General features: G+C 45.2%; 1 long non-coding RNA gene across 1 annotated transcript; it reads left to right on the forward strand.

Annotated features, from left to right (window-relative positions):
• Window positions 1–27510: 27510 nt before the first annotated feature.
• On the forward strand, window positions 27511–29929 carry LOC123107125 (uncharacterized). The gene is made up of 3 exons (XR_006451593.1): window positions 27511–27908; window positions 29499–29578; window positions 29690–29929. It is a non-coding gene; the product is annotated as an uncharacterized lncRNA (long non-coding RNA).
• Window positions 29930–72089: the final 42160 nt, after the last annotated feature.

Genomic DNA, 72089 nt, shown 5'->3' on the forward strand with positions numbered 1-72089 from the left:
CCCAGCCACAGCATCGACTTCACGACGGTAAGCCACAAGGTCTGAGTCCCAAGCATATTACCCGTTTGAGCCACAAGGTCTGAGTCTCCCAAGCATATTACCCGGCTCAAGTTCATATCTTTGGCCATCCAGAGACCATGAAGTAGGGCCTCGTACTCAGTTGCATTGTTATTACAAGGAAACATAAGCCGGAGCACATAACAAAATTTGTCACCTCGAGGGGAAGTTAACACGACTCCAGCCTCCGAGCCTTCCAACTGTCTGGACCCATCAAAGTGAATAGTCCAATAAGTGTTATCGGGCTTCTCCTCAGGTGCCTGTAGCTCTGTGCAGTCATTGATGAAATCCACCAAAGCTTGAGACTTAATGGCAGTGCGTGGTACGTACTTCAGACCATGAGGCCCGAGCTCGATGGCCCACTTGGCGACTCGTCCTGTAGCCTCTCTGTTCTGAATAATGTCTCCCAAGGGGGCAGAACTTACCACAGTGATAGGGTGACCTTGGAAGTATTGCTTCATCTTTCGGCTTGCCATGAACACCCCGTAAACAAGTTTCTGCCAATGAGGATATCTTTGTTTTGACTCGATGAGTACCTCACTGACATAATAAACCGGCCGTTGAACCGGATGTTCCTTACCAGCCTCCTTGCGCTCTACCACAATTTCCACACTGACGGCTTGTGAATTAGCACCCACATATAACAGCAAAGGCTCTTTGTCAATGGGAGCTGCAAGAACTGGCGGCTCAGATAACTGCCTCTTTAAATCCTCAAAAGCAGCATTAGCAGCATTACTCCAGACAAAGGTGTCTGCCTTCTTCATCAGTTGGTACAACGGTAGGGCCTTCTCACCTAACCGGCTTATGAACTGGCTTAAAGCGGCAACACGACCCGCCAATCGCCGAACATCATTGATACATGCCGGTTTAGCCAAAGAAGTGATTGCCTTAATCTTCTCCGGATTAGCCTCGATGCCCCTGTTTGAGACCAAGAATCCCAAGAGCTTGCCTGCAGGCACACCAAATACACACTTCTCCGGGTTAAGCATCATTTTGTAAACCCGGAGATTGTCAAAGGTTTCTCTGAGATCAGATATCAAGGTTTTCGCCTCTCTGGATTTCACCACTATGTCATCCACATAAGCATGAACATTGCGCCCAATCTGATTGTGGAGACAATTCTGTACACACCGTTGATAAGTCCCCTGGGCACTCTTGAGCCCAAAAGGCATAGACACATAGCAGAAGGCTCCAAACGGAGTGATGAAAGCCATCTTCTCCTGGTCCTTAACTGCCATCTTGACCTGATGATAACCAGAGTAAGCATCCAAAAAGCTCAAACGCGCACAACCCGCCATAGCATCAATGATTTGATCAATACGGGGGAGAGCGAAAGGATCAGCCGGACAAGCCTTATTTAAGTCCGTGTAATCCACACACATCCGCCAGGTGCCGTTTTTCTTGAGCACGAGCACCGGGTTAGCCAACCACTCCGGGTGAAAAACTTCAACAATGAACCCAGCCGCCAAGAGCCGGGCGACCTCTTCTCCTATAGCTTTTCGTCGTTCCTCATTGAATCGCCGCAGAAACTGCCTGACCGGCTTATACTTCGGATCAATATTAAGAGTGTGCTCAGCGAGTCCTCTCGGTACACCCGGCATGTCAGAAGGCTTCCATGCAAAGATGTCCCGGTTCTCACGGATGAACTCGATGAGCGCGCTTTCCTATTTAGGATCCAAGTTGGCACTGATGCTGAATTGTTTAGACGAATCACCCGGAGTAAAATCAACAAGCTTAGTATCTGCAGCCGATTTAAACTTCATGGCCGGGTCATGCTCCGTAGTCGGCTTCTTGAGGGAGGTCATATCTGCCGGGTCAACGTTATCTTGATAAAATTTGAGCTCCTATGCTGCACAGACAGACTCGGCATAAGCCGCATCGCCTTCCTCGCATTCCAGGGCCACCTTTCGGCTTCCATGCACAGTGATGGTACCCTTGTAACCCGACATCTTGAGCTGTAAATAAACATAACACGACCGCACCATGAACTTGGCATAAGCCGGCCGCCCGAACAAAGCGTGATATGGACTCTTGATTTTTACCACTTCAAAAGTTAACTTTTCCGCCCTAGAATCATGCTCGTCTCCAAAGGCCACCTCTAGCTCAATCTTACCCACAGGATATGCTGACTTACCAGGCACCACTCCATGGAAGACGGTGTTGGAAGTCTTTAAATTATTGTCAGTTAAGCCCATGCACCGAAAGGTCTCGTAATAGAGGATGTTGATGCTGCTACCTCCATCCATGAGCACCTTAGTAAATTTATAACCACCAACCTGTGGTGCCACTACCAGGGCCAGTTGACCCGGATTATCAACCCGGGGAGGGTGATCCTCCCTGCTCCAGACAATAGGCTGTTCCGACCACCTCAAGTAACAAGGGACTGCCGGCTCAACAGAATTCACCGTCCTCCTATGAACTTTCTGATCACGTTTACACAAACTTGTGGTGAACACGTGATACTGCCCACTGTTTAGCTGTTTTGGATGGCTCTGATAACCCGACTGCTGCTGCTGCTGACCTCCTTGACCAGACTGCTGTTGATTATAACCACCCTGGCTTCCCTGAAAACTGGATCCTGAACTGCCGCCCGGGCCATGAAAGCCGCCAGCTCCTGAGCCGCCGCCTGGGCCTTGATTGCCATCAAATGTATTAGAATTCTTGAAAGCCTTCATGATTGCGCAATCCTTTCATAAATGAGTCGCTGGTCGTTCCCGGGTGCCGTGTTTCGGGCAGGGCTCATTGAGTAGTTGCTCAAGAGACGGACCTGATCCGCCAAACCGAGGGGGTGGCTTTCCTTTGCGCTTCTGATTGTTACCCTGTGCATTGGCCACAAATTCCGGGTTACCGTCCGCCTTACGCTTATTGCCTCCTTGACTCGCCGGGTTATGCTGCTGACCCTTTTCATTACCGTTCTTCTTTCCCTTCCCTGTCTTTTCCTCATCAGACACGGGATCCTTGGTACTATCAGAATCGACATACTTGACTAAAGCCGCCATCAGCGTCCCCATATCGTTGCAATCACGCTTAAGGCGCCCCAGTTTCTATCTCAGATGCTCAAAGCGGCAATTCTTCTCCAGCATGAGAACTGCTGAGCCGGCATCCATCTTGTCAGACGAATGTATTATATCTTTGACCCGGCGCACCCAATGAGTCGTAGATTCACCTTCCTCCTGCTTACAATTTGTCAGGTCCACAGTCGACATAGACTGCTTGCAAGTGTCCTTGAAGTTCTGGATGAAACGGGCCTTTAGCTCCGCCCATGAACTAATGGAATTGGGTGGCAAACCCTTTAACCAGGAACGGGCCATTCCGTCCAACATCATGGTGAAGTATTTAGCCATCGCTTCATCACTAACCTCCAGCAGCTCCATGGCCATCTCGTAACTTTCAATCCACGCCCCAGGATGTAAATCGGCCGTATAATTCATCACCTTTCGAGGTCCCTTGAAATCCTTGGGCAGACGTACATTACGTAGAGCCTGTACCAGACAAGGAACTCCTCCGGTTCTAGTAGCAACACCCGCCTCAACGGAAGTCATCGGGTAAGCCGGTGAGTCCTGTTGGGCTGCTAGCTGAGCTGCTAGCTGAGCCACCCGCTCGTCCTCCTGACGTATCCGATCCTGAACCGGGTTATACCCGCCGGGCCGGTTCCGGCGCTGAGCGCTACTTGACAGGGCCTCTGACTCCATGTGTCTACTGTAACTCGGGCTCCGGTTTTGATGAGGCGGAGCTAACCAGGGCGGAGGAGTTGAGTGAATCCTGTCCCAGCTGTAGGAGTAGGTCTCTTGCTGAGCCAGGGCTGTTTGGACAAGTTCCCTGATCCTCCGGGTTTCCATCGCTGTCGGATCATCACCATCTACTGGGAGAGCCGCCAAACATGCTGATGCTGCGATTAAGTTCTCCATGGGGTTGGAGAAGTGACCCTGTGGTATTGGTACGTAATGGGGCGGTGCCATATTGCCGTGAAGAGGCGCCGTCACCGGAGGCTGGATTGGGCCTCCCGCTCCGGATGTCATAAACTGATTTGCACCTGGCGGGTTACTTGGGCCGGCCCCGGGTGTAGCAAAGAGATTCCGAGGATCATAAATCTGAGGTAAACAGGACTGAGTTTTCTGATGTCTCCTCCTCATTACCTCATTAGATGCGTTCAAGCTCAACGTGAGCTGAAAGGCCTCTACCTGAAGTTGCTACGCCCGTACGTCCAAAGCCGCCCGCTCTGTGGCTAATCTAGTACCCTCAGCTGCTAAGGTTTCCTTGGCCCGGGCGATCTCATCGTGAAGCTGTGCCACCTCTGCCTCATGCTCAGATTGGTTCGCATGGACGAGTGTAGCAGTTAATAAAGCCGTAAGTTTATCCATGAGATCCGTCAGCACCTGAGCCGGTGAGCGCACAGGGCCTCCTGCCTCGGCTGCTCCTAACCCGGACGTTATCACTACTGAGGCCGTAGAATTTTGGCTGGGTTGAGTACCAGCCATGAAGACTCCTGCCCAGTTTGGTGACTCTGAGGGGTCCGGAATAGTGCTGCCATCGGAACAGCCCCCAAGCACACCATCTTGAACTTGATACAGCGAATCTGTTGAGCCGGCGGATGAATCACCGTCAGAGAGGACGGCCGACTCACCATCACCTTCAGATCCTTCAGAAAGTTCACCTTCGTGGATGCAACCCACAAAGGCACGCTTCACGACGGGTTGAGCTCGGGCGGGTTTCGCACGCTGAGCCGTCTCGACGAGGTCGGTGTAGCTATCCGGCTCAGGGCCCGGCTCACCAATCTGGCCGATGAAGAAGTGAATTCCGCCAAAGGGGACCCGGTAACCATACTCAATTGAGCCGGCGTCAGGGCCCCAGCCTTCGTCGTTGATGTAGATCCTACTGCGACGACTCTTGGTCATCCGGCCAACTGCATATCCCTTGAGCCCTTCGAAGCTGCCCTTCAAGAACTCAAATCCACCATGCGTTGGCCCCACGGTGGGCGCCAATTGTCGTGGAATTGTCACGGCAGATGTCCTTTTGCAAGGACTTAGTCGTGGAGCCATCGCAACTAGGAAGCTTAAAGGGGTTAATCGGGACAAGGACACACGAGGTTTATACTAGTTCAACCCCTTACGGTGAAGGAAGGCCTACGTCTAGTTGGGTTGGAATTGCTTGATGTTTCGATGACCAGGGAGCGAGATACGCTATGCCTGGCTCTCGATCCGTCCTTTTTTTCTCTCTAAGCCGCTGGCGGGTCGTCCCCTTATATACACGGGTTGACGCCCTGCGGCCTACAGAGTCCCGGCCGGCTCATAAACAGTGTCCGGCTCGGTGACTAGTTACTTCTACCTTACAGTACAAGTTATACCATCATGGCGGTTTATCTTTACGGGCCTCAGAGTCGCTTGTGGGCCTTTAAGCCTTTTAGTGAACCGCCATCTTCATGCCTTGGTCTTGGGCTTCTGATGAACCTCTATTTGCGTAACCCGACCCCTCCTGGATGGCTTACACAAATAGTCATATCCCCAACACATATGGTTGTCGCTTTATTGTATGAAATGCAATCACCATGTAATTGCTTTACTTTATCACGAAGCGGTAGCGATAGTCGTAGAAGCAAGAGTTGGTGAGACGACAACGGTGCTACGATGGAGATCAAGGCGTCGCGCCGGTGACGATGGTGATCATGACGGTGCTTTGGAGATGGAGATCAAAGGCACAAGATGATGATGGTCATATCATATCACTTATATTGATTGCATGTGATGTTTATCCTTTATGCATCTTATTTTGCTTAGTTCGATGGTAGCATTATAAGATGATCTCTCACTAAATTTCAAGGTACAAGTGTTCTCCCTGAGTATGCACCGTTGCGAAAGTTCATCGTGCCGAGACACCACGTGATGATCGGGTGTGATTAAGCTCTATGTTCACATACAACGGGTGCAAGCCAGTTTTGCACATGCAGAATACTCGGGTTAAACTTGACGAGCCTAGCATATGCAGATATGACCTTGGAACACTGAGACCGAAAGGTCGAGCGTGAATCATATAGTAGATATGATCAACATAGTGATGTTCACCATTGAAAACTACTCCATCTCACGTGATGATCGGACATGGTTTAGTTGATATGGATCACATGATCACTTAGATGATTAGAGGGATGTCTATCTAAGTGGGAGTTTTTAAGTAATTTGATTAATTGAACTTAAATTTATCATGAACTTAGTACCTGATAGTATTTTGCATGTCTATGTTGTTGTAGATAGATGGCCCATGTTGTTGTTTCGTTGAATTTTAATGCATTCCTAGAGAAAGCTAAGTTGAAAGGTGATGGTAGCAACTACACGGACTGGGTCCGTAACTTGAGGATTATCCTCATTGCTGCATAGAAGAATTACGTCCTTGAAGCACCGCTAGGTGCCAAACCTACTGCAGGAGCAACGCCGGATGTTATGAACGTCTGGCAGAGCAAAGCTGATGACTACTAGATAGTTCAGTGTGCCATGATTTACGGCTTAGAACCGGGACTTCAACGACGTGTTGAACGTCATGGAGCATATGAGATGTTCCAGGAGTTGAAGTTAATATTTCAAGCAAATGCCTGGATTGAGAGATATGAAGTCTCCAATAAGTTCTACAGCTGCAAGATGGAGGAGAATAGTTGTGTCAGTGAGCATATACTCAAAATGTCTGGGTATAACAATCACTTGATTCAACTGCGAGTTAATCTTCCGGATGATAGTGTCATTGGCAAAATTCTTCAATCATTGCCACCAAGCTACAAGAGCTTCGTGATGAACTATAACATGCAAGGGATGGATAAGACAATTCCTGAGCTCTTCACAATGCTAAAGGCCGCGGAGGTAGAAATCAAGAAGGAACATCAAGTGTTGATGGTCAACAAGACCACCAGTTTCAAGAAAAAGGGTAAAGGGAAGAAGGCAAACTTCAAGGAGAACGACAAACAAGTTGTTGCTCAAGTGAAGAAGCCCAAGTATGGACCTAAGCCTGAGACTCAGTGCTTCTACTTCAAAGGCACTGGTCACTGGAAGCGGAACTGCCCCAAGTATTTGGGGGATAAAAAGGATGGCAAGGTGAACAAAGGTATACGTGATATACATGTTATTGATGTGTACCTTACTAATGCTCGCAGTAGTGCCTGGGTATTTGATACTAGTTTTGTTGCCAATATTTGCAACTCAAAACAGGGACTACGGATTAAGCGATGATTGGCTAAGGACAAGGTGACGATGCGCGTGGGAAGTGGTTCCAAAGTCGATGTGATCGCAGTCGGCACGCTACCTCTATATCTACCTTCGGGATTAGTTTTAGACCTGAATAATTGTTATTTGATGCCAGCGTTGAGCATGAACATCATATCTGGATCTTGTTTGATGCGAGATGGTTATTCATTTAAATCGGAGAATAATGGTTGTTCTATTTATATGAGTAATATCTTTTATGGTCATGCATCCTTGAAGACTGGTCTGTTTATATTGAATCTCGATAATAGTGATACACATCTATAATACCTATATAGTTCATCCCCACTATGGTATTTCTCTTGACATGCAGCCCATCCACATCAGCAATAGTGCCACATCAGCATTTAGTCATAGGCTTACATGCGGGACCCACAGTGCCCACCATAATAGAAAACATGCACGTCAGCTTCACCATTAGCATGCGTGTTCAACTTTTGACTTATTATGAGCCACGCAATCAATTAATAGTATAGAAACGCTTCCTCTCCCTGGCCACCGCTTATTCTTCCCCTTCCCCTTCCCTCGGCTTTCCCAAGCCTCCCCGTCCCCCGTACTCTTCCTCCCGCTCCAATGCACTGCTTCCTGCTTCGGGATCCCTGCAATTCGTCGCTGATGGGCCTTCTGATTGTAGGCATATCTGAGCTCTAGCTATATGGGCGCTCACGTTGGATCTGCTCATCCTTTCCGTGGAAAGAGTCATCGAGATGCGGCCATCCTCGCGCAGCCGAATCAGCATGTGCGCACGCCGTTGGTCTGCTCCCGGCTCTCCTGACGCGCCGCTCTGCTCCGGGATTCCTCGCGCTGGCGTCCTCAGACGCACAAGACGCGTCCATCACCATCGCGGCCTGATGCGGCCATCCCTGCGAAGCCAAGCGAGTATGTGTGCGCACGCATTGCTCTGCTCCATGCCCTCCTGGCGTCGACGGTCTCAGACATACCATGACCATCCCTGTTGCAGCCACGTTTCCAGTGGATGAGTTCGGGAAGTAGAAGGTCGCTGGCCTCACAAGTCACAAATGCCCTCTTTATGTCGCTATGAACACCCGCAAGCCCAACTGAAAAAGAGCTTGAGCATCTCTTCTCCTTGCGATTGGCCCGTCAGGCCGTCAGTGCATGCACTTATTAGCTGTTGTATTTTTGGATTTCTGGTGGTGCTTTGGAGGATTAATCTTCTGTCTTTTTTGATGGATCAAAGTAGCAATGGTGAGCTCAAGCCTCCTATATGTTCTGGATTTCTTTCTTTGTGATTAGATTAACTTCCTGCTCTTATGTTGTGTTTGTACGTTTTGTGCCGCTTGCTGGTAGTTCCGAGGTGCTTGCTAGCTTGAACTTGGCGACGACGGCGACCTACGGACTACAACAATGCTTCTGCAGTTTAAGGTCAAGTGCTCCTGTGTTGATCTTCAGTTTGTTATTTTCTCAGATGTACATGCTGGAACACTGTGCAGCCCAATTCTATGTTGTTATCCGGATAAGTATAAATATCTGAGAATGAATTGGTGCTTCTTGATGTGCAGCCTAATCCTAATTCTGAATTTCATATAAAACCATCCGACAGGTTTGGTATGTATGAGACCCATCTTTTACAATATTTTGATTTTTATCTGCACTACATGCACATGCATTGCATTTGATTCTGCATATCTTAGATAGCCAAATCATGTGATTTCTTATGTGTGCTACAGAGCCTAACGAATAATCTTGCTGCACCCATACGAACATTGGGTTAAATTTCTGAAAAATATATATTGGGTAATTATTCTCCTTTTGCGTGGAAAAACTAAATAGATTAATTGAGTTCACAAAGTAACAATTTGGTCCACTTTTTGCATAAATTTAATTGTCACTTCTGGTATTTCTATTGTAGGAATCATATGCATGGGTCCTCTCACATAGGTGATTTCTTTTGTTGGGAATAAAAGAAACATGTGATAAGTTAATTAATGGTTACACCAATACATCCTGTATATCAGGGTTGTGACATTTCATCGCAAAGTTGATGAAAGTTTTCAATATTGGGTACATACAATAGCTGATTCATTGTATGCTTCCACCCATTAGTTTGTAACCACTTTCTCTCAGCGCCCGAGATGGCTTATGAGAATGTTACTTCTTTTTATAGTGGAACACTTTAGGAGGGTTACTAAATTGCTTCATGTATCTATATTACATGTTATGTAAATCTTTTTCCCTTGAAAAAAATAGTTCTATAAGCCCAATTTTTCTATTCGTTTTATATAATCGTTCCCGCAGCAACGCGTGGGGAATCTTCTAGTATTCATAATATTGAAGCCAAAAGATGCAAAGTTGATAATGATAGTGCAACTTATTTGTGGCACTGCCGTTTGGTTCATATTGGTGTAAGCGCATGAAGAAACTCCATCCTGATGGACTTTTGGAATCACTTGATTATGAATCACTTGGTACTTGCGAACCATGCCTCATGGGCAAGATGACTAAAACTCTATTCTCCGTAACAATGGAGCGAGCAACAGATTTGTTGGAAATTATACATACAGATGTATGTGGTCCGATGAATGTTGAGGATCGTGGCGGGTATTGTTATTTTCTCACCTTCATAGATGATTTGAAAAGATATGGGTATATCTACTTAATGAAACATAAGTACGAAACATTTGAAAAGTTCAAAGAATTTCAGAGTGAAGTGGAAAATCATCGTAACAAGAAAATAAAATTTCTATGATCTGATCGTGGAGGAGAATATTTGAGTTACGAGTTTGGTCTTCAATTGAAACAATGCGGAATAGTTTCGCAACTCACGTCACCCGGAACACCACATCGTAATGGTGTGTCCGAACATCGTAATCGTACTTTACTAGATATGGTACGATCTATGATGTCTCTTACTGATTTACCGCTATCATTTTGGGGTTATGCTTTAGAGACAACTACATTCACATTAAATAGGGCACCATCTAAATCCGTTGAGACGACACCTTATGAACTGTGGTTTGACAAGAAACCCAAGTTGTCGTTTCTTAAAGTTTGGGGCTGCGATGCTTATGTGAAAAAGCTTCAACCTGATAAGCTCGAACCCCAATCAGAGAAATATGTCTTCATAGGAGACCCAAAGGAAATTGTTGGGTACACCTTCTATCACAGATCCGAAGGCAAGACATTCGTTGCTAAGAATGGATCCTTTCTAGAGAAGGAGTTTCTCTCAAAAGAAGTGTCTCGGAGGAAAGTAGAACTAGATGAGGTAACTGGACCTGCTCCCTTATTGGAAAGTAGTTCATCACAGAAATCTGTTCCTGTGATTCCTACACCAATTCGTGAGGAGGCTAATGATGATGATCATGTAACTTCAGATCAAGTTACTACTGAACCTCGTAGGTCAATGATACATCTCCAACGTATCTATAATTTTTGATTGCTCCATGCTATATTATCTACTATTTTGGACTATACTAGGCTTTATTTTCCACTTGTATATTATTTTTGGGACTAACCTATTAACCGGAGGCCCAACCCAGAATTGTTGTTTTTTTGCCTATTTCAGTGTTTCGAAGAAACGGAATATCAAATGGAGTCCAAACGGAATAAACCTTTCTGGAACGTGATTTTCTTCCCGAATATGACCTAGGAGACTTGGACCCTACGCCAAGGAAGCTTCGAGGTGGGCACGAGGTAGGGGGGCGCGCCCCCACCCTCATGGGCCCACCGAAGCTCCACCGATGTACTTCTTCCTCCTATATATACCTACGTACCCCCAAACAGACAGGCAGGGAGCCAAAAACCTAATTCCACCGCCGCAACTTTCTGTATCCACGAGATCCCATCTTGGGGCCTGTTCCGGAGCTCCGCCGGAGAGGGCCGTCATCAAGGAGGGCTTCTACATAACCATAGCGTCTTCGATGAAGTGTGAGTAGTTTACCTCAGACCTTCGGGTCCATAGTTATTAGCTAGATGGCTTCTTCTCTCTTTTTGGATCTCAATACAAAGCTCTCCCCCTCTCTCGTGGAGATCTATTCGATGTAATCTTCTTCTTTTTGCAGTATGTTTGTTGAGACCGATGAATTGTGGGTTTATGATCAAGTCTATCTATGAATAATATTTGAATCTTCTCTGAATTCTTTTATGTATGATTGGTTATCTTTGCAAGTCTCTTCTAATTATCCGTTTGGTTTGGCCAACTAGATTGGTAGTTCTTGCCATGGGAGAAGTGCTTAGCTTTGGGTTCGATCTTGCGGTGTCCTTTCCCAGTGACAGAAGGGGCAGCAAGGCACGTATTGCATCGTTGCCATCGAGGATACCAAGATGGGGATTATTTCATATTGCATGAATTTATCTCTCTACATCATGTCATCTTGCTTAAAGCGTTACTCTGTTTTTAACTTAATACTCTAGATGCATGCTGGATAGCGGTCGGTGAGTGGAGTAATAGTAGTAGATGCAGAATCGTTTCGGTCTACTTGTCACGGACGTGATGCCTATATACATGATCATGCCCAGATATTCTCATAACTATGCTCAATTCTGTCAATTGCTCAACAGTAATTTGTTCACCCACCGTAGAATACTTATGCCCTTGAGAGAAGCCACTAGTGAAACCTATGGCCCCCGGGTCTATTCTCATCATATCAATCTCCATCACTTTAATCTTACTTTGCTTTTTACTTTTCACTTTGCATCTTTATACCAAAAATACCAAAAATATTATATCTATCAGATCTCACTCTCGTAAGTGATCGTGAAGGGATTGACAACCCCTAATCGCGTTGGTTGCGAGTAGCTATCGTTTTGTGCAGGTACGAGGGACTTGAGCGCGGCCTCCTACTGGATTGATACCTTGGTTCTCAAAAACTGAGGGATATACTTACGCTACTCTGTTGCATCATCCTTTCCTCTTCGGGGAAATCCAACGCAAGCTCAAGAGGTAGCAAGAAGAATTTCTGGCGCCGTTGCCGGGGAGGTTCGCGCAAGTCAAGATTTGACTCCCGACAACGAGCCATTTCTGGCGCCGTTGCCGGGGAGTCTACGCAAAAAGTCAACATACCAAGTACCCATCACAATCCCTATCTCTCGCATTACATTATTTGCCATTTGCCTCTCGTTTTCCTCTCCCCCACTTCACCCTTGCCGTTTTATTCACCCTCTCTTTCCCAATCTCCTTCTCCTTCTCCGCCTCTCTTTTTCGTTTGCCTTTTTCTTGCTTGCCTTTTTGTTTGCTCATGTGTTGGATTGCTCGTTTGTTGCGATGGCTCAAGATACTACCAAATTGTGTGACTTCACCAATACCAATAATAATGATTTCCTTAGCACTCCAATTGCTCCTCTTGCCAATACTGAATCTTGTGAAATCAATACTGCTTTGTTGAATCTTGTTATGAAAGATCAATTCGCTGGCCTTCCTAGTGAAGATGCCGCTACTCATCTGAATAGCTTCGTTGATTTATGTGATATGCAAAAGAAAAAAGATGTCGATAATGATGTCGTTAAATTGAAGCTATTTCCTTTTTCGCTTAGAGATCGTGCTAAAGCTTGGTTTTCATCTTTGCCTAAACATAGTATTGATTCTTGGAACAAGTGCAAAGATGCTTTTATCTCTAAGTATTTCCCTCCCGCTAAGATCATCTCTCTTAGAAACAATATTACGAACTTTAAGCAACTTGATCATGAACATGTTGCACAAGCTTGGGAGAGAATGAAATTAATGATACATAATTATAACGCCCTCGATGCGGCTATATCTCCTACGTGTCGAAGCACGACTTAGAGGCATAACCGCATTGAAAGCAATGTCGCAAGTAAGGTAAACTTCACAACATCCCATCTAATATGGATACTAAAAGGGGAATATACATAGTTGGCTTACACTCGCCACGTCACACAAAGTACATAAATAGCATTACATCATCCAATCACTCATGGCCCGACTAGGGTGCCAAAATAAAAGATCAACCCAACATGCGACACGGTCCCGATCGCCCCAACTGGGCACCACTACTGATCATCAGGGAAAGACACGTAGTAACGGCGTGAGTCCTCGTCGAACTCCCACTTGAGCTCAAACGCGTCATCCGGAACGGAGTCATCAGGCCCTGCATCTGGTTTGGAAGTAATCTGTGAGCCACAGGGACTCAGCAATCTCGCACCCTCGCGATCAAGACTATTTAAGCTTATAGGTAAGGCAAGGTTAATATGTGGAGCTGCAGCAAGCGACTAGCATATATGGTGGCTAACCTGTTCGCAAAAGAGAGCGAGAAGAGAAGGCAAAGCACGAACGAAGAACTAGAGAACAACCTACGGCAAGCATTACTCCAACACCGTGTTCACTTACCGGACTCCGCCGAGAAGAGACCATCACGGTAACTCACACAGTTGATTCTTTTTAATTAAGTTAAGGATTCAAGTTATCTACAACCGGACATTAACAAATTCCCATCTGCCCATAACCGCGGGCACGGCTTTCGAAAGTTTAAATCCCTGCAGGGGAGTCCCAACTTAGCCCATGACAAGCTCTCACGGTCAACGAAGGATATACCTTCTCCCGAGACATTCCGATCAGACTCGGCATCCTGGTTCTACAAGACAACTCCGACAATGGTAAAACAAGTCCAGCAACACCACCCGCTGTGCTGACAAATCACGATAGGAGCTGCACATATCTCGTTCTCAGGGCACACAGGATAAGCTAAGTGTATGGGAGCCAACGTAACCCAAGTTGCCAAGGGACGGCCCCGCACGGTGCTCTAGGTTGGACCAACGCTCAGAGGAGCACTGGCCCAGGGGTTTAAAATAAAGATGACCCTTGAGTCCGCGAAACCCAAGGTAAAAAGGCTAGGTGGTAAATGGTAAAACCAAGGTTGGGCATTGCTGGAGGAGTTTTATTCAAGGCGGACTGTCAAGGGGTTCCCATTATCACCCAGCCGCGTAAGGAATGCAAAATCCGGGAACATAACACCGATATGACGGAAACTAGGGCAGCAAGAGTGGAACAAAACACTAGGCGAGAGGCCGAGCCTTCCACCCTTTACCAAGTATATAGATGCATTAAGATAACAAGATAATATAATGATATCCCAACAAGTAAACAATGTTCCAACAAGGAACGGTCTCCAATCTTCACCTGCAACTAGCAACACTATAAGAGAGGCTGAGCAAAGCGGTAACATAGCCAATCAACGGTTTGCTAGGACATGGTGGGTTAGAGGTTTGACATGGAAATTTGGGAGGCATGATAAGCAAGTGGTAGGCATCGTAGCATAGGCATAGCAAAAGAGCGAGCTTCTAGCAAAGCAAAGATAGAAGTGATTTCGAGGGTATGATCATCTTGCCTGCAAAGTTGTCAGAGTTGACTGGATCCTCGAAATCAAACTCAACAGGCTCCTCGTTAGCGAACTCGTCTCCCGGCTCTACCCAAGCAAGACAAACAATCAACAAGAACACAATCAACCACGTGCAAGGCTCAAACAAACATGATGCAACATGGTATGCTATGCGGGATGCGATATGTGATGCATATGCAAGATTTGACAAGGAATGAAAGAACCTGGCCTCAACTTGGAAATCCAAGTGTGCCACTGGAAAGGTGAGGTGATTTCGGTTGAAATTGATATAAAGAACACCGGAATCGGAGACACGGTTTGGAAATGGCAAGCAATTCAAATATGGCACCGGTCTGCGATATACAACAAGTAGCCATTTAATGCAACAAGACAAACATGCTACAACACCCAAACATGGCAACAAAATACATGGCAGGGATCCATTCATAATGCTTAACAAAAGATGAACACTGAGCTACGGCCAATTAATCCATTAACAGGTTCAAACAAGCATGGCAAAAGTGCAATTGGTAAACAGATTTCAGACTTACTGAAATTAACACAAGCCTGGAATTTCAGATCAGGTAGCACACTTTGGAGCATGAAAACTATCAGCTACAGGAACTTAACATGGCAAAGTAAGGCATGGCATGGAGCTACTCAAAGAGCTTAAAAAAAGTCCCTTAGTGACCTTGAGCCAAAAGGGATCAGAAAATACAATTGCAAGCATGTGAACATGGCAAAAACATAATCAGACTTAGAGAAAAACTGGAACATGCAAATCAGATATCAAGTAGGCATGTTTACGAGCTCGATGCACTCACTACAGAGCATGTCATGACAATCTAAGCATACAACCATCAATAATACACATTATACAAGCTATACATGGCAAGAACAATAACATAGCATGCACGGATCAACTACAAAATCCTCGGCAAAATTGCTAACAAGTAGACAATCTGCCCAGATTCACGAAATAGCAAAAGTAGAGCTCGATTGACTCAAGCTAGGGTGCTCCATAAATGCAAACAAGGACATGGATGGATAGAGCACTACAAGATTAACAAAACATCCTTACTGATCATCCTCAAAAGAGGTACGGATCACTAGGAAACAATATGAACATATGGCGTACTGGTAAAAACAGTCCAAGGACTTAGTGTAATTGCTAAGTCCCTGAAACCAGCATTAACGAATGCTCCACTTTGCAATATTGTGCTAGTCACCACACACATCACAAAAATACATGGATGGCACCTCTGGAAAGATGGCAAATAATATAACAAAACACATGTAGAACTCAGGGGCATATCGTGCACACATAAATCATGGCAAAAATGACAAATAGCTAATTGGAGCAGCAGATCTGGCAATTATCTCAAATAGCACTCTTCCCACAGCATTTCGGGCATCAAGATGACCTCAAATGAAAATGATGCAATGAGATGAAATGATGTGCTCTCTGAGACAAACATTTTGATATGCCATATGCCCAAAACGGATCTACGGATGCAAAGTTACGACACGATGAACATAGCAAAATAAATCTGGGACTTAGGGAAAAGATGAAGTCAACCCTAGGGTTTTGATCCGGATCTGAGATCCAGCGCGTGGATCGAGGTTCGCCGAGGGACCTTTGTCGGAGTTTGTCGGGAGGTGACCGGAGAGGGCCGGGTCAGGGGCCAGTGAGGCGGGGGTGCGCCGGGGCGCGGTCACCGGCGCGTTTAGCGGCGCGGGACGCCGGACAGCGAGGCGCGGTCGTCGGACTTGAGGGCTCTGGCGGCCAGAGTTGAGAGGTGGAGCGGCGCGGGGCGCGTCGGGCGGCGGCGGCCGGACTCGAAGAAGACGGCGGCGGGGCGCGGTCGCCTCTAGCCTAGGCGGCGATGGGAGAGGGCCGGCTTCGGGCTTCGCGGGCCGGTGCGGTTCGCGGCGAAGTGGGCGCCGGCTAGGACGTGTGGCGGCGTGCGATTGGTCCGGGCGGAGCGGCGGACGTGTCCGGCCGCGCGGAGAGGGGTGGATCTAGGGTTTCGGGGAGAGGAGAACGAGAATTTCATAGGGGGTCTTTAAATAGGCATAGGAGGAGCTAGGAGAGTCCAAATGAGGTGTGGTTTTCGGCCACGCGATCGTGATCGAACGCTCTAGATGATGGAGAGGGTTTTGGTGGGTTTTGGGTCAAATTGGAGGGGTGTTGGGGTGCAACACACACGAGGCCTTCTCGGTCCCTCGATTAACCGTTGGAGCATCAAACGAAGTCCAAATGGTACGAAACTTGACAGTCGGTCTACCGGTAGTAAACCAAGGCCGCTTGGCAAGTCTCGGTCCAATCCGGAAATGTTTAACCCCCACACACGAAAAGAAGGTAGAAATGACCATCGGAGGAGAACGGAGCGCCGGAATGTAAAACGGACAATGGGGAAAATGCTCGAATGCATGAGACGAACACGTATGCAAATGCAATGCACATGATGACATGATATGAGATGCATAACAGCAGCAACAACACGCGGAGACAAAAACCCGAACCCGAGAAAATAAAATAACTTAACGCCGGAAATGGCAAGAGTTGGATTACATATTGGGTAAAACACATCCGGGGTGTTACAATAATTGCCCTACTCATGGTTTGAATTTGTGGATGATTATACAAAAAAATTAGCCGGATTGAATTTTGCTTCTAGAAATCTTTTAGATTCAGCCGCGGGAGGCACTTTTATGGAAATCACTTTAGGAGATGCTACTAAACTCCTAGATAATATTATGGTTAATTATTCTCAATGGCATACTGAAAGATCTTCTAATAAAAAAGTGCATGCGATAGAAGAAATCAATGTTTTGAGTGGAAAGATGGATGAACTTATGAAATTATTTGCTACTAAGAGTGTTTCTTCTGATCCTAATGATATGCCTTTGTCTACTTTGATTGAGAATAACAATGAATCTATGGATGTGAATTTTGTTGGTAGGAATAATTTTGGTAACAACGCTTATAGAGGGAATTTTAATCCTAGGCCATATCCTAGTAATCCTTCTAATAATTATGGGAATTCCTACAACAACTCTTATGGAAATTATAATAAGATGCTCTCTGAATTTGATAATAGTGTTAAAGAGTTTATGAATTCACAAAAGAATTTTAATGCTTTGCTTGAAGAGAAATTGCTTAAAGTTGATGATTTGGCTAGGAACGTTGATAGAATTTCTCTTGAGGTTGATTCTTTAAAGCTTAGATCTATTCCTCCTAAGCATGATATCAATGAGTCTCTCAAAGCCATGAGAATTTCCATTGATGAGTGCAAGGAAAGAACCTCTAGGATGCGTGCTTCCAAAGATGCCTTTATTAAAACATGTTCTTCCAATTTCTATGAAAATCAAGATGAAGATCTAAAAGTTATTGATGTGTCTCCTATTAAATCTTTGTTTTGCAATATGAATCTTGATGAAACTTAATATGATCTTCCTTCTAGAAGGCATTCTAAAAATTCGGAGTATTTAGATCTTTATGATGAAATTGATGAAAGTGGGATTGAAAGAAATAAAAATCTAGATGTTGCTAAACCCACTATATTGGATTTCAAGGAATTTAATTATGAAAGTTGCTCTTTAATTGATTGTATTTCCTTGTTGCAATCCGTGCTAAATTCTCCACATGCTTATAGTCAAAAGAAAGCCTTTACCGAACATATTGTTGATGCCTTGATGCAATCTTATGAAGAAAAACTTGAGTTGAAAGTTTCTATCCCTAGAAAACTCTATGATGAGTGGGAACCAACTATTAAAATTAAAATTAAAGATCATGAGTTTTATGCTTTGTGTGATTTGGGTGCTAGTGTTTCCACTATCCCCAAAACTTTGTGTGATTTGCTAGATTTCCGCGATTTTGATGATTGCTCTCTAAACTTGCATCTTGCGGATTCCACTATTAAGAAACCTATGGGAAGAATTAATGATGTTCTTATTGTTGCAAATAGGAATTATGTGCCCGTAGATTTCATTCTTCTTGATATAGACTGCAATCCTTCTTGCCCTATTATTCTTGGTAGACCTTTCCTTAGAACGGTTGGTGCGATTATTGATATGAAGGAAGGGAATATTAGATTTCAATTTCCATTAAAAAAGGGCATGGAACACTTTCCAAGAAAGAAAATAAAATTACCATATGAAACTATCATGAGAGCCACTTATGGATTGCCTACCAAAGATGGCAATACCTAGATCTATCCTCGCTTTTATGCCTAGCTACGGGCGTTAAAGGATAGCGCTTGTTGGGAGGCAACCCAATTTTATTTTTATTCCTTGCTTTTTTCTCATGTTTAGTAATAAATAAATTATTTATCCTGTATTTTGGTTGTGTTTTTTGTGTTTAATTAGTGTTTGTGCCAAGTAAAACCGTTGGAAAGACTTGGGGAAAGTCTTGTTGAACTTGCTGTAAAAGACAGAAACTTTAGCGCTCACGAGAACTGCTGTCATCTTTATTTGGAAAGTGATATTTAGTTAATTCTTTTTGAATATGATTAATAGATAAATTCCACACGTCTAGCAATTTATTTTAGAATTTGTGGGGTTCCAGATCTTGCTCTAGCTACATATTACTACAGACTGTTCTGTTTTTGACAGATTCTGTTTTTCGTGTGTTGTTTGCTTATTTTGATGAATCTATGGCTAGTAAAATAGTTTATAATCCATAGAGAAGTTGTAATACATTAGGTTTAACAGCAATATAAATAAATAATGATTTCATTACAGTACCTTGAAGTGGTCTTTTGTTTTCTTTCTCCAACGGAGCTCACGAGATTTCTATTGAGTTTTGTGTTGTGAAGTTTTCAAGTTTTGGGTGAATTCTTTTGATGGATTATGGAACAAGGAGTGGAAAGAGCCAAAGCTTGGGGATGCCCATGGCACCCCCAAGATAATCCAAGGACACCAAAAATTCAAAGCTTGGGGATGCCCCGGAAGGCATCCCCTCTTTCGTCCACTTCCATCGGTAATTTACTTGGAGCTATATTTTTATTCACCAACATGATATGTGTTTTGCTTGGAGCATCTTGTATTATTTGTGTCTTTGGTTATTAGTGTGCCACAATCATCCTTGCTGTACACACATTTTGAGAGAGCCATACATGAATTATAATTTGATAGAATACTCTATGTGCTTCACTTATATCTTTTGAGCTATGTAGTTTTGCTCTATGTGCTTCACTTATATCTTTTGAGCGTTATAATTTTGCTCTATGTGCTTCACTTATATCTTTTCAGCTATGTAGTTTTGCTCTATGTACTTCACTTATATCTTTTGAGCTATGTAGTTTTGCTCTATGTGCTTCACTTATATCTTTTGAGTGTTATAATTTTGCTCTATGTGCTTCACTTAGATCTTTTAAGAGCACGGTGGTGGATTTGTTTTAAAGAAAATATGGATCTCTCATGCTTCACTTAAATTATTTTGAGAGTCTCTTAATAGCATGGTAATTTGCTTAATAATAATATGCTTGGTATTCAAGATTTGTGAAACTTTCTTTCGAGTGCATTGAATACTAAGAAAAGATTGAAGCATGATAATTGTTTTGAGATATGGAGGTGATAATAATATTAGAGTCATGCTAGTTGAGTAGTTGTGAATTTAAAGAATACTTGTGTTAAAGTTTGTGATTCCCGTAGCATGCATGTATTGTTGGAAATATGCCCTAGAGGCAATAATAAAATGATTATTATTATATTTCCTTGTTCATGATAATTGTCTATTGTTCATGCTATAATTTTGTTATCCAGAAATCATAATACATGTGTGAATACATAGACCATAACATGTCCCTAGTAAGCCTATAGTTAACTAGCTCGTTGATCAATAGATAGTCACGGTTTCCTGACTATGGACATTGGATGTCATTGATAACGGGATCACATCATTAGGAGAATGATGTGATGGACAAGACCCAATCCTAAGCATAGCACAAGATCGTGTAGTTCGTTTGCTAGAGCTTTTCCAGTGTCAGGTATCATTTCCTTAGACCATGAGATCATGTAACTCCCGGATGCCGTAGGAATGCTTTGGGTGTACCAAACGTCACAACGTAACTGGGTTACTATAAAGGTATACTACAGGTATCCCCGAAAGTATATGTTGGGTTGACACGGATCGAGACTGGAATTTGTCACTCCGTATGACGGAGAGGTATCTCTGGGCCCACTCGGTAATGCATCATCATAATGAGCTCAATGTGACCAAGTGTTTGGTCGCGGGATCATGCATTACGGTACGAGTAAAGTGACTTGCCGGTAACGAGATTGAACGAGGTATTGGGATACCGACGATCGAATCTCGGGCAAGTAACGTACCGATTGACAAAGGGAATTGTATACGGGATTGATTGAATCCTCGACATCGTGGTTCATCCGATGAGATCATCGTGGAACATGTGGGAGCCAACATGGGTATCCATATCCCGCTGTTGGTTATTGACCGGAGAGTCGTCTCGGTCATGTCTACATGTCTCCCGAACCCGTAGGGTCTACACACTTAAGGTTCGGTGACGCTAGGGTTGTAGAGATATTAGTATGCGGTAACCCAAAAGTTGTTCGGAGTCCCGGATGAGATCCCGGACGTCACGAGGAGTTCCGGAATGGTCCAGAGGTGAAGATTTATATATAGGAAGTCCAGTTTCGGCCATCGGGAAAGTTTTGAGTGTAATCGGTATTGTACCGGGACCACCGGAAGGGTCCCGGGGGTCCATCGGGTGGGGCCACCTATCCCAGAGGGCCCCATGGGCTGAAGTGGGAGGGGAACCAGCCTCTGGTGGACTGGTGCGCCCCCATGGGCCTCCCCCTGCGCCTAGGGTTGGAAACCCTAGGGGTGGGGGCGCCCCACTTGGCTTGGGGGGCAAGTTCCCCCCTTGGCCGCCGCCCCCCTTGGAGATCCCATATCCTAGGGCCGGCGCCCCCCTAGGGGCCCTATATATAGTGGGGGGGAGGGAGGGCAGCCGCACCAAGTCTCTGGCGCCTCCCTCTCCCCACGTAACACCTCTTTCTCTCTCTCGTTGGAGCTTGGCGAAGCCCTGCCGAGATCACCGTTGCTTCCACCACCACGCCGTCGTGCTGCTGGATCTCCATCAACCTCTCCTTCCCCTTGCTGGATCAAAAAGGAGGAGACGTCTTCCCAACCGTACGTGTGTTGAACGCGGAGGTGTCGTCCGTTCGGCGCTAGGTCATCGGTGATTTGGATCACGATGAGTACGACTCCATCAACCCCGTTCTCTTGAACGCTTCCGCTCGCGATCTACAAGGGTATGTAGATGCACTCCCCTCTCCCTCGTTGCTAGATGACTCCATAGATTGATCTTGGTGATGCGTAGAAATTTTTAAAATTCTGCTACGTTCCCCAACAGTGGCATCATGAGCTAGGTCTATACGTAGTTTCTATGCACGAGTAGAACACAAGTTGTTGTGGGCGTTGATTTTGTCAATTTACTTTCCGTTACTAGTCTTATCTTGATTCGGCGGCATCGTGGGATGAAGCGGCCCGGACCGACCTTACACGTACGCTTACGTGAGACTGGTTCCACCGACTGACATGCACTAGTTGCATAAGGTGGCTAGCGGGTGTCTGTCTCTCCCACTTTAGTCGGATCGGATTCGATGAAAAGGGTCCTTATGAAGGGTAAATAGAAATTGGCATATCACGTTGTGGTTTTGGCGTAGGTAAGAAACGTTCTTGCTAGAAACCTATAGCAGCCACGTAAAAACTTGCAACAACAATTAGAGGACGTCTAACTTGTTTTTGCAGCATGTGCCATGTGATGTGATATGGCCAAAAGGATGTGATGAATGATATATGTGATGTATGAGATTGATCATGTTCTTGTAATAGGAATCACGACTTGCATGTCGATGAGTATGACAACCGGCAGGAGCCATAGGAGTTGTCTTAATTTATTTATGACCTGCGTGTCAACATAAACGTCATGTAATTACTTTACTTTATTGCTAAACCGTTAGCCATAGTAGTAGAAGTAATAGATGACGAGATAACTTCATGAAGACACGATGATGGAGATCATGGTGTCATGCCGGTGACGATGATGATCATGGCGCCCCGAAGATGGAGATCAAAAGGAGCAAATGATATTGGCCATATCATGTCACTATTTGATTGCATGTGATGTTTATCATGTTTTTGCTTCTTATTTGTTTAGAACGACAGTAGTAAATAAGATGATCCCTCACAATAATTTCAAGAAAGTGTTCCCCCTAACTGTGCACCGTTGCTAAGGTCCGTTGTTCCGAAGCACCACGTGATGATCGGGTGTGATAGGCTCTAACGTTCGCATACAGCGGGTGTAAGCCAGATTTACACACGCAATACTTAGGTTGACTTGACGAGCCTAGCATGTACAGACATGGCCTCGGAACATGGAAGACCGAAAGGTCGAACATGAGTCGTATAGAAGATATGATTAACAAGAAGATGTTCACCGATGATGACTAGTCCGTCTCACGTGATGATCGGGCACGGCCTAGTTGAATCGGATCATGTATCACTTAGATGACTAGAGGGATGTCTATCTGAGTGGGAGTTCATTAAATAATTTGATTAGATGAACTTAATTATCATGAACTTAGTCTAAAATCTTTGCAATATGTCTTGTAGATCAAATGGCCCACGCTAATGTTGCCCTCAACTTCAATGCGTTCCTAGAGAAAACCAAGCTCAAAGACGATGGCAGCAACTACACGGACTGGGTCCGTAACCTGAGGATTATCCTCATAGCTGCCAGGAAAGCATATGTCCTTGATGCACCGCTAGGTGAAGCACCTGTTTTCCCTGCAGAACAAGACGTTATGAACGCTTGGCAGACACGTAGTGATGATTACTCCCTGGTTCAGTGCGGCATGCTTTACAGCTTAGAACCGGGGCTCCAAAAGCGTTTTGAGCAACACGGAGCATATGAGATGTTCCAAGAGCTGAAAATGGTTTTCCAAGCTCACGCCCGGGTCGAGAGATATGAAGTCTCCGACAAGTTCTACAGTTGTAAGATGGAGGAGAACAGTTCTGTCAGCGAGCACATACTCAAAATGTCTGGGCTGCATAACCGCTTGTCTCAGCTAGGAGTTAATCTCCCGGATGATGCGGTCGTTGACAGAATCCTTCAGTCGCTCCCACCTAGCTACAAGAGCTTTGTGATGAACTTCAATATGCAGGGGATGGAAAAGACCATTCCCGAGGTATATTCAATGCTGAAATCAGCGGAGGTGGAAATCAAAAAGGAACATCAAGTGTTGATGGTGAATAAAACCACTAAGTTCAAGAAAGGCAAGGGTAAAAAGAACTTCAAGAAGGACGGCAAGGGAGTTGCCGCGCCCGGTAAGCAAGCTGTCGGGAAGAAGTCAAAGAATGGACCCAAGCCTGAGACTGAGTGCTTTTATTGCAAGGGAAACGGTCACTGGAAGCGGAATTGCCCCAAGTACTTAGCGGAAAAGAAGGCCGGCAATACCAAAGGTATATGTGATATACATGTTATTGATGTGTACCTTACCAGCGCTCGTAGTAGCTCCTGGGTATTTGATACCGGTGCAGTTGCTCATATTTGTAACTCAAAACAGGAACTGCAGAATAAACGGAGACTGGCGAAGGACGAGGTGACGATGCGCGTCGGGAATGGTTCCAAGGTCGATGTGATCGCCGTCGGCACGCTACCTCTGCATTTACCTACGGGATTAGTTTTAAACCTCAATAATTGTTATTTAGTACCAGCTTTGAGCATGAACATTGTATCTGGATCTCGTTTAATGCGAGATGGCTACTCATTTAAATCTGAGAATAATGGTTGTTCTATTTATATGAGAGACATGTTTTATGGTCATGCCCCGCTGGTCAATGGTTTATTCTTATTTAATCTCGAACGTGATGTTACACACATTCATAGTGTGAATGCCAAAAGATGTAAGGTTGATAATGATAGTCCCACATACTTGTGGCACTGCCGCCTTGGTCACATTGGTGTCAAACGCATGAAGAAACTCCATGCAGATGGACTTTTGGAGTCTCTTGATTATGAATCATTTAACACGTGCGAACCATGCCTCATGGGTAAAATGACCAAGACTCCATTCTCCGGAACAATGGAGCGAGCAACCAACTTATTAGAAATCATACACACTGATGTGTGCGGTCCAATGAGCGTTGAGGCTCGCGGTGGCTATCGTTATGTCCTCACCCTCACTGATGACTTAAGTAGATATGGGTATGTCTACTTAATGAAACACAAGTCTGAGACCTTTGAAAAGTTCAAGGAATTTCAGAGTGAGGTTGAGAATCAACATGACAGGAAAATCAAGTTCTTACGATCAGATCGCGGGGGAGAATATTTGAGTCACGAATTTGGCACGCACTTAAGAAAATGTGGAATAGTTTCACAACTCATGCCGCCTGGAACACCACAACGTAATGGTGTGTCCGAACGTCGTAATCGCACCCTATTGGATATGGTACGATCTATGATGTCTGTTACCGATCTACCGCTATCTTTTTGGGATTATGCTATAGAGACTGCCGCATTCACTTTAAATAGGGCTCCGTCGAAATCCGTTGAGATGACACCGTATGAATTGTGGTTTGGAAAGAAACCTAAGCTGTCGTTTCTGAAAGTTTGGGGATGCGATGCTTATGTCAAGAAACTTCAACCTAAAAAGCTCGAACCCAAATCGAAAAATGCGTCTTCATAGGATACCCTAAAGAAACTATTGGGTATACCTTCTATCTTAGATCCGAAGGCAAGACATTTGTTGCCAAGAATGGATCCTTTCTAGAGAAAGAGTTTCTCTCGAAAGAAGTAAGTGGGAGGAAAGTAGAACTTGATGAAGTATTGCCTCTTGAACCGGAGAGTGGCGCAGCTCAAGAAATTGTTCCTGAGGTGTCCGCACCGACTAGGGAGGAAGTTAATGATGATGATCATGAAACTTCAGATCAAGTTGGTACTGAACTTCGAAGGTCCACAAGGACGCGTTCCGCACCAGAGTGGTATGGCAACCCTGTCCTAGAAATCATGTTGTTGGACAATGGTGAACCTTCGAACTATGAAGAAGCAATGGCGGGCCCAGATTCCAACAAATGGCTGGAAGCCATGAAATCCGAGATAGGATCCATGTATGAAAACAAAGTATGGACTTTGACTGACTTGCCCGTTGATCGGCGAGCCATAGAAAATAAATGGATCTTTAAGAAGAAGACAGACGCGGATGGTAATGTGACCATCTATAAAGCTCGGCTTGTCGCTAAGGGTTATCGACAAGTTCAAGAGTTTGACTACGATGAGACTTTCTCACCCGTAGCGAAGCTGAAGTCCGTCCGAATCATGTTAGCAATTGCCGCATTATATGATTATGAGATATGGCAAATGGACGTCAAAACGGCATTCCTTAATGGTTTCCTTAAGGAAGAATTGTATATGATGCAGCCGGAAGGTTTTGTCGATCCTAAGAATGCTGACAAGGTGTGCAAGCTCCAACGCTCAATCTATGGGCTGGTGCAAGCATCTTGGAGTTGGGACATTCTTTTTGATGAGATGATCAAAGCGTTTGGGTTTACGCAGACTTATGAAGAAGCATGCGTTTACAAGAAAGTGAGTGGGAGCTCCGTAGCATTTCTCATATTGTATGTGGATGACATACTATTGATGGGAAATGATATAGAATTCTTGGAAAGCATAAAAAGCCTACATGAACAAGTGTTTTTCAATGAAGGACCTTGGAGAAGCTGCTTATATATTAGGCATCAAGATCTATAGAGATAAATCGAGACGCCTCATTGGTCTTTCACAAAGTACATACCTTGATAAGATATTGAAGAAGTTCAATATGGATCAGTCCAAGAAGGGGTTCTTGCCTGTATTGCAAGGTGTGAGATTGAGCACAGCTCAATGCCCGATCACGGCAGAAGATAGAGAAAAGATGAGTGTCGTCCCCTATGCCTCGACCATAGGGTCTATCATGTATGCCATGCTGTGTACCAGACCTGCTGTAAACCTTGCCGTAAGTTTGGTAGGAAGGTACCAAAGTAATCCCGGCATGGAACACTGGACAGCGGTCAAGAATATCCTGAAGTACTTGAAAAGGACTAAGAATATGTTTCTCGTGTATGGAGGTGACGAAGGGCTCGTCGTAAAGGGTTACGTCGATGCTAGCTTCGACACAGATCTGGATGACTCTAAGTCACAAACCGGATACGTGTATATTTTGAATGGTGGGGCAATCAGCTGGTGCAGTTACAAGCAAAGCGTCGTGACGGGATCTACATGTGAAGCGGAGTACATGGCAGCCTCGGAGGCAGCACAAGAAGCAATCTGGGTGAAGGAGTTCATTACCGACCTAGGAGTTATTCCCAATGCGTCGGACCCGATGACTCTCTTCTATGACAACACTGTAGCTATTGCCTTTCCCAAGGAGTCCAGGTTTCACAGGAAGACCAAACATATCAAGCGTTGCTTCAACTCCATTCGTGAAAATGTTCAAAATGGAGACATAGATATTTGCAAAGTGCATACGGACCTGAATGTCGCAGATCCATTGACTAAACCTCTTCCTCGAGCAAAAGATGATCAACACCAGAACTCTATGGGTGTTCGATTCATCACAATGTAACTAGATTATTGACTCTAGTGCAAATGAGAGACTGTTGGAATATGCCCTAGAGGCAATAATAAAATGATTATTATTATATTTTCTTGTTCATGATAATTGTCTACAACAAAATAGCTATGTAGAGACGTTTTCTATTCGACGTTTTTGTGTATGTCTCGTTACTAAAATCCGCTTGGTGCATATGGACGTTTTCTGGGACGCGCAACACATGGTCCCTTGATTTTCCGATTAAAAAAATCTGGATGGTTCCGTATATTTTGTTCAACCACTGTCGCCCACTAAAAATAACCCACCATCAGCCGTACATCTTGCGATATGGGCTAAGAAGATAACTACCGTGAAGAAAGAGATCGATCTCTCACCTCTAAACCTAGCGCCGCCATGCCGCGACGCCTCCTCTGCCAAGCTCCTCTCCTTCCAATCCCCCGACTCGCCATCGTAGGTCCACCGCCCTGCGCTCGCCGGGCGCCAGCAGCAGCCCCGGGGACGCTGTCCTCCAGGCGGCGCCCCAGCCCCAGTACGCCCGTCCTCCAGGCGGCGGTCAGCCCCAGTACGCCCGTCCTCCAGGCGACGGCCCAGCATCAGGAACACGGTGATTTGGAGGCCACGAGGGATCCTGCGATCGAGCGCACAAGGCCTGGTCACTGGATCTTTAGCAATAGCTTGGCCAGTTCATCTGTAGGTGAGTCGATCTACATTTACTTTTCAGCTGTTCTATCAATTCATTCAAAGTAAAAAATTGGAGCCTCTCCCTTCGCGCGTAATTAATTGTGGAGGAGAATCTAACACTGCACGTACTTCAGATTATCTATATTAAGATAGGACAACACTACTTTGTCTTTTTTTGAACTCTTTTTTTACTAATTATACCACTGGTTCAATTAAATGTCGATCTTACACATAGCTTACTTCGTTGTTTTCTCCCAAATTATGGACACTCACGTATGCGGGTGTTTGATAAACAACCTCTGAGAATACCCCGATAATACAAGATGGTCAGTGTTCTTTACGAACCTTTCTTTTTCATGTGGTTAATAATCAAAGCTCGTGTATCAACTACCAAAGCACCTCATTCCCACCATAAATGAAAATGAGAATTTTGCGCCCATGTTCTTATATTTTCTGGAATAAGCATGCCTTCTACTATCATACATGTAGGGCCCGTTTGGATGCAAAGTATTTTCAAAGTATTACTAGAATACCACAGTTTTTTTCTTTAAAACAGTACTTTTGAATACTTTGAGGTGTTTGGCTATACCAAAAACTGTAGTTTCATAAACGGTCGTATTGTTGATACTATGGTTTTTTTGGAGTATTAAAAAAAGAGGTCCGTACCTCTTTTTTTCTCAAACTGAGGAAAAGACGCTCGTGCGGCATCCGTTCGTTCACTACCGTGCAGCTTGGTTTGTAAGCATATAACTAATCATATGGCAGTATCCTTTCGTAGTATTGATTCATTCCTTTCCATCACATGCACCAGACTAGTTAAACCAGGATACTCATTTAGTTAGCTAGGGCCGATCACGTCCGCAACTTCCTCGCTCAGTGTTCAAAAGTCCTTACAGCGCTGCATGCAGCTGGGCGGTCGTTAGCACACACTGATTGATCCGGTCGTGTAGCTCTATAGTTGTAATATAAGTTAGATTAAGTTGTGTAACTATCAGTCAAAACTACAGTAAAACAACACCAGCCAAACATATCAGTAGTTTTCCTAAAACTGAGAGAATTGCGGTTTTTTAAAAACTGTAGTATTCATTACCCAAGCATTGCAATACTGAAGTTTGAAATACTATGGTATTCTTAAAACTACGCTGCCAAAATAGGCCATAGTTTCTCATCTGCAAAACTTTTCTCATGTTATCTGATAAAGAGCGCTCCCTGGATGGATATATTATCATGTTTGGTAAGATTTAATCATATGTGCTTATGTGAAACATCTGGGTCAGATGCTTTGCACTATGTCTGGAGCAGCTAAATTGTGTGATGCTCACTTATGTAGATGTTGTATTAGACTGAAGATTATTAATGTGAACTACCATGAGAATTCAGTCTCTTTATGGTAAACTGTCGTCTTATGTAGAGCTAGTATTAAGGCTTAGATATTATTAGTGTCAAAAACCATGAGAACTCAGTCCCTGTATGTTAAATTGCTGTTATTTCTGTACATATACTTCTTAGTAAATTGTTGTTATTTTTTCTTACAAATATACTTCATGCATTCTCACCTTTGCGAATCCGTCAATGACATCAAGATTTATCTCTCTTTTTACAGTATGTCTCTACACTTCATATGGTTACATGACATCTACCAGACTAGATTGAACTTCTGCAGTGCATGTTTACCTCGATGAGGTACGTAAATATCGCTCTTCTCTATTCTTATGGTTGTCTGTTCAGCAAAGTAAAACTTACTAGTAGAAATTCCAATGAATTTATTTATATCTCATTTGCCTTCCTTTGCAGAAAAAACTTCTATGTACGGATTTTGAAGGCAGCAACCACTAGGATAAACTAGAGACGCAGAGAAAACAAGGAGCTATTGTTCCATTATCAGCATGTAGATACTACAAGTCATAGATGTTTCAACTAGTTTGTGAGACATGTAATTCTTTTATAGACGATGTGTACAATTGAGTTTATAAGCTACTACTGGCTCCTTCTCTCAGTAATGGTATAAAACAACATTATTATTTTGTGTGATGACATACATCTTTTTAATATATTCTGATATGTAAATGAGTGTCAAATTATTTGGTATTAGCAAGTAATTTCATTAAGCGCAATTGAACAATAATTTTTTATACAATGTAAATAGGATATATCATATATGCAGTTGCATCTAGTATGAATTTTTCAGTGCGTCCCTAGGGGCATAAGGATGTTCTCTAAACGTCTCATATCCATGTAGACACGCTTTGTAAGGACGCTCTCAAAACGCCTCATTTCCATCTAGACGCGCTTCCTATGCGCCTCAACTGTCTTTGAGACGGTGCGTGAGGAGACGCTCATGGGACGCTTTAGTGAGCGGCTCTAAAATCTGTTAGAGATGATTTAATGCGCCTTTAGCACCTACATTGGGCGTCACTGCAGGGCATTTTTGTTGTAGTTCATGCTATAATTGTGTTATCCGGAAATCATAATACATGTGTGAATACATAGACCATAACATGTCCCTAGTAAGCCTCTAGTTAACTAGCTCGTTGATCAATAGATAGTCAGGGTTTCCTGATTATGGACATTGGATGTCATTGATAACGGGATCACATCATTAGGAGAATGATGTGATGGACAAGACCCAATCCTAAGCATAGCACAAGATCGTGTAGTTCGTTTGCTAGAGCTTTTCCAGTGTCAAGTATCATTTACTTAGACCATGAGATCGTGTAACTCCCGGATGCCGTAGGAATGCTTTGGGTGTACCAAACGTCACAACATAACTAGGTGACTGTAAAGGTATATTACAGGTATCCCCGAAAGTATCTGTTGGGTTGACACGGATCGAGACTGGAATTTGTCACTCCGTATGACGGAGGGGTATCTCTGGGCCCACTCGGTAATGCATCATCATAATGAGCTCAATGTGACCAAGTGTTTGGTCACGGGATCATGCATTACGGTACGAGTAAAGTGACTTGCCGGTAACGAGATTGAACGAGGTATTGGGGTACCGACGATCGAATCTCGGGCAAGTAACGTACCGATTGACAAAGGGAATTGTATACGGGATTGATTGAATCCTCGACATCGTGGTTCATCCGATGAGATCATCATGGAACATGTGGGAGCCAACATGGGTATCCAGATCCCGCTGTTGGTTATTGACCAGAGAGTCGTCACGGTCATGTTTAGTGTCTCCCGAACCCGTAGGGTCTACACACTTAAGGTTCGGTGACGCTAGGGTTATAGAGATATTAGTATGCGGTAACCCGAAATTTGTTCGGAGTCCCGGATGAGATCCCGGACGTCACGAGGAGTTCCGGAATGGTCCGGAGGTGAAGATTTATATATAGGAAGTCCAGTTTCGGCCATCGGGAAAGTTTCGGGGGTAATCGGTATTGTACCGGGACCACCGGAAGGGTCCCGGGGGTCCACCAGGTGGGGCCACCTATCTCGGAGGGCCCCATGGGCAGAAGTGGGAGGGGAACCAGCCCCTGGTGGGCTGGTGCGCCCCCATGGGCCTCCCCCTGCGCCTAGGGTTGGAAACCCTAGGGGTGGGGGCGCCCCACTTGGCTTGGGGGGGGGGCAAGTTCCCCCCTTGGCCGCCGCCCCCCTTGGAGATCCCATCTCCTAGGGCCGGTGTCGTGGTTCTAAGTATGACATAGTGTAGGGGGGTAAGTATGGAGAGGCAAGATCTTAGCTATGGAGAAGTTGTAAGCACGCAAGGTTTACGAGTTCAGGCCCCTCTCGGAGGAAGTAATAGCCCTATGTCTCGGAGCCCGGAGGCAGTCGACTGGATTACGTGAGTAGGAATTACACAGGTGCGAACCCTTGTCTTGGAGGAGGGGGCGGCTTATATAGAGTGCGTCAGGACCCCGGCCAGCCCATGTTACAAAGGGTTCAATGTACATTAAGGCAGTGCGTTACTGGTAACGCTAGTAATAAAGTGCTATGATGACCATAAAAGCTACTTAATGACCGACCGTTAGCGTGCGGGGTGACTTTAGGTCTCCTGGCCGTCGAGTGGTTGGATCTTGGTCGAGTGATTGCTTCTTGGTCGAGTGTCTTCGAGTCTGTCGAGTGGAACACCTCCAAGTCGATTGAAAGGTGATTTCTTCTAGAGATGTCCTTGGGTAGGGCAGTTAGGACAGGTCCATGACCCTACTCTAGGTACATAGCTTCATCATTAGCCCCCGAATGGATCGAGGTTTGAGTGGGGAAGGAGTTGAGGACCTCTCCGACTCGTTTTTCATGCCGTGAGCATATCTTGTTCCGGATCAACGGACCTGAGTGATGACAGCAACTTCCTTTTCAGTCGCCTTGATCCATTCTTAATTCTTCGTCGAGTGAGTTTCTTTACTTGTAAGGCTCCGAGTGACGGTGCGGAGGAGATCTTTTAGTCTGACAAGTTTGTTTGTTGCCCGCAGATTTCGTGGGATCCGAATTTTGGCAAGCGCGCGAGACGGGGGAGGCCGCAGTAATCGGATGGGATAGAGCGGAGACGCCTCGATCCCCGCGCCGCCTTCTTCGCCACGTACCGCACGCGATCGTTACAGGATTTGACAGAGCCACCTGGGCCTACCCGTCAGCCACTCGGAAGCGGCCTCATATAAGGCGTTGGACCGGAGTCTCCCGAACAGTGCGTTCCCATTCCCTCTTCTCCTCTTCACGCCCCTCCGCTGCGCTCGCTCTCGCCCCAGCATCACCGCTCCGTACGCGTCTCGCCAGCGATAATGGGGAAGGAGAAGACGGCGGCTCTGGAGTGGGCAAAGAAGGCGATGGCAAGGTCAAAGGGGAAGGCGACCAGCCGGGGCGGATCTTCCTCGCGGACTGGCCTGCCGAAGGGCTGGATCCAGGGCGACTGGATCCACTCGAGGATCACCCAAGAAGACCTCGACGACCTGGCCGAAGGGGGGCTGATCCCCTATGACTCGGCGCGGCTTCCGGGGAAGGAATCTGAGCCGCAACCTCGGGAGGGTGAGCGTGTTCTTGCCACCCACATCGACCGTGGATTTTCCTTGCCTCCTCACCCTTTCTTTTGAGGGTTTCTAAACTTCTTTGGGGCACAACTCCACCATTTTACCCCCAACTCGATTGTTTATCTCTCCGCTTTCATTTCTTTGTGTGAGAATTTCCTGGGTTGCCGGCCTCACTGGGGTCTTTTCAAGCATATTTTTACTTGTCGCTCCCAGACAGTGAAAAAGGCTAATCCGAGTGATGAGAGGACCCAAGTGATCCAGATGTGTGGGGGTCTTGGCATCCAGACGAGAGGGAAAAGCTCCTTTCCGGCCATGATTCTTCCTGACTCAGTTCGCGGATGGCAGTCGACCTGGTTTTACTGTAAAGACCAGTCGACTTGAGGGCAATCGACTGGCCTCCCTCCCTTTACCATGGACCGAATGGAGAAACCCTCCCCTTTGAAGGTGCTCATGGAGGAGAAGGCGCACGTGAAGCTGTTGGTCGATCGAGTGGTCCAGCTTATTCATGACGGGGTCACTGGTATGGATCTCTTAGAGGTCTTCCTTCAGCGGCGCATCCAGCCTCTTCAAGCTCGAGACCATCCGATGTGGATGTATTCGGGTCTTGAAGACTCCACTCGGATCCACCCGGAGGATGTCGACGACGACACACTGGAGAAGTGGTTGTCGGGCATTACCGGGAACAAGGACAATCCCAGGGGAGCCAGGAGAGTTCCCCCTTTCGACCAGTCTCATGCACCAGAGCAGGTCTGATTCTGAGTTTTTGCTTGTAATTTGAATTTACTCGTGCAGCTGCCTATATTGCGTCGACTGACTTTGTTCTCCCTGCTTCCTTTCAGGCCATTATTGAAATGTATTCAATGCCCAACGAGGAGCAAGAGCAAGCACTAGAAGGCGAGGCGAGTGGCGGCGACAGTGGCGAGTGGACTTCCGATGGTGAAGGGGATGGAGGAAGCGACGAGTCAAGTGATGGAGAAGAAGTCGAGTCGCCCCCTCGTAGGGAGAGGCGATCCAAGATCGACCAAGAACGGCCGAGTGCCCGCGACAAGGCAACTACTCAGGCTGGTCAGTCTTCGAAGCGTCCTCGGATCTCTTCACCAACCCCGACCGAGAAGGCGCCAAAGCACCCCAAAGTTGTAGAGCCGAGGACTCGGAAGGCGTTGCCGAAGATCAAGATTGATATCCCCGTTGCCTCCGCGTGAGTGTCTCTCTTTGTATTCACTCGACGCTCCCGCTGTTTGTTTTTCTTGTTTTAACTGGACGAACTTTGGAATTGTCAGCGCTGCCACTTCCGGGACCTCAGCTTACAGGGATGATGATGAGGTGATGGAGGACGCGGTCACTTCTAATCTGGGTATGATTTCTGCCATACTATCTTTATTTAGTCGATTCAACTGCAATGTGTCTCATTGGGTGACGTGATTTTGGCAATTGAACTTTGCACAACTCCCAACATTATTGACCTCCCTGATGATGATGAAGAGTCCGAGAGGCCTTTGATGAGGAAGAATAGGCGAGCTCCTGTAAGTGAGGCGCTACAGTCGACGCCGAGGGCGGAGCCAGTCATTCAGGACACTGGCAACGTCAATTGGGGTTCTGTTACCTTCGTCGAGCCACCGTCGAGTGCCTTGCCTTCTTCGTCGACTGCTCGAGCCCCTGTCGACCCGCCTTCACTTTTTGCGACCCATCATGTCCCGGAGGACGAGGTGAATGCTGCTAGGGAAGCCATACGCCAGGCGGGCATTATGATGGAGAAGATGAAGACGATGCGGGACGCCAGCCAAGCCGCCTATGATGCTAGCTCGGCTCTCCAGAGCAACATTCAGGTTAGTTGGTCGCCGCTTGTTCTGTTAGGATATGCCATCTGAAGATTTTTTCCAAAAATCTTTTCATCTGTACACCCACTCGGTGTGTCGATTGAATTTTTTGGACTAGTGGGGGCACGCTGAGTGCACCCACTGGGTGTAGTCCCCGAGACTACGGTGGACTGCTGGCAGTCGATTGTAGTCTTTGTATTTTGTCGAATGTATAAATAGTTTGTCTCTTCCACTCGGTCTGGTCGAGTGGGATCAGAACCGGTGGGGGCACGCAAAGTGCACCCACTGGGTGTAGTCCCCGAGACTACGATGGACTGCTGGCAGTCGACTGTAGTCTGAGCTCTACTTTCTCTCTTTCTGCCTTTTTTTGGACTCGACTTCGGTGGGCCGGTCGAGTGGGATCAGAACCGGTGGGGGCACGCAAAGTGCACCCACTGGGTGTAGTCCCCGAGACTACGGTGGACTGCTGGCAGTCGACTGTAGTCTTAGCATTTATTGCCTTTGTTGTTTTTCGCTGTAAAATAATTTCTCCCCTTTGATTTCAGAAATCTTGTGATCTTGGAGCCCACTTTGCTGACTTGGAGAGGCAGCAGATTCAACTGAACCTTGACTTGGAGCTGGCCAGGACAGAGCTGCAAAAGGTCAGAGACGGCGCCGCTGGTAAGACGAGTTTGTTGACTGGTCAGTTTTAGGCTTGAGTACCCTTCTGCTATTTCTGAATCAATTGTCATTTATTTGCAGAAAAACTAAGAGAAGCTCTGGCGAAGAAGGATTAGGATTTGGCCGCTGCTCGTAAGGAGGCTGACGACAAGACCACTCTGGCCGAACAGAAGCTGGCTTCGGTCGGCCAGTTGGAAGAAGAGAATACCAGGCTGAAGACCGCTCTGAATGACTCCAACAAGGAGTGCTCGCGCTGGAAGAAGGCGAATCTCGTCCAGGGCAAGAAAATGGAAGGCATTGCTCGCAGGAGGGATGATCTGGAGAGCTATCTGAGAAGTCTTGCCAAGAAGTTGTTCATCAAGCTTGAAGGTGCACATTCTGTTCCGACTGATTTTTTTTTGTCGACTAAGTGTACGAAAATTGACTTATCCTTGGATCGTGAATGCAGAGTTTTGCCAGAACTTTGAAGAGGAGACTGGGCGGATTGAACCAGGTTTGGATCCAATCAACTCTCCCGTGAAAGATGAAACTGCCATGAATCTGCTCCGTCTAGAATCTCGCATCGACAGTGCCGTGGACTACTTGGCTCGACTGAAGGTCACCATGTCACGGATTGACCCGGCACTTTGGCCAGAGGCTATGCTCCAAAATGATATTGAGTCCCTGATGACTCGACTAAATGAAATCCCCGACCGAGTGCAGGAGTGGAAGAAGTCTGCTGCTCGGTGTGGCGCTGACGTGGCTCTGTCTTTGGTTCGTGTCCACTGCAAGGAGGTGCGACAGGACAAACTGGCAGCAATCAAGGTCGCCAACACCCAGAAGCATGACTTCCGAACCTTTATGGAGACTTTCATCGCTGCAGCCACTCGGATAGCCGACGGCGTCGACCTGGATGAGTTCGTCGAGCCTGCCAGCCCTCCTCCCGCGGAGTGAACAAACTCTTATGTCCCACCTTAAATTTGCCTCGGAATGCCGAGTGGTTTTTGTAACCGTTAAACTTTTTCGGGCTGCATGCCCGAGTACTTCGATTTGTGATCTGGAACCTTTAGAATTTACCTGAACTTGGTTTACTGTTGAATATCTTTATGAATCTCCTACCGAGTGAACCCATTCTTCATCCGAGACAAGTTTTGTATTCGCAGCGCAGCTCCGAAGGTGAGGGAAGCAGTTTACCCATGTCTTGTATTTGTGGCGAAGCTCCCCAGGGGAAGGCGGCGGTCGACCCACACCCCGTTACTGTAGAGTGGATGGAGCGCACATTGTATTTGTGGCGAAGCTCTCCAGGAGAAGGTGGCAGTCGACCTGACCCTCGTCGTCCTTGAGGATTGTGATGTGTTTCGTACTTAGGCGAGTTCTGGAGTGCAGCTAAGTCCCCGAGTGGGAGGATTGCTCTCCACTCGGTAGGATTTTTTCAAACTTAGGCGAGTGCCAGACTGTAGCTAAGTCTCTAAGTGAGAGAACTTAGGCGAGTACTGGACTGCAGTTAAGCCCCCGAGTGGGAGGATTGCTCTCCACTCGGTAGATTTTTTTTTTCAAACTTAGGCGAGTGCCAGACTGCAGCTAAGTCTCTGAGTGAGAGAACTTAGGCGAGTACTGGACTGCAGCTAAGCCCCCGAGTGGGAGGATTGCTCTCCACTAGGTAGGATTTTTTCAAACTTAGGCAAGTGCCAGACTGCAGCTAAGTCTCTAGTGAGAGAACTTAGGCGAGTACTGGACTGCAGCTAATCCCCGAGTGGGAGGATTGCTCTCCACTCTGTAGGATTTTTTCAAACTTAGGCGAGTGCCGGACTGCAGCTAAGCCTCCAGTGAGAGACTTAGGCGAGTGCCGGACTGCAGCTAAGCCCCCGAGTGGGAGGATTTCTCTCCACTCGGTAGGATTTTTTCAAACTTAGGCGAGTGCCGGACTGCAGCTAAGTCTCCAGTGAGAGAACTTAGGCGAGTGCCGGACTGCAGCTAAGCCCCTGAGTGGGAGGATTGCTTTCCACTCGATAGGATTTTTTCAAACTTAGGCGAGTGCCAGACTGCAGCTAAGTCTCTAAGTGAGAGAACTTAGGCGAGTACTGGACTGCAGCTAAGCCCCCGAGTGGGAGGACTGCTCTCCACTCGGTAGGATTTTTTCAAACTTAGGCGAGTGCCGGACTGCAGCTAAGTCTCTAAGTGAGAGAACTTAGGCGAGTACTGGACTGCAGCTAAGCCCCCGAGTGGGAGGATTGCTCTCCACTCGGTAGGATTTTTTCAAACTTAGGCGAGTGCCGGACTGCAGCTAAGTCTCTAAGTGAGAGAACTTAGGCGAGTACTGGACTGCAGCTAAGCCCCCGAGTGGGAGGATTGCTCTCCACTCGGTAGGATTTTTTCAAACTTAGGCGAGTGCCGGACTGCAGCTAAGTCTCTAAGTGAGAGAACTTAGGCGAGTACTGGACTGCAGCTAAGCCCCCGAGTGGGAGGATTGCTCTCCACTCGGTAGGATTTTTTTTCAAACTTAGGCGAAACGGATTCGCAGCTAAGCCCTCGAGTGGGAGGCTGGCTCGCCACTCGGTAGGAAACTATTTTTACAAACTTAGGCGAAGCGGATTCGCAGCTAAGCCACCCACTGGGGATTTCTTACGCAAACAAAAAACAATAATAATCACTGGGAAAATTATAACGCTCTTGTCTTTGATAAATAAACTACAGGAGTTTTTCTTATTACATCTCATCCGAGTGAGAATTTAAGTATAAAAGGGGCGGAGTAGCTCCGCATTCCAGGCTCGTGGCTCATCAATCTGGCGATCGACATTGTAGAGGTGGTATGCTCCATTGTGGAGGACTCTGGTGACTATGAAGGGGCCTTCCCAAGTAGGAGCGAGCTTGTGTGGTTTCTGCTGATCCACTCGGAGGACTAAGTCTCCTTCTTGGAAGGCTCGGCTCTTCACGTTTTTGGCATGGAATCGACGCAAGTCTTGCTGATAGATGGTCGATCGAATCAAGGCCATTTCTCTTTCTTCTTCTAGGAGGTCGACTGCGTCCTGCCGGGCTTGTTCTGCTTCATCTTCTGAGTAGAGCTCGACTCTGGGAGCATTGTCAAGCAGGTCACTTGGTAAGACTGCCTCGGCTCCGTAGACCAGAAAGAATGGGGTTCTTTCGGTCGATCGATTCGGGGTTGTCCTCAATCCCCAAAGGACTGATGGAAGCTCGTCGACCCATGCACCTGCTGCGTGCTTGAGATTGCGCATCAATCGGGGTTTCGGTCCTTTGAGAATTAGGCCGTTTGCCCTTTCTGCTTGCCCATTCGACTGGGGGTGAGCGACCGAAGCATAGTCGACCCGAGTGCCCTGAGTGGCGCAAAAAGCCCTGCATTTGTCGGAATCAAAGTTTGACCCATTGTCGGTGATGATGCTATGTGGAACTCCATATCTGAATATCAACTCTCTCATGAAACTGATAGCGGTGCAAGCATCAAGATTCTTGATAGGCTTGGCTTCAATCCATTTGGTGAACTTGTCGACTACCACCAGCACATGAGTGAAGCCGCTCCTGCCTGTTCTCAGTGGTCCAACCATGTCCAACCCCCAAACAGCGAAAGGCCAGACGACTGGAATGGTTTTCAGGGCTGACGCGGGCTTATGCGGCATATTGGAGTAATACTGACATCCTTCACATTTGTCGACTATCTCTTTGGCCATCTCATTGGCTCTTGGCCAGTAGAACCCCGCTCGGTATGCTTTAGCCACAATGGTCCGAGAGGACGCATGATGACCACAGGTCCCCGAGTGGATATCGTTAAGGATCATCTGACCTTCTTCTAGTGTAATACACTACTGGCCGACCCCAGTCGCGCTTTCTCTATATAACTGTCCCTTTATGACTGTAAAGGCCTTGGATCGACGGACGATCTGTCGAGCCTCTTCTTCGTCTTCTGGGAGTTCTTTCCTTAGGATGTACGCGATGTACGGTTCTGTCCAGACGGAAGTGATAACCAAGACTTCCATGATCAGGTCGACCACAGCTGGAACTTCAACTTCAGTCAGATCCGTGGCGCTTTTTGGCTGTGGGGCCTCTTTAGTGAAGGGATCCTCCTGGACTGATGGTGTGTGGATGTGTTCCAAAAACACATTGCTGGGAATGGCTTCTCTTTTGGAACCTATTTTTGCCAGATCATCAGCTGCTTGATTTTTCAGTCGGGGTATGTGATGAAGATCTAACCCCTCAAATTTCTTCTCCAGCTTTCTCACTGCATTGCAATAACCAGCCATGGCTAGACTTCTGACGTCCCATTCCTTCATCACTTGATTGACCACCAAATCTAAGTCGCCATAGACCACGAGGCGACGGACGCCGAGTGAAATGGCCATGCGCAACCCATATAAAAGTGCTTCATATTCTGCCTCATTGTTAGAGGAATCAAAGTGGATTTGAAGAACATATCTGAGTTTATCTCCTCTGGGGGAGACCAACACCACTCCGGCGCCGGAACCATTTAGCATCTTGGAACCGTCAAAGAACATGGTCCAATGCTCCGAGTGAACCTGAGTCGACAGTTGCTGTTCAATCCACTCGGCGACGAAATCCGCGATTGCCTGGGACTTGATATCTTTCTTTGCCTCAAACTTGATATCTAGAGGAAGGAGTTCAATCGCCCATTTTGCCACTCGACCAGTTGCGTCCCTGTTATGCAAGATCTCTGACAACGGAGCGTCGCTGACGACTGTAATGGAATGATCAAAGAAGTAGTGGGCAACTTTCTTGGTGGTCATATAAATCCCATATACGAGCTTCTGATAAGGAGGATATCTTTGCTTCGATGGGGTCAAGACTTCAGAAATATAATACACTGGGCGCTGAACTTTGAAGGTTTTCCCTTGTTCTTCCCGCTCGACCGTAAGTACCATACTGACGACTTGTCCTGTGGCTGCAATGTAAAGCAGCAAAGGCTCCTTGCTGATTGGGGCAGCAAGCACCGGCTGGGTGGAGAGCAGAGCTTTGAGCTCTGCGAACGCTGCGTCAGCTTCAGGAGTCCACTCGAACTTGTCAGACTTCTTCATCAATCGGTAAAGAGGCAATGCCTTTTCACCGAGACGAGATATGAATCGACTTAGGGCGGCCAAGCAACCAGTAAGCTTCTGAACATCGTGCACTCGCACAGGACTTTTCATTCGGAGTATAGTACCGACTTTTTCTGGATTGGCGTCGATTCCCCGTTCGGAAACGAGAAAACCGAGTAACTTTCCGCCAGGAACCCCGAATGTGCATTTTGATGGATTAAGCTTGATATCAAACCTTCTGAGGTTGGCAAAGGTTTCAGCAAGGTCAGTCAGCAGGTCGGAACCCTTCCGTGACTTGACCATGATATCATCCATGTACGCCTCCACATTCCGACTGATTTGGGTGAGCAAACACTTCTGAATCATCCTCATGAATGTGGCTCCGACATTCTTGAGGCCGAATGGCATGGTAACATAACAGAAGCACCCGAATGGAGTGATGAATGCTGTTTTGATCTCGTCAGGTCCATACAGACGGATCTGATGGTACCCGGAATAGGCATCTAAAAAACACAATCGCTCACAACCCGCAGTCGAGTCGACTATCTGGTCGATGTGGGGGAGAGGAAAATGATCTTTCGGGCAGGCCCGGTTGATATGTTTAAAGTCAATGCACATGCGAAGTGACTTGTCCTTCTTGGGGACCATGACAACATTGGCGATCCACTCGGAATGGTAGATTTCTCGGATGAATTCTGCCGCTAAGAGCCGAGCTACCTCTTCGCCAATGGCCTTTCTCTTCTAGATGGCGGACCATCGGAGATGTTCCTTGATAGGTTTTATTTTTGAGTCGACTCTTAGGCGGTGCTCAGCCAGCTCCCTGGGAACACCCGGCATGTCAGAGGGCTTCCATGCAAAAATGTCCCAGTTCTCACAGAGGAACTGGATGAGCGCTTCTTCCTATTTGGAGTCGAGTGTTGTTGAGATATGAGTTGGAGCAGCACTGGGGTCGGTCGGGTGGACGTGAGTTGTCTTCGTATCGCCAGTCGACTGAAAAGCTGACTCTGTAGCGGGCTTCTTGGCTCGCAACAAATCACTCGGGTCTGCAGTCTTTTGGTATTCCTACAACTCCACCACTGCCATGTGAGCATCGGCGATCTTCGAACCTTTTTGAAAACATTCTTCCGCTTTCTTCCGATTGCCCATAATAGTGATCACACCTTTGGGGCCAGGCATCTTTAATTTGAGATACACATAACACGGTCGGGCCATGAAGCGTGCATAAGCCGGCCTGCCCAAAATAGCGTGGTAGGCACTCTGGAAGTCTACAACTTCAAATGTCAACTTCTCTTTGCGGTAATTCTTGGAATCACCAAAAACCACATCAAGAGCAATCTGGCCGAGTGATTCAGCCTTCTTCCCAGGAATGACTCCATGGAAACTCATGTTGCTGGCACTGAGTCTGGACATCGGAATGCCCATCCCTTTCAACGTCTCAGCATACAATATGTTCAAACCACTCCCACCATCCATCAAGACTTTGGTCAGTCGAGTGCCTTCAACCACTGGGTCGACCACCAGAGCTTGCCTCCCAGGGGTGGCAATATGCGTTGGGTGATCGGACTGGTCGAACGTGATGGCAGTCTGGGACCATTTCAAATAACTTGGTGTCGCCGGAGCAACCATATTCACCTCTCGGTTGATGACTTTCAGTCGACTTTTGCTCTCAACATCAACAAAAATCATCAAGGTGGAATTGGCTTGAGGGTAGCCGTCGTCACTGTCCTCTTTGTCCTCGACCTTGTCCGACTCCTTTTCCTTACCTTTGGCCTGCTTGCCCTGGAACTGCTGGATCAAGAGTCAACACTGTCGAGTGGTATGTTTCGGGTAAATGAAATTACCCTCTTCATCTTTCTTTGTGTGGATGAGACATGGCAAGTCCAACACATCATTTCCATCCTGGTCTTTAACCTTTTTGGGGTTCCAAGGTCCTTTAGGTTTCCCTTTAAACTTTCCTTGGGTTAAATCCAAGGCTTCCCTGGGAGCCGCTGGCTTAGCTTTCCACTTCTGTTTCCGATTGGAATTGCCTCTGGTTTCTAGGGCGACTGACTTGAGCTTGCCACTCCTGAGTCGATCCTCATCTTCACCATTAGCGTACTTGGTGGCAATATCCATCATCTGATTCAGGGACATATCCCCGGTTTGACTGAATTTCAAATTCAGTTCTCTGTACTTGACGCCTTCCTTGAAGGCACAAACTGCTTGGTGGTTAGGCACATTCTCCACCGAGTGATGTAACGTGATCCACCTCTGGATGTAATCCCTCAAAGTTTCATTCGGCTTCTGCATGCAAGACTGCAGTTCCGTCAGCCCTGCCGGTCGCTTGCATGTGCCTTCAAACATGGTGACGAACACTCAGGAGAGATCTTCCCAAGTGTAAATGCTGCTAGGTCCTAACTGGTTCAGCCACGCTCTGGCCGAGCCCTCCAACATGAGAGGCAGGTGCTTCATGGCCACTTCATCATTGCCGCCGCCGATCTGGACGGCCACTCGGTAGTCTTCAAGCCAAGTATCGGGCTTGGACTCGCCAGTGAACTTACTGACTCCAATCGCCAACCTGAAGTTGGGAGGAATCACAACGGCCCTGATGGTTCTACTAAAGCACTCTGGTCCCGAAACATGTACTCTGCTGCTGGTAGGCGCATCTCTGTCGTGACCTTCTCGGTGAGCCCTGTTCCTGTCGACCAAACCTTGGACGAGAATGGATCTCGCGTCAAAGCCTGGCCCTCTGGGGTCGACTGGAATCCTTCGCCCACCACTATGAGGGCGCCTGTCATCCTGCTGGCGAGGCACATATGACCCGCTCCTCGGGGGAGGCGTGGGCACTCGACGTCGACCGTCACGATCGACTCGGTGATCATACTACTCATGGTTCCCATACTGGTCACGCCGGTCTCCACGTCCTTCACGCCTCGGGGGCGATCTCGGGCTGTGAGCCGATTGGACTGTGTTCGCGGCAACGGATCTGCTGTGAATCCTGTTTCGCGACTGAGGAACAACGGAATTCTGATCTCCTGCTGCCCGGAGTAACGCTCTGATCTGCAGCAAGCCTCTGCCAGCCTCTGACTAGGAAGGCTGAATCGACTCCGCTATATGGGCCGTAGCTGCTAAATTCTGAATCGGAGTTTGATATACCTGCGGGGGCGGGAAGAGCTGACGTCGACTGGATTTGGGAACCCGTTGTCGCGCACGCTCGTCGAGTGCTCGCTGGAGGTTCTCCAGTCGAGTGCGCTCGGCCAAGTTTGCCAGGCGCGCGTCCTCCAAGGCGCGAGCCTCGGGGGTTTCTCCAATGATAGGAGTGTGCAGTGCATCCATGTTCCGACGGCGAAGTTCTTCTCTCTGCAGCGACGTGAGAGGCTCGATAAGATACTCCTCATGGAGACACGACGGGTCGCCTCCACCCGCGCCTCCGTCGGTGCGGGGAAAACCGGGAGGACTGGGCGGTCCATCGACCATCAGAACCTCCGCCGCCGGATCGCTGCTGTCGCACTCGGATGCGGTCTCTCGGAGCCAGTCGACAGGTCGAACAGGCCATAGAGGGATTCGTCGGGCTTGATTGCCGCCACTTGAGGGGTGGCCGACTGACGTGCCACCGCGTGCCTCACCCACCGCTGAAGTCTCGACCGACCGGAGCGCTTGCGCCGGCGGGAAATGGGTAGGGAGGACAACACAGGAGCTGACCGGTAGGGGGTCGACGGATGCCGCAAGAGAACGCCGCGGATGCACGCACTAAAGTGCGTTGCCCCGCGAGCAGGGAGTGCGTCCACGTCGAGCGGAGCCTCCTGGAGCCAAGCAGAGTCGTCGATGATGAACGTGAGCGTGCCGAGACGGATCTCACGGCCCTCCACCGAAACTCCGCCAAAAATCATGATGATTCGGGTCAGCAAAGGTCGCAACTCCTCCAACAAACGCTAAAACACCTGCCCCACGGTGGGCGCCAACTGTCGTGGTTCTAAGTCTGACAGTAGTGTAGGGGGGTAAGTATGGAGAGGCAAGATCTTAGCTATGGAGAAGTTCTAAGCACGCAAGGTTTACGAGTTCAGGCCCCTCTCGGAGGAAGTAATAGCCCTATGTCTCGGAGCCCGGAGGCAGTCGACTAGATTACGTGAGTATGAATTACAGAGGTGCGAACCCTTGTCTCGGAGGAGGGGGGTGGCTTATATAGAGTGCGCCAGGACCCTGGCCAGCCCATGTTACAAAGGGTTCAATGTACATTAAGGCGGGGCGTTACTGGTAACACTAGTAATAAAGTGCTATGATGACCATAAAAGCTACTTAATGACCGACCGTTAGTGTGCGGGGTGACTTTAGGTCTCCTGGCCGTCGAGTGGTTGGATCTTGGTCGAGTGATTTCTTCTTGGTCGAGTGTCTTCGAGTCTGTCGAGTAGAACACCTCCAAGTCAATTGAAAGGTGATTTCTTCTAGAGATGTCCTTGGGTAGGGCAGTTAGGACAGGTCCATGACCCTACCCTAGGTACATAGCTTCATCAGCCGGCGCCCCCCTTAGGGGCCCTATATATAGTGGGGGGGGGGAGGGAGGGCAGCCGCACAAAGTCTCTGGCGCCTCCCTCTCCCCACGTAACACCTCTCTCTCTCTCTCTCTCTCGTTGGAGCTTGGCAAAGCCCTGCCGAGATCACCGTTTCTTCCACCACCACGCCGTCGTGCTGCTGGATCTCCATCAACCTCTCCTTCCCCTTGCTGGGTCAAGAAGGAGGAGATGTCTTCCCAACCGTACATGTGTTGAACGCGGAGGTGCCGTCCGTTCGGCGCTAGGTCATCGGTGATTTGGATCACGATGAGTATGACTCCATCAACCTCGTTCTCTTGAACGCTTCCGCTCGCGATCTACAAGGGTATGTAGATGCACTCCCCTCTCCCTCATTGCTAGATGACTCCATAGATTGATCTTGGTGATGCGTAGAATTTTTTTTTAAATTATGCTACATTCCCCAACACGTATGGTGAACCGTTATGTGATGAAGTCAGAGCATGATTTATTTATTGATTGTCTTCCTTATGAGTGGCGGTCGGGGATGAGCGATGGTATTTTCCTACCAATCTATCCCCCTAGGAGCATGTGCGTAATAGTTTGCTTTGATAACTTCTAGATTTTTGCAATAAGTATATGAGTTCTTTATGTCTAATGTTGAGTCCATGGATTATATGCACTTTTTCCCATACTTCCACCATTGCTAGCCTCTCTAATACCGCGCACTTTTCGCCGGTATCATACACCTACCATATACCTTCCTCAAAACAGCCACCATACCTACCTATCATGGCATTTCCATAGCCATACCAAGATATATTGCCATGCAACTTTCCACTGTTCCGTTTATTATGGCACGCTCCATCATTGTCATATTGCTAGCATGATCATGTAGTTGACATCGTATTTCTGGCAAAGCCACCGTTCATAATTCTTTCATACATGTCACTCTTGATTCATTGCATATCCCGGTACACCGCCTGAGGCATTCATATAGAGTCATATTTTGTTCTAAGTATCGAGTTTTTGAGTTGTAAGAAAAATAAAAGTGTGATGATCATCATTTTTATAGCATTGTCCCAAGTGAGGAAAGAATGATGGAGACTATGATTCCCCCATAAGTCGGGATGAGGCTCCAGACGAAAAAGAAAAAAAAAAGAAAAAAGAAAAAAAGAGAAAGGCCCAAATAAAAAAATGAGAGAAAAAGAGAGAAGGGACAATGTTACTGTCCTTTTACCACACTTGTGCTTCAAAGTAGCACCATGGTCTTCATGATAGAGAGTCTCTCGTTATGTCACTTTCATATAGTAGTGAGAATTTTACATTATAGAACTTGGCTTGTATAGTCCAATGATGGGCTTCCTCAAAATGCCCTAGGTCTTCGTGAGCAAGCAAGTTGGATGCACACCCACTTAGTTTCTTTTGATGAGCTTTCATATACTTATAGCTCTAGTGCATCCGTTGCATGGCAATCCCTACTCACTCACATTGATATCTATTGATGGGCATCTCCATAGCCCGTTGATACGCCTAGTTGATGTGAGACTATCTTCCCCTCTTTTGTCTTCTCCACAACCACCATTCTATTCCACATATAGTGCTATATCCATGGCTCACGCTCATGTATTACGTGAAGATTGAAAAAGTTTTGAAAAAGTTAGAGTATGAAACAATTGCTTGGCTTGTCATCGGGGTTGTGCATGATTTAAATACTTTGTGTGGTGAAGATAGAGCATAGCCAGACTATATGATTTTGTAGGGATAACTTTCTTTGGCCATGTTATTTTGAGAACACATAATTGCTTTGTTAGTATGCTTGAAGTATTATTATTTTTATGTCAGTATAAACTTTTGTCTTGTATCTTTCGAATCTGAATATTCATATCACAATTAAGAAGATTTGCATTGAAATTATGCCAAGTAGCACTCCGCATCAAAAATTCTCTTTTTATCATTTACCTACTCGAGGACGAGCAGGAATTAAGCTTGGGGATGCCTGATACGTCTCCAACGTATCTATAATTTTTGATTGCTCCATGCTATATTATCTACTATTTTAGACTATATTGGGCTTTATTTTCCACTTTTATATTATTTTTGGGACTAACCTATTAACCAGAGGCCAAGCCCAGAATTGCTGTTTTTTGCCTATTCAAGTGTTTCGAAGAAACGGAATATCAAACGGAGTTCAAACGGAATAAACCTTTCTAGAACGTGATTTTCTTCCCGAATATGACCTAGGAGACTTGGACCCTACGCCAAGGAAGCTTCGAGGTGGGCACGAGGTAGGGGGGCGCACCCTATACCCCCAGGCGCGCCCCCACCCTCGTGGGCCCACTGAAGCTCCACCGACGTACTTCTTCCTCCTATATATACCTACGTACCCCCAAACGAATAGGCAGGGAGCCAAAAACCTAATTCCACCGCCGCAACTTTCTGTATCCACGAGATCCCATCTTGGGGCCTGTTCCGGAGCTCCGCCCGAGAGGGCCGTCATCACGGAGGGCTTCTACATCACCATAGCCTCTCCGATGAAGTGTGAGTAGTTTACCTCAGACCTTCGGGTCCATAGTTATTAGCTAGATGGCTTCTTCTCTCTTTTTGGATCTCAATACAAAGTTCTCCCCCTCTCTCGTGGAGATCTATTCGATGTAATCTTCTTCTTTTTGCAGTGTGTTTGTTGAGACCGATGAATTGTGGGTTTATGATCAAGTCTATCTATGAATAATATTTGAATCTTCTCTGAATTCTTTTATGTATGATTGGTTATCTTTGCAAGTCTCTTCTAATTATCCGTTTGATTTGGCCAACTAGATTGGTAGTTCTTGCCATGAGAGAAGTGCTTAGCTTTGGGTTCGATCTTGCGGTATCCTTTCCCAGTGACAGAAGGGGCAGCAAGGCACGTATTGCATCGTTTCCATCGAGGATAACAAGATGGGGTTTATTTCATATTGCATGAATTTATCTCTCTACATCATGTCATCTTGCTTAAAGCGTTACTCTGTTTTTAACTTAATACTCTAGATGCATGCTGGATAGCGGTCGATGAGTGGAGTAATAGTAGTAGATGCAGAATCATTTCGGTCTACTTGTCACGGACGTGATGCCTATATACATGATCATGCCTAGATATTCTCATAACTATGCTCAATTCTGTCAATTGCTCAATAGTAATTTGTTTATCCATCGTATAATACTTATGCTCTTGAGAGAAGCCACTAGTGAAACCTATGGCCCCGGGGTCTATTCTCATCATATCAATCTCCATCACTTTAATATTGCTTTGCTTTTTACTTTTCACTTTGCATCTTTATACCAAAAAACCATAAATATTATATCTATCAGATCTCACTCTCGTAAGTGACCGTGAAGGGATTGACAACCCCTAATCGCGTTGGTTGCGAGTAGCTATCGTTTTGTGCAGGTACGAGGGACTTGAGCGTGGCCTCCTACTGGATTGATACCTTGGTTCTCAAAAACTGAGTGAAATACTTACGCTACTCTGTTGCATCATCCTTTCCTCTTCAGGGAAATCCAACGCAAGCTCAAGAGGTAGCAGTCAACCAGAGTAAGATCTGCACTAGAGTGGTACAGTAATCCTGTTTTGGAGGTCATGTTACTTGACCATGACGAACCTACAAACTATGAGGAAGCGATGATGAGCCCAGATTTCGCAAAATGGCTTGAGGCCATGAAATCTAAGATGGGATCCATGTATGAGAACAAAGTGTGGACTTTGGTTGACTTACCCGATGGTCGACAAGCCATCGAGAATAAATGGATCTTCAAGAAGAAGACAGACGCTAACGGTAATGTTACTGTCTACAAAGCTTGACTTGTTGCGAAAGGTTTTCGACAAGTTCAAGGAGTTGACTATGATGAGACTTTCTCACCCGTAGCGATGCTTAAGTCCGTCTGAATCATGCTAGCAATCGCCGCATTTTATGATTATGAAATTTGGCAAATGGATGTAAAGACTACATTCCTGAATGGATTTCTGAAAGAAGAGTTGTATATGATGCAACCTAAAGGTTTTATCGATCCAAAGGATGCTAAGAAAGTGTGCAAGCTCTAGCGATCCATTTATGGACTGGTGCAAGCATCTAGGAGTTGGAATAAACGTTTTGATAGTGTGATCAAAGCATATAGTTTTATACAGACTTTTGGAGAAGCCTATATTTACAAGAAAGTGAGTGGGAGCTATGTAGCATTTCTAATATTATATGTGGATGACATATTGTTGATTGGAAATGATATAGAATTTATGGATAGCATAAAAGGATACTTGAATAAGAGTTTTTCAATGAAAGACCTCGGTGAAGCTGCTTATATATTAGGCATCAAGATCTATAGAGATAGATCAAGACGCTTAATTGGACTTTCACAAAGCACATACCTTGATAAAGTTTTGAAGAAGTTCAAAATGGATCAAGCAAAGAAAGGCTTCTTGCCTGTGTTACAAGGTGTGAAATTGAGTCAGACTCAATGCCCGACCACTGCAGAAGATAGAGAGAAAATGAAAGGTGTTCCCTATGCTTCAGCCATAGGTTCTATCATGTATGCAATGCTGTGTACCAGACCTGATCTGTGCCTTGCTATTAGTTTAGTAGGGAGGTACCAAAGTAATCCAGGAGTGGATCACTGGACGGCGGTCAAGAACATCCTGAAATACCTGAAAAGGACTAAGGATATGTTTCTCGTTTATGGAGGTCACAAAGAGCTCGTCATAAATGGTTACGTCGATGCAAGCTTTGACACTGATCCGGATGACTCTAAGTCATAAACCGGATACGTATTTATATTGAACGGTGGAGCTGTCAGTTGGTGCAGTTCTAAGCAAAGCGTTGTGGCGGGATCTATGTGTGAAGCGGAGTACATAGCTGCTTAGGAAGCAGCAAATGAAGGAGTCTGGATGGAGTTCATATCCGATCTAGGTGTCATACCTAGTGCATCGGGTCCAATGAAAATCTTTTATGAGAATACTGGTGCAATTGCCTTGGCAAAGGAATCTAGATTTCACAAAGAACCAAGCACATCAAGAGACGCTTCAATTCCATCCGCGATCAAGTCAAGGAGGGAGACATAGAGATTTGCAAGATACATACGGATCTGAATGTTGCAGACCCGTTAACTAAGCCTCTCTCATGAGCAAAACATGATCAACACCAAGACTCCATGGGTGTTAGAATCATTACTATCTAATCTAGATTATTGACTCTAGTGCAAGTGGGAGACTGAAGGAAATATGCCCTCGAGGCAATAATAAAGTTTTATTTATATTTCCTTATATCATGATAAATGTTTATTATTCACGCTAGAATTGTATTAACCAGAAACTTAGTACATGTGTGAATATATAGACGAACAGAGTGTCACTTGAAGGAAATATGCCCTGTAGGCAATAATAAAGTTATTATTTATTTCCTTATTTCATGATAAATGTTTATTATTCATGCTAGGATTGTATTAACCGGAAACATAATACATGTGTGAATACATAGACAAACAGAGCGTCACTAGTATGCCTCTAGTTGACTAGCTCGTTAATTGAAGATGGTTGAGTTTCCTAGCCATGGACAAGAGTTGTCATTTGATTAACGGGATAACATCATTAGGAGAATGATGTGATTAACTTGACCCATTCCATTAGCTTAGCACTTGATTGTTTAGTATGTTGCTATTGCTTTCTTCATGACTTATACATGTTCCTATGACTATGAGATTATGCAACTCCCATTTGCCGGAGGAACACTTTGTGTGCTACCAAACGTCACAACGTAACTGGGTGGTTATAAAGGAGCTCTACAGGTGTCTCCAAAGGTACATGTTGGGTTGGCGTATTTCGAGATTAGGATTTGTCACTCTGATTGTCGGAGAGGTATCTCTGGGCCCTCTCGGTAATACACATCACATAAGCCTTGCAAGCATTGCAACTAATGAGTTAGTTGTGAGATGATGTATTACTCACACCAGAGGAACACTTTGTGTGCTACCAAACTTCACAACGTAACTGGGTGATTATAAAAGTGCTCTATAGGTGTCTTCAAAGGTACTTGTTGGGTTGGCGTATTTCGAGATTGGGATTTTTCACTCCGATTGTCGGAGAGGTATCTCGGGGCCCACTCGGTAATGCACATCACTATAAGCCTTGCAAGCATTGTAACTAAAGAGTTAGTTACGGGATGATGTATTATGGAACGAGTAAAGACACTTGCCAGTAACGAGATTGAACTAAGTATTGAGATACCGACGATCGAAGCTCGGGCAAGTAACATACCGATGACAAAGGGAACAACGTATGTTGTTATGCAGTTTGACCGATAAAGATCTTCATAGAATATGTGGGATCCAATATGAGCATCCAGATTCCGCTATTGGTTATTGGCCGGAGACATCTCTCAGTCATGTCTACATAGTTCTCGAACCCATAGGGTCCGCACGCTTAAAGTTTCGGTGACGATTGTATTATGAGTTTATGTGATTTGATATACCGAAGCTAGTTCGGAGTCAAGACGTAAAGATCGATATATTGGACGACTATATTCGGACATCGGAAAGGTTCTGAGTGATTCGGGTATTTTCGAAGTACCGGGGAGTTACGGGAATTCACCAGGAGAAGTATTGGGCCTTATTGGGCCATACGGGAATAGAGGAGAGAGGCCAAAAGGAAGGAGGCGCGCGCCCCCCCTCTGGTCTGAATTATACAAGGGGTGCAGCCCCCTTTTCCTTTTCCCTCTCACCCTCTTTCCATCTCTCCTACTTCGGAAAGGAAAGGGGAATCCTAGTAGGACTCCCCAAACTTGGCGCGCCCCTCTAGGGCCGGCCTCTCCCTCCCTCCTTTATATATGGGGGCAGGGGCACCTCTAAACACACAAGTTGATCTGTTGATCTCGCCCAGCCGTGTGCGGTGCCCCCCTCCACCATAATCCACCTCGATCATATCGTAGCGGTGCTTAGGCGCAGCCCTGCATCAGTAGCATCATCATCACCATCATCACGCCATCGTGCTGACGGAACTCTCCCTCGAAGCTCTGCTGGATCGGAGTTCGTGGGACATCATCAAGCTGAACGTGTGCTGAACTCGGAGGTGCCATACGTTCGGTACTTGGATCGCCGGATCGTGAAGACGTATGACTACATCAACCGCGTTGTGCTAACACTTCCGCTTTTGGTCTACGAGGGTACGTGGACACACTCTCCCCTCTCGTTGCTATGCATCACCATGATCCTGTGTGTGCGTAGGAAATTTTTGAAATTACTACGTTCCCCAACATCACTAGTTTGCCTCTACTTGACTAGCTCGTTGAATCAAAGATGGTTATGTTTTCTAGCCATAGACATGAGTTGTCATTTGATTAACGGGATCACATCATTAGAAAATGATGTGATTGACTTGACCCATTCTGTTAGCTTAGCACCTGATCGTTTAGTATATTGCTATTGCTTTCTTCATGACTTATACATGTTCCTATGACTATGAGATTATGCAACTCCCGAATACAGGAGGAACACTTTTGAAAGGACATGCGGCGCCTGCTACCTCTTGAGCATGCGTTGGTTTTCCCTTGAAGAGGTAAGGGTGATGCAGCAAAGTAGCATACGTATTTCCCTCAGTTTTTCAGAACCAAGGTATCAATCCAGTAGGAGACCACGTGCGAGTCACCTCGTACCTACAAAAACAAATAAGAACCTCGCAACCAATGTGATAAAGGGCTTGTCAATCCCTTCACGACCACTTGCAAGAGTGAGATCTGATAGAGATAATAATAATAAGATAAATATTTTTGGTATTTTTATGATATAGATTGAAAGTAAAGATTGCAAAATAAAATAGATTGGAAACTTGTATGATGGAAAATAGACTCGGGGGCCATAGGTTTCACTAGTGGCTTCTCTCAAGATAGCATAAGTATTACGGTGGGTGAACAAATTACTGTCAAGCAATTGATAGAAAAGCGAATAATTATGAGAATATCTAGGTATGATCATGTATATAGGCATCACGTCCGTGACAAGTAGACCGACTCCTACCTGCATCTACTAACATTACTCGACACATCGGCCGCTATCCAGCATGCATCTAGAGTATTAAGTTCATAAGAACAGAGTAACGCCTTAAGCAAGATGACATGATGTAGAGGGATAAACTCATGCAATATGATATAAACCCCATCTTTTTATCCTCGATGGGAACAATACAATATGTGTCGTTTCCCTTTCTGTCACTAGGATAGAGCACCGCAAGATTGAACCCAAAGCTAAGCACTTCTCCCATTACAAGAAAGATCAATCTAGTAGGCCAAACCAAACTGATAATTCGAAGAGACTTGCAAAGATAACCAATCATACATAAAAGAATTCAGAGAAGATTCAAATATTGTTCATAGATAATCTTGATCATAAACCCATAATTCATCGGATCTCGACAAACACACCGCAAAAGAAGATTACATCGAATAGATCTCCAAGAGAATCGAGGAGAACTTTGTATTGAGATCCAAAGAGAAAGAAGAAGCCATCTAGCTAATAACTATGGACCTGAAGGTCTGAAGTAAACTACTCACACATCATCGGAGGGGCCATGGAGTTGATGTAGAGGCACTCTGTGATCAATGCCCCCTCCGGCGGAGCTCCGGAAAAAGCCCCAAGATGGGATCTCTTGGGTACAGAAGGTTGCAGGGGTGGAAATAGGGTTTCATGGTGCTCCTGGATGTTTTCAAGGTATGTGAGCATATATAGGAGGAAGAAGTAGGTCGGTTGAGCCACGAGGGGCCCACGGGGGGGAGGGCGCGCCCTCCCGCCTCGTGGCCGCCTCGTTGATTGCTTGACATCCACTCCAAGTCCTCTGGATCACGTTTGTTCCAAAAATCACGCTCCCGAAGGTTTCATTCCGTTTGGACTCCGTTTGATATTCTTTTTCTGTGAAACACTGAAATAGGCAAGAAAACAACAATTTAGGCTGGGCCTCCGGTTAATAGGTTAGTCCCAAAAATAATATAAAAGTGTAAAATAAAGCCCATTAACATCCAAAACTGATAATATAATAGCATGGAACAATCAGAAATTATAGATACGTTGGAGACGTATCAGCATCCCAAGCTTAATTCCTGCTTGTCCTCGAGTAGGTAAATGATAAAAACAGAATTTTTGATTTGGAATGCTTTCTAGAATATTCTTCAATGTATTTTCATATCCGAAAGATTCAAGATGAAAGTTTATTGTTGACATAAAAATAGTAATACTCTAAGTATGCTAACCAAGCAATTATGTCTTATCAAAATACCATAGCCAAAGAAAACGTATCCCTACAAAGTCATATAGTTTGGCCATGCTTCATTTTCGTCACACAAAATGCTCTCATCATGGACAACTCCTATGAAAAGCCAAACAATTGTTTCATACTTAGCCTTTTCAAACTCTTTCAACTTTTACGCAATATATGAGCGCGAGCCATGGACATAGCACTATGGGTGGAATAGAATATGATGATTGAGGTTGTGTGAGAAGACAAAAAGGGAGAAAGTCTCACATTGACGCGGCTAATCAATGGGCTATGGAGATGCCCACCGATTGATGTCAATGCAAGGAGTAGGGATTGTCATGCAACAGATGCACTAGAGCTATAAATATATGAAAGCTCATCAAAGAAACTAAGTGGGTGTGCATCCAACTCGCTTGCTCACGAAGACCTAGGGCATTTGAAGAAGCCCATCATTGGAATATACAAGCCAAGTTCTATAATGAAAAATTCCCACTAGTATATGAAAGTGACAAAATAACATACTCTCTATCATGAAGATCATGGTGCTACTTTGAAGCACAAGTGTGGAAAAAGGATAGTAACATTGTCCCTTCTCTCTTTTTCTCTCATCTTTTTTGGGCCTTCTTTCTTTTTTGGCCTCTATTTTCATCCGGAGTCTCATCCCAACTTATCGGGGAATCATAGTCTCTATCATCCTTTCCTCACATGGGACAATGATCTAATGATGATCATCACACTTTTATTTTCTTACAACTCAAGAATTACAACTCGATACTTAGAACAAAATGTGACTCTATGTGAATGCCTCCGGCGGTGTACCAGGATTGCGATGAATCAAGAGTGACATGTATGAAAGATTAAGCATGGTGGCCTTGCCACAAATACGATTTCAACTACATGATCATGCAAAGCAACATGACAATGATGATGCGTGTCATAATAAATGGAATGGTGGAAAGTTGCATGGCAATATATCTTGGTATGGCTATGGAAATGCCATAATAGGTAGGTATGGTGGCTGTTTTGAGGAAGATATAAGGAGGCTTATGTGTGATAGAGCGTATCATATCACGGGGTTTGGATGCACCGGCGAAGTTTGCACCAACTCTCAAGGTGAGAAAGGGCAATGCGCTGTACCAAAGAGGCTAGCAATGATGGAAGGGTGAGAGTGCGTATAATCCATGGACTCAACATTAGTCATAAAGAACTCACATACTTATTGCAAAAATCTACAAGTCATCAAAACCAAGCACTACGCACATGGTCCTAGGGGGATAGATTGGTAGGAAAAGACCATCGCTCGTCCCCGACCGCCACTCATAAGGAAAGAAATCAAAGAACACCCCATGCTTCAAATTTGTCACATAACGTTTACCATACGTGCATGCTATGGGACTTGCCAACTTCAAAACAAGTATTCATCAATTTCACAATTACTCAACTAGCACACCTCTAATATTACCACCTTTATATCTCAAAACAATCTATCAAGCATCCAACTTCTCTTAGCATTTAAAATTTATAACCAAAGTGAATTACCATGTTGTTCTAAAGGACTCTCAAAATGATATAAGTGAAGCATGAGAGATAAATTATTTCTATAAAATAGAACCACCACCGTGCTCTAAAAGGTATAAGCGAAGCACTAGAGCCAAAATTATCCAACTCAAAAGATATAAGTGAAGCACATATAGTATTCTAATAAATTACAATTCATGTGTGTCTCTTCCAAAAGGTGTGTACAACAAGGATGATTGTGGTAAACTAAAAAGAAAAGACTCAAATCATACAAGACGCTCCAAGCAAAACACATATCATGTGGCGAATAAAAATATAGCTCCAAGTAAAGTTACCGATGGACGAAGACGAAAGAGGGGATGCCTTCCGGGGCATCCCCAAGCTTAGGCTTTTTCGTGTCCTTGGATTTTACCTTGGGGTGCCTTGGGCATCCCCAAGCTTAGGCTCTTGCCAATCCTTGTTCCATAATCCATCAAATCTTTACCCAAAACTTGAAAACTTCACAACACAAAACTAAAAAGAAAATCTTCGTGAGCTCCGTTAGTAAAATAAAACAAACCACCACTTCAAGGTACTGTAATTAACTCATCTTTATTTATATTGGTGTTAAACCTACTGTATTCCAACTTTTATATGGTTCATAAACTCTATTACTAGCCATAGATTCATCAAAATAAGCAAACAACACACGAAAAACAGAATCTATCAAAAACAGAACAGTCTGTAGTAATCTGTAGGTTTTGAATACTTCTGGAACCCCAAAAATTCTAAAATAAATTGCTGAACGTGAGTAATTTATCTATTAATCATCTGCAAAAATAATTAACTAAATAGCACTCTCCAGTAAAAAGGATGGCAGCAATTCTCGTGAGCGCTAAAGTTTCTGTTTTTACAGCAAAATCAAAAAGACTTTCCCCAAGTCTTCCCAACAGTTCTACTTGGCACAAACACTAATTAAACACAAAAAACACAACAAAAACAGAGATAAATTATTTATTACTAAACAGGAACAAAAAGCAAGTAATAAAAAGAAAATTGGGTTGCCTCCCAACAAGCGCTATTGTTTAACGCCCCTAGCTAGGCATAAAAGTAAGGATAGATCTAGGTATTGCCATCTTTGGTAGGCAATCCATAGGTGGCTCTCATAATAGATTCATATGGTAATTTAATCTTCTTTCTAGGGAAGTGTTCCATGTCTTTCCTTAACGGAAATTGGTATCTAATATTCCCTTCCTTCATATCAATAATTGCACCAATTGTTCTAAGGAAAGGTCTACCAAGAATAATAGGACAGGAAGGATTGCAATCTATATCAAGAACAATGAAATATACGGGCACATAATTCCTATTTGCAACAATAAGAACATCATTAATCTTTCCCATAGGTTTCTTAATAGTGGAATCCTCAAGGTGCAAGTTTAAAGAGCAATCATCAAATTCACGGAAACCTAGCAAATCACACAAAGTTTTTGGGATCGTGGAAACACTAGCACCCAAATCACACAAAGCATAGCATTCATGATCTTTAGTTTTAATTTGAATTGTATGTTCCCACTCATCATAAAGTTCTCTAGGGATAGAAACTTCTAACTCAAGTTTTTCTTCATAAGATTGCATCAAAGCATCAACGATATGTTTAGTAAAAGCTTTATTTTGACTATAAGCATGAGGATAATTTAGCACGGATTGCAACAAGGAAATACAATCTATCAAAGAGCAATTATCATAATTAAATTCCTTGAAATCCAAGATAGTGGTTTCATTGCTATGTAAAGTTTTGACCTCTTCAATCCCACTTTTACCAATTTTTGCTTCAAGATCTAAAAACTCCGAATTTTTGGGATGCCTTCGAAGTAAAGTTGACTCATCTCCAGTCTCATCATTATCAAGATTCATATTGCAAAACAAGGATTTAATAGGGGACACATCAATCACTTTTAGATCTTCATCCTTATTATCATGAAAACTAGAAGAACACGCTTTCACAAAGCAAGCCTTTTTTGCACACATCCTAGCGGTTCTTTCTTTGCACTCATCAATGGAAATTCTCGTGGCTTTGAGAGACTCATTGATATCATGCTTAGGTGGAATAGATCTAAGTTTCAAAGAATCAACATCAAGAGAAATTCTATCCACGTTCCTAGCCAACTCATCAATCTTACGCAATTTTTCTTCAATCAAAGTAGACAAAGGCATATCATTAGGATCAGTAAGAGCACTCTTATTAGCAAACAATTTCATAAGTTCATCCATCTTTCCACTCAAAACATCAATCTCCTCAATTGCATGCACCTTTTTAGTAGTAGATCTTTCAGTGTGCCATTGAGAATAATTAACCATAATATTATCTAGGAGTTTGGTAGCTCCCCTTAAAGTGATTTCCATAAAAGTGCCTCCCGCGGCCGAATCTAAAAGATTTCTAGAAGCAAAATTCAATCCGGCATAAAACTTTTGTATAATCATCCATAAATTCAAACCATGTGTAGGGCAATTACGTATCATTAATTTCATCCTCTCCCAAGATTGTGCAACATGCTCATGATCAAGTTGCTTAAAATTCATAATATCGTTTCTAAGAGAGATGATCTTAGCGGGAGGAAAATACTTAGAGATAAAAGCATCTTTGCACTTATTCCATGAATCAATACTATTTTTAGGCAAAGACAAAAACCAAGCTTTAGCACGATCTCTAAGCGAAAACGGAAATAGCTTAAGTTTAACTATATCATTATCCACATCTTTCTTCTTTAGCATATCACACAGATCAACAAAGTTGTTTAGATGGGTAGCGGCATCTTCACCAGGAAGGCCAGAAAACGGATCTTTCATGACAAGATTCAGCAAAGCAGTATTAATTTCACAAGATTCAGCATCGGTAAGAGGAGCAATCAGAGTGCTAATAAAATAATTATTGTTGGTATTGGCAAAGTCACACAATTTAGTATTATCTTGAGCCATCATGACAAGCAAGCAATCCAACAAACAAGCAAACAAGCGAAGAAAAAGCGAACGCAAAGAGAGGGCGAATAAAACGGCAAGGGTGAAGTGGGGGAGAGGAAATCGAGAGGCAAATGGCAAATAATGTAATGCGAAGGATAACTGTTGTGATGGGTACTTGGTACGTCTTGACTTGGCATAGATCTCCCTGGCAACGGCGCCAAAAATCCTTCTTGCTACCTCTTGAGCATGCGTTGGTTTTCCCTTGAATAGGAAAGGGTGATGCAGCAAAGTAGCATAAGTATTTCCCTCAGTTTTTTAGAACCAAGGTATCAATCCAGTAGGAGACCATCGCGAGTCACCTCGTACCTACACAAACAAAGAAGAACCTCGCAACCAACGCGATAAAGGGGCTGTCAAATCCCTTCACGGCCACTTGCAAGAGTGAGATCTGATAGAGATAATAATAATAAGATAAATATTTTTGGTATTTTTATGATATAGATTGAAACTAAAGATTGCAAAATAAAATAGATTGGAAACTTTTATGATGGAAAATAGACCCAGGGGCCATAGGTTTCACTAGTGGCTTCTCTCAAGATAGCATAAGTGTTATGGTGGGTGAACAAATTACTGTGGAGCAATTGATAGAAAAGTGAATAATTATGAGAATATCTAGGTATGATCATGTATATAGGCATGACGTCCGTGACAAGTAGACCGACTCATGCCTGCATCTACTAATATTACTCCACACATCGACCGCTATCCAGCATGCATCTAGAGTATTAAGTTCATAAGAACAGAGTAACGCCTTAAGCAAGATGACATGATGTAGAGGGATAAACTCATGCAATATGATATAAACCCCATCTTTTTATCCTCAATGGCAACAATACAATACGTGTCCTTTCCCTTTCTGTGACTGGGATCGAGCACCGCAAGATTGAACCCAAAGCTAAGCACTTCTCCCATTGCAAGAAAGATCAATCTAGTAGGCCAAACCGAAGCGATAATTCGAAGAGACTTGAAAAGATAACCAATCATACATAAAATAATTTAGAGAAGATTCAAATGTTGTTCATAGATAATCTTGATCATAAACCCACAATTCATTGGATCTCGACAAACACACCGCAAAAGAAGATTACATCGAATAGATCTCCAAGAGAATCAAGGAGAACTTTGTATTGAGATCCACAGAGAGAGAATAAGCCATCTAGCTAATAACTATGGACCTGAAGGTCTGAGGTAAACTACTCACACATCATCGGAGGGGGCATGGAGTTGATGTAGAGGCCCTCCGTGATAAATGCCCCCTCCGGTGGAGCTCCGGAAAAGGCCCCAAGATAGGATCTCTTGGGTACAGAAGGTTGTGGCGGTGGAAATAGGGTTTCGTGGTGCTCCTGGATATTTTCGGGGTATGTGAACATATATAGGAGGAAGAAGTAGGTCGGTTGAGCCCCGAGTTGCCCATGAGGGGGAGGGCACGCCTGGGGGGGTAGGCGCGCCCCCTGCCTCGTGGCCGCCTCATTGATTTCTTGACGTCCACTCCAAGTCCTCTGGATCACGTTTGTTCCAAAAATCACGCTCCCGAAGGTTTCATTCCGTTTGGACTCCATTTGATATTCTTTTTCTGTGGAACACTGAAATAGGCAAAAAAAACAACAGTTTGGGCTGGGCCTACGGTTAATAGGTTAGTCCCAAAAATAATATAAAAGTGTAAAATAAAGCCCATTAACATCCAAAACATATAATATAATAGGATGGAACAATAAAAAATTATAGATACGTTGGAGACGTATCAGCGCCCCCATGAGTGGTTTTGGTAATTGATGACATTCTCTATGGACTAATGGTTGCATTGAGTTATATTTGAAGGATTTATCCATAGGCATTTCTTGAAGTACATGTGTTGGTTTCAAGGAGTTTATGAGTTGACCAAGGTGCTATTAAGGAATTATCCAAAGATTGGTCAGTTGATTATTGAGCTTATTGCAAGCATGTCTTGAAGAAGAAGATTGTGTGACCATTCATGTTTACCTTCAAGACATCATCCAAATGAAGAGAGTTGTCAATAGTCAAGGTTGATCAAGACTAAGTACATAGAGTGATTCAAGTTGATCATAACACAAAGCGTAGAAGATACACCGAGTGGGATCAAGTGATCTCACGGTTTGGTAAGCATTGTCCATTGCGCTTTGTGTACTAAACCATGGTCTTTGTGAGAGTTCTATGTGGGGTTAGGTTTGCTTCCATGGGCTTGCGTCAAGAGGAAGATCACATACTACCCATGGAGGATGACATCAAATCAAGGTTGTGTTGTGCAAGTTCAAGTGGAGCATCACGAAGAAATCATGCTTGTAGCTTGCCGTCCATTATGGTATCATTGGACTTGTGAAGATGTGCCAAAGAGTGTCTCGCCCATAGTGGAGTATGGGGGAGCAATCAACTAGTCTTCTTCGAGCGAACACAATCAAGAAAGGTGGTCCAACTTGAGGGAGTCAAGATCGTCTTCATCTAGCTCAAGTGGACTTCATGCAAGTCAAAGGTTTTCCCTTGACAGGTTTTATATTTTACCGGCCTCATGGTGATAGTTTGAAGACCGGGTGATAGGATCGATAGTCGTACTATCAAGGGGGGCTCTCAAGTGAGTAGCTTGATCATATCATTCATCGAGAGCACAAACCATTGCATCCTTGCATCATCTTTCTTGATTCTTATTTGTTTTGTCTTTTGAGGTTTAAGAGCTTGTGATTATCTCCGTGAAAAGCTCTGGTACTTCGAAAATGGATTTCATATGCCTCTTCTATTGCGTTTTCGGTGTTGGAGGTTTTACAGGTCTTATTAGAGGAAGGGTTCTCACCTTTTTCTCTTGGGCCTTTTCAAATTTCCTTCTTATTATTATTTATATCAAGATTGTGTTATCCCTTGTCGCTAGCTTTCCAACAAACTTGGTTTCATCGAATTTGGTGTCAGTTTACAGAAGTTGTGGCAGCTTTGGTGTTCTGAAAAGGTTGCAGCGGTACTACCGCGGACAGGAGCGGATGTAATTTTTTACTACCTCTCCAGAGCGGTACTACCGTGGCTACTACAGTGGTAGTACCACTCCGGACAAAAAACTCGTCACAAGTCCAGCGGTGGTAGGCACGGATGTATTTTTTTAGTACCGCTCGCAAGCAGTATACCGCTACCCCTAGCGGTAGTACCATGAGGTCGAGCGGTAGTACCGCTCTGTGCGGGCTGTGAGCATAACGGTTGGATTTTTCCCCACCTATAAAAGGGGTTCTTCTTCCCCCAATGAACCTTATCCTTTGAGCTCGTGTTCTTCCCCCATTGTTGACCTTCTTCGAGCTTGCTAACTCTCAATCCCTCCAATGATTCTTGCAAGTTCTTGAGGGAAAAGAGAGAGGAGATCTAGATCCATGTTTCCACCAATCACTTTCTCCTCTAAGTGAGGGGAACCCCTTGGATCTAGATCTTGGAGTTCTTTGTGTTCTTCTTTCGTTCATCCTCTCATTTTCCTCCCTAGCATTAGTTGCTTTGATGGGATTTGGGAGAGAAGGACTTGAGCACTCTATGTGCCCTTGCCATTGCATTTTGTGCATTGGTTTGAGTTCTGCATGGTGGTACGTGGAAGTGAAGTTTGAGAAGCTTATTACTCTTGGGTGTTTGGGCACCCTAGAGCTTGTTCCTCTTGGGTGCCTTGGCGCCCTAGACGGTTGGTGTTGTTCGAAGCTCAATCATTGTGGTGTAAAGCTCTGGGCAAGCATTGGGGTCTCCAATTAGGTTGTGGAGATCGCCCCGAGCAATTTGACGGGTACCGGTGACTGCCCCCAAGGGTTGCCAAAGTGTACAGGTTCGGTGACCGCCCCCAAGAGTTGCCATTTGTACAGGTTCGATGACCACCCTCAAGGGTCCGTTAGTGGAATCACAACATCTTGCATTGTGCGAGGGCGTGAGGACATTACGGTGGCCCTAGTGGCTTCTTGGGGAGCATTGTGCCTCTGCACCGCTCCAAACGGAGATTAGCATCCGCAAGGGTGTGAACTTCGGGATACATCGTCGTCTTCGCGTGCCTCAGTTATCTCTTACCCGAGCCCTTTACTTATGCACTTTACTTTGTGATAGCCATATTGTTCTTTGTCATATATCTTGCTATCACATAGTTACTTATCTTGCTTAGCATAAGTTGTTGGTGCACATAGGTGAGCCTAGTTGTCGTAGGTTTTGTGCTTGACAAATTAACCGCTAGGTTTATTCCGCATTTGTTCAAGCCTAAACCGTAATTATTTTAAAGCGCCTATTCACCCCCCTATAGGCGACATCCACGATCTTTCAATTGGTATCAGAGCCTCGTCTCTCTTTGTTAGGCTTAACCGCCTAGAGAGTAAAGATGTCGACTAAGGGATTAGGGTTCTCTGACACTCTTAGTTTCGATGGCACAAATTTTGATGTTTGGGTAATTCGCATGCTTAATCTCTTTAGGGTCATGGACCCAAATTTAGAGCGAATTGTAGATATGGGGTTTTCTCCTCCAAATGATCCCCAAATATTATCTTTAGAGGATGAGAAAAACTCTTATCTCAATGATCAAGCTTCTAATGTGTTTTTTGATGCTTTGAGCAATGTAGTTATATTTCAACTCATGTCATTCGAGGATGCTCATGAGTTGTGGACAAAGCTTCAAGATAAATATGGTGCATCCAAGATTTGTGGGGATGATTGTTCTCCCTCCACCTCCGACCGTGTTGCCTTCTCAACTTCTTCTACTTCACCTACATGTGGATTGCCACAAGGTAATGCTATGGTGAGTAGTGTTGGTCATTGCAATGATGATACTATGCTTATCATTGATGACTCTTCATCACTATCTTGTTGCAATGCTCCATCTTTGGACTTTAACACTTCATGCACCTTACATGTTTCTCATGCTTGTGTTGATAGTCCATGCATATCATGTAGAAATTGCTTGACTAAATCTCATGATGATATGCTTGCTATATCTTGTTGGCGTGATAAAAATGCATGTATTTCCTTGAGTTGTTGTGCTAACAATGTAGAGGAAACCCAACACCTCATGGAACAAGATGTGGTCTTGAATGGTGGTTCAACGGATCCTACATCATCATCTGTTGCCTTTTGCCTTATGGCTAAGGCTTGAAAGGTATCTCCTACTTTAAACCCGAATATGTCTCTTGATGATGATGTTAATGGTAATGATGATGAGGATAATGATGAAGAGAATCATAATGTTGCTTCCTTCAAAATTAAGTGAGAAATGATTTTTAAAGCTCTCCATAAGAATAAAATTGCTCGTTCCAACCTGATGGAAATCATGTCGCCATTGAGGGCAAGAAATATATTGAGGAGTTGGAATCTCATCTCAAGGAGCATGAGGTCACCATTGAGAAAATGGAAGGTCATGAGCGTGATTACGCTAATGAAATTGCAGACCTCTCTCAAGATCTTGAACTTGAACAAACCACCAAGGAATCTCTTGCGGAGACTTTTGATCTAGAATTATCTAGAGTGAAGGAATCTCATGATAGAGCTCTTGAGGTGGCCAATGTTTTTGAAACTAAAAATGCTAAGCTTGAAGTTTCTCATGCTAGACTCCTTGAGGATTTTGAGCACCTTGAAAATGGCTCAAGGGTCATCAAGGGTGAGCTCATAAAACTCACTGAGTCTCATGCCCAACTTGAAGCTTCTTATTTAAAAGATCTTGCCAAGTATTCCTCTCCTATTATTGTAAACGATGATGCTTGTGCTACTAACTCTATTACTTGTGAAGCATCCATTTTGAAGGAGAATGTTGAGCTACGGGCTCTACTTGAGGTGCTATCTAGCAATTATGGAAAATTGGAAGTGTTGGGGAATGTAGTAATTTCAAAAAACTTCCTATGCACACGCAGGATCATGGTGATGCATAGCAACGAGAGGGGAGAGTGTGTCCATGTACCCTCGTAGACTGAAAGCGAAAGCGTTAGCACAACGTGGTTGATGTAGTCGTACGTCTTCACAATCCGACCGATCCAAGTGCCGAACGCACGGCACCTCCGAGTTCAGCACACGTTCAACTCGATGACGTCCCGCGAGCTCCGATCCAGCAAAGCTTCATGGGAGAGTTTCGTCAGCACGACGGCGTGGTGACGGTGATGATGATGCTACCAATGCAGGGCTTCGCCTAAGCACCGCTACAATATGAACGAGGTGGATTATGGTGGAGGGGGGCACCGTACACGGCTAAAGGATCAATGAGACCCACGTAGGCCCATTAAGCCCCCCGGGGGGTTCCAGTAACCCCCGGTACTCCGATATATGTCTGAAACCTTCCGGAACCTTTCTGGTGTCCGAACATAATCGTCCAATATATCGATCTTTACATCTCGACCATTTTGAGACTCCTCATCATGTCCGTGCTCACATCCGGGACTCCAAACTACCTTTGGTACATCAAAACACAAAACTCATAATACCGATCGTCACCGAACTTTAAGCGTGCGGACCCTACGGGTTCGAGAACTATGTAGACATGACCGAGACACGTCTCTAGTCAATAACCAATAGCGGAACCTGGATGCTCATGTTGGCTCCCACATATTCTATGAATATCTTTATCGGTCAAATGGCATAACAACATACGTTGTTCCCTTTGTCATCGGTATGTTACTTGCCCGAGATTCGATCGTCGGTATCTCAATACCTAGTTCAATCTCGTTACTGGCAAGTCTCTTTACTCATTCCGTAATACATCATCCTGCAACTAACTCATTAGTTACAATGCTTGAAAGGATTATAGTGATGTGCATTACCGAGTGGGCCCATAGATACCTCTTCGACAATCGGAGTGACAAATCCTAATCTCGAAATACGCCAACTCAACAAGTACCTTCGGAGACACCTATAGATCACCTTTATAATCACCCAATTATGTCGTGACGTTTGGTAGCACACAAAGTGTCGTGGTTTTGTCACGGCAGATGTCCTAGAGAAAGGACTTAGTCGTGGAGCCATCGCGACGGGTTAGCTTGAAGGGGTTAAAGCGGACACAAGGACGCAAGAGAGTTTATACTAGTTCGGCCCCTTCGATGAAGGTAAAAGCCTACGTCAAGTTGTGATGAAATTGATGAGGTTTCGATGACTAGGGAGCAAACAAGCTTTGCCTATGTCTCGAGTTGTTGTCTGTTGTCCTTGAACCGCCGCCAGGTCGTCCCCTTATATACATGGGTGACGCCCTTCGATTTACAGAGTCCCAATACCGGCTCATAGATGTGTCCGGTTTGGTCTCTACTTATTCCTAACTTACAATACAAGTTACATACCAACGCCGGATTACGACTACAGGCCTTGAACTGACTATGGGCCTTGAGCCCACATCTGCCTTCTTGGGCTTTAACATACTTAACTACTGATGAAGTTAACCCGGCCCAGATAGGCCGGTTTACGCCCAGTAGTAATATCCCCAACATTAGGCCCCAGATTGATTTGAACAGGTTCATGTCAATCCTTAGCAAAAATCTTCATCCTCAACATCTTCTTGTAGTTTGTTGAACCGCCGTGATGTCATCTTCTCTGGTCGTTGTAAACTGGCGTGACGTCACCTGTTATAAAGAAACTTATCCATGATACCTTTTTTGTTTAATAGGTCTGCGACAATCGAGGCGACAGCTCTGTTTCCAAACCCACGACGCCTTGATTTTCGTGCTTGACACATGTCCCTTGCCTTATAAATAGGACCGAAGGGTCATTTCTTTTTTTCCTTCATGCCCTTTTGCTTCGTCTTCCCCGTGTCGTCCAGCTTCGGAGCTCCGCCGCCGTCGACGACCTCTGCTCCAACCTTGGCTGCTGCATCACCCTGATTGTACCAGAGCATCGCGGCGACCCTCTGCTTCTTCCTCGGCTCCGGTGAGTTCTTCACCTTTTCCTTCGTATATCCGTTCTAGGGTTTCCAAGTTCTTCGGTGTTCATCGTCTGCTTCGTGCTCATATGATAGATCTTAGATGAACCTGTGAACCTTTGCTCTATGTAGCGGTAGTTTTTAGCATCCGCCTTCACTTACATGCCTCAAGACCATAGATCTACCTGTATCTCTACCCATTGATTCGGTACTTGTCGTTTGAACCTCTAAGTATTTATCTCTTCTCTGAACTTGCTTCAGATCCAATGCTGTAAAGAAATCTTGTGAAACTTGTTTGTGCGTACTTGTCCATCCGCAATCTCAGCTTTTCGATGCTTAGATCAGGCGGTTTAACCTTATAGAAAATTTTCCAAACCGGTATATGCCATTAGTCCCCTTGTTGAACCGCCAGATGTTGGTTGCTTCATGAAACTCCGGTTCAGATAGTTCTGTCTCCGGTTTAAAAGTGCCCATACCAATGTACCTTGATCAAATGCATTTTTGAACCGGGATCTTCTACCTTGTAGATTCCATCATGGCCAAGCAAGTATATGAGTGCAATTGGGTTCCTTCTCGCGTCACAGAGGATCAACTGGACGATTTAGTCCTGATTGGCGCTTTAGGCAGCAAAGATACCATCCATTGGAGGGCTCCTGGCAAAGAATGCCCTCCCACACCTCGAGAAGGAGAGGTTGTTGTTTTCGTAGATCACTTAGCCCGGGGCTTTAAGCCGCCCGGTTCTAAATTTTACCGGGATGTTTTAGCTGATTTCCATCTCCATCCGCAAGACACTGGCCCCAACTCTGTTACAAATATGTGCCACTTCCAAGTGCTCTGTGAGGTGTTCTTTCAAGAGGAGCCCACAGTGGAATTGTTTAGAGATCTTTTCCATCTAAACCGCCGTACTGAGTTTACTGATGGCTCTAAGACGGAGTTGGGTGGCATGGCGATTCAGAAAAGGAAAGAGGTCACATACCCTCACGCCAAGCTGCATAGTCACCCCAAGGAGTGGAATCAGACATGGTTCTACTGCAAAGACACCTCCCCTGCTGGTGAGAATCCCTTGCCTGGCTTTCGTCCGGAGCGGCTCAGCAATACACACCCTTTTCCTCAAAGATTGACTACCTAGGAGAGAAGCCAATATGCTCCCCAGCTATCAAAGCTCAGAGCCTTTATGGCCAACGGTTTAACAGGGGTTGATCTCGCTCGCTGTTGGATATCATGGAGCATACTGCCCCTTAGTCAGCGCTCCGGTTTGATGTGCGAGTATACTGACAGTGTTGATGACCCACTGCGACATTCAAAACTCCAGCTCTCCGGTGAAGAAATCACAGAGGCTGTGCATAAGATACTGAATGAACCGGAACACGTCTGCGCTAGAACCGGCCTGCTTCCCTTCTGTGCCACCAACAAACCGCCAGCTGTAAGACTTTGATTTTTCTCTTTGCTGAATCTGTTATTGATATGTCTGGTCATTGTTTTTAATATCAGTGTCTGCATAATCAGGGAGATGATCCGTTTTGGAGCAAAAAACTGCCGCAGGAGAAACCAGAAAAACCAGACAAACCGGAAAGAGCAACCTGGCAAAAGACTAAAGCTGTGAAGAAGACTGCCCACAGGAAAAGAACCACTGCATCTTCTAATCCGGCCCCTGATGATGAGGTGGATAATCCGGACTTTGAGGTAGAGCTTGACTCACTTGGTTTATTTTTCATGCGTCTTATTGATGATGATATTTGTCAGGATGATGCCGAAGCCAGCCACGCGGATGTTACAGAGGTAATTATTCTCTCTTCCGATTCAGAAACTTTGCCTTCACAAAAAATCCGTCAGGCAAACCGGAAAGTTAAATTTTCTCATCCTCTTGCTTATTTGGATCCTAAACTTCTTATGAAGACCCAACAACACGAAGCTCGCCGCACCACCCGGCATAGCAGCCAGGTAGTTACCTCCGCCGGTTTACTGAACAGTCCGGTTCAGAAACGCCATTCCGAGGTCTCTAATTCGCTTGTCAGTGCTTGTCCTAAAGTGGGCTGCTTTCGTCAACCTCTTAATCCGTCTGACTCCGATTACCAGGTTATTTCCCACTCATCTTCGGGCGAGTCATCGGCTACTCAGCTCCCACCGCTCAAAACGGTGCTTGGGTAAGCTATACTTATTGTGATGTTTGCAGTACATTGCCTTAGAACATATGCTGTATTTGATTTTGTTATTCTTCTCAGGGCCACACCTAGGCCAAGCAAGAAGGCCTGCCTGGACAAAGCGGCCGAAGAAGATGTCATTCTTGAACCAGGCAAGACACCCAATCTTGAAGCGGCAATTCCTAAGGATATACCCAACGATCCACTGCAGCAGGACGATGATCTTATTGCTGATGAGAGACCTACTGACGCCTTAGGTCCTGTCAATCAGCCCACAGGTTCCATCCGGATTGAAAATTCCACCGGTCCAGCAAAACCTACTAACAAGCCAACAGCCCTAGTGCAAACCGGCGGTACCCAGGATGATGAGGTTGTCATTACTGGCACTGGCCATACTGAGCCAAGCAATCCTGTCGCTTTATCCAAACATTCTGCCAAGGAAGAATTTGGTGCCTTTGGCAAAGGCAAGTGGAACGCTGATCTGACGAGTTATGCTGCTCTGAACGCCCAAGATATCCATTCCGGCTATCTGAACCGGTTGTATACCAGTCGCAACTGTGAAGCCGGTCTGGTTAATATGATGAAAGAGAAATATGAGGTAACTTCCATATGCTCCTTCCTGCTTGTATACTTCCATTCTTGCTGACTCTCCTAGCCCCCAAGGGCCGGTTTGTTATATTCTTTCAAACCGGGACTTACCAATATAAATCTTGATGCTTTGAAGTTTGCTGATGTAGCCCCCAAGGGCCGGTTCAACTTAACGTAGTTAAACCGGTACTTTAAGTAATTGAAATTGCCGCATCAGAATATATACGAGCAAATAGCCATTAGCCCCCAAGTGCCAAGTTGAATACTTGTATTGATCTTGGGACTTTGTAAGCAATTGAAAGATGAAGACCGAATATGCATTAGCCCCCAAGTGCTAAGTGCATAACTTGTTATGTGATTGGTACTTGAATCCTTATACCGATTTGTTGAAGCATATATCTGTATGCATGCAGGCGGAGCTGAAGACGAAAGAAAACCAAGTCACCGATCTCCAAGAAAACCTGACAACCCTACAGGCTGAAACCTCCAAAGCAAAAGAGGAATTGGCCAGCGCTTTAAGCGCCATGGAACAGCTTAAGGAGAGCTTCAAGAAGAAGCGGGCGGATTGGGCCACTGAAAAGTCCGCTTTGATCAAACGAGCAGAGGATGCCGAGGCTGCACTAAAACCAGTGGCGGATGAACTGACTAGCATAAAGCGGCACGTGCATGCCATGACTACTGCTATCTTTGGTAAGCCAGTTTGCCTTCTGAATTGGCTCTGCCTTCCGATAGAGTCGCCGGTTTATTAACCCTTTATGGTATTTCAGGGACACGCATTGATCACTTGGGGTCAGATGTGCGGAAGAAACTAAAAGCCGCCTATACATTGGTTGAACGATTGTATACTGGTGCCCAGTGGATCATCTGTACCGCATCTCATAACAAACTGGCGCCCACTTTGATTCAAGATACTCTGATGAAACTGTCAGTGCTTCCTGCCCGGATTGAAGAGCTGAAGAAATCTGCTGCTCGAACCGGTGCAATCAATGCCTTAATCTGGGCAAAAGCCTGGGTGCCGGATTTTGATCCTATTGAAGCGGCTCAGGGCTATCCTAGCTTGACGGAAGATGGGTCAGAATTTGGCGAAGCGGATCTGCGAGCAATAAACCGGGAGGTACGTCCGCTAGCTTGTCAACTGGCTGAGGAAGCATACTTGTCTCATTATCAAGCCCAATATGACAGTCAGAACAAGCGAATAGCTGCACCAATCCATGAATCGGAAAATCTGATCCCTCCAATCCGTAAGCATACTTACGCTCCCGATATTGACCCATCATTGCTGATCCATGATGAAGCTATTTTTCAAGCACTAATGGGAATCGACTGGACAACTGTGGATTTCCAGCCACTGGGTACAGAAACGGAAGCTGAAGCGGCGCAGGATGACCCACAACCATCAGGCTAGGCTGGTGGCCAAGCTTGAACCGGAAGCCGGTTTTAAAACTGCCTCTCCTTTGTGAAAAACAATTATATTATTATGGGCACCATGTTGCCTTGTAATAGGCTAGCTGATACCTTTGAGGTTGATATGCCTTCGTGCATAACTTGTTCTTCCTGTGGTAATGAACTTTCCAAAACACTTTCTGCCATCGTTGAGTGTGAAGTTGGCTTGGCCAACCTTGAAGCAGAGTTTTGCAAACCCACACTGTTGGAGGAGATAACAACTCCTGTATATATATGACGCTCATTATAATATGATGAGTCGAGTCTTCAATAATACTAGTAAAAATGACTTTGCATTAGCCCCCAAGTGTCATGGTGCATGCTTGCAGCAACATGAGACTTGCATGTAATCTCAATTTGAATAATGTAGCCCCCAAGTGTTGGGTTGTAAGCCTGCAGTGACTCGGGACTATTCCTTCCATTGTAGAATAAATCATATCCTTTGATAAAAGAGTAGACATTGTGCTATAGCGACTTTTGAAAACCTTAATAATAAAAATCTAGCCATGTTGGCTATTCAAGATAATATAATCCGGTATGAAAACCTTATTCATTCAACATCATAACGAAATTTCAGCCAAGTTTGGCTATTTGAATAATATAACCCAATGATTTATAAGCGCATGATTCCAATGGCGCAATCCAAATATATACTGGCGACTTGTTGTCCAAAGCCAGGCCGGTTTAACAAACCTGTGTCTGCATACAACAAGTTTAAAGTGTCCTGGCGGTTTACCGCCGGACGGGTCATAATACCCAACATATAACCCGGGTTTATAACCAAGGTTGTACTTAAGAATAATCAAATATGAAATATATCATACCTGTGACATTGAATCACATCGTTGGTTTTACCAACTTTTTGTAGTAAGGGTGATAACCCAAATCTTGAGTACTAATAACTCCTTCCATATTGTGCCGGTTTATAATAAAACCGTGCTGGGTTGTGATAAACACCGTGTTACTCCATAAGAGGATGTTAACAACAAGGATCAAACCGGGCAAATAGTCTCCGGATTGACGTGAACTGTGTTCCGTCAATTGATTGGTTAAAAAACTTTGTCGGTTTAAAAAACGCAATAAAAAGCAAAAAAAACCTTCAAAGAAAAGTGTAAATCAAGTGCAACGACAAAAATGTTTGCCAAAAAAGGTTTATTTAAGCTGATCAAATGGCGTTACCATGGCCAAACACGACCAAGCTCCCGTTAGGTGTAACTATGGTTCTAGTCAGCCAGGTCCCCAAGTGATTCTGTGGCATTTATGCTGACCAAATGGCATGGTCATGGTTCGGGTTCGACCAAGCCCCCAAGTGATTCTGTGGCCTTAGGCCGATCAAGAGGCATGACTGGTTCAGACATGACCAAGTCCCCAAGTGATCTGGTGGCTCTCACCTATCAAGAGGCATGGTATTGGTTCGAACACGACCAATCCTCCAAGTGATATAACACGA

Source organism: Triticum aestivum, chromosome 5A (assembly GCF_018294505.1).
Source record: "Triticum aestivum cultivar Chinese Spring chromosome 5A, IWGSC CS RefSeq v2.1, whole genome shotgun sequence".
Lineage (NCBI taxonomy): Eukaryota > Viridiplantae > Streptophyta > Magnoliopsida > Poales > Poaceae > Triticum > Triticum aestivum.